The sequence below is a fragment of the Sarcophilus harrisii genome, chromosome 4 (genome assembly GCF_902635505.1).
Source record: "Sarcophilus harrisii chromosome 4, mSarHar1.11, whole genome shotgun sequence".
NCBI lineage: Eukaryota > Metazoa > Chordata > Mammalia > Dasyuromorphia > Dasyuridae > Sarcophilus > Sarcophilus harrisii.
Genome location: NC_045429.1, coordinates 336,251,936 through 336,324,024, shown reverse-complemented (window position 1 = coordinate 336,324,024; position 72,089 = coordinate 336,251,936). Strand labels below are relative to the sequence as shown.

At 35.7% G+C, this 72,089-nt stretch overlaps 6 protein-coding genes across 6 annotated transcripts; all 6 read left to right on the top strand.

Annotated features, from left to right (window-relative positions):
- The first annotated feature begins 64 nt into the window (after nt 1–64).
- LOC100920471 (keratin-associated protein 1-4-like) lies at nt 65–1,465 on the top strand. Its single transcript, XM_031966250.1, has one exon. The coding sequence runs from the start codon at nt 679–681 to the stop codon at nt 1,111–1,113; it is 435 nt and encodes a 144-aa protein (XP_031822110.1). The 5' UTR covers nt 65–678; the 3' UTR covers nt 1,114–1,465.
- A 3,011-nt stretch (nt 1,466–4,476) lies between these two features.
- Nucleotides 4,477–6,227, top strand: LOC100920733 (keratin-associated protein 1-4-like). The gene has a single exon (XM_031966248.1). It carries the CDS (start codon nt 5,653–5,655, stop codon nt 6,115–6,117), a length of 465 nt encoding a protein of 154 aa, XP_031822108.1. The 5' UTR covers nt 4,477–5,652; the 3' UTR covers nt 6,118–6,227.
- Nucleotides 6,228–20,005: 13,778 nt separating this feature from the next.
- On the top strand, nt 20,006–20,681 carry LOC100932111 (keratin-associated protein 3-1-like). The gene has a single exon (XM_003768244.2). The coding sequence runs from the start codon at nt 20,059–20,061 to the stop codon at nt 20,371–20,373; it is 315 nt and encodes a 104-aa protein (XP_003768292.1). The 5' UTR covers nt 20,006–20,058; the 3' UTR covers nt 20,374–20,681.
- A 6,068-nt stretch (nt 20,682–26,749) lies between these two features.
- Nucleotides 26,750–27,061, top strand: LOC100932368 (keratin-associated protein 3-1-like). Its single transcript, XM_003768245.1, has one exon. It carries the CDS (start codon nt 26,750–26,752, stop codon nt 27,059–27,061), a length of 312 nt encoding a protein of 103 aa, XP_003768293.1.
- A 12,032-nt stretch (nt 27,062–39,093) lies between these two features.
- Nucleotides 39,094–39,813, top strand: LOC116423307 (keratin-associated protein 3-3-like). Its single transcript, XM_031966253.1, has one exon. The coding sequence runs from the start codon at nt 39,153–39,155 to the stop codon at nt 39,456–39,458; it is 306 nt and encodes a 101-aa protein (XP_031822113.1). The 5' UTR covers nt 39,094–39,152; the 3' UTR covers nt 39,459–39,813.
- Nucleotides 39,814–47,996: 8,183 nt separating this feature from the next.
- On the top strand, nt 47,997–55,615 carry KRT40 (keratin 40). The gene is made up of 7 exons (XM_031966246.1): nt 47,997–48,476; nt 49,386–49,468; nt 50,029–50,185; nt 51,094–51,255; nt 51,595–51,720; nt 53,487–53,707; nt 54,989–55,615. Exons 1-7 carry the CDS (start codon nt 48,033–48,035, stop codon nt 55,086–55,088), a joined length of 1,293 nt encoding a protein of 430 aa, XP_031822106.1. The 5' UTR covers nt 47,997–48,032; the 3' UTR covers nt 55,089–55,615.
- The last annotated feature ends 16,474 nt before the right edge of the window (nt 55,616–72,089 follow it).

Below are 72,089 nucleotides of genomic sequence, written 5' to 3'. Positions count from 1 at the left end.
TATCTGCCTCCAAAGGAAAAAAAAAAAACTGATATTGTTTGAATACAGGCTAAAGCATGCTATTTATCACTTTCTTTTTCTTTTATTCAAGTCTTCTTGTACAAAATGACTAATATGGACATTTTTTACATAAAAAGTAAGTTATAGTAAAGTTGCTCATCTGGGTCCACAGAGGGGTTCCCAATCTTTGAGTCAATGACACCAATAAAACAACAGAGCTACCTCTGGGGAAAAAAAAGAAAAGAGGAGAAAAGGAAAGGAAAAGAAAAAAAAAAGAAATGAAATGAAATGAAAAGACAATAATATGAGCTCAAAAATTGTGATCCAGTCATTCTGTCATGAGATATCTTCATTTACACAAAGAGAGGGTTGAGATTAGCCTTTTAATGACAGGACTCAGTGGATAGAAAACCTCAAACTTATCCCACAGAACAAAGAATAGATTTAATTAGACTTAATTAAACCAAGGTGATTTTTAAAAATGCTATTTATGATTTTCATAATACCTTGGTATTAGCCAATCAGAGATTCACTATGCAGCTGGCAACAAGGAAAAAATGCCAAATATTTGGTAAATACAGCAAGTGGAGGTATATATAAAGAGCTCATGGGACAAAAGACAATCACATTTCAGGAACTTCTCTTTACTAGACAACAAGAAACTGATTTTCAGACACCATGGCCTGCTGCAACTCCTGCTCCACCAGCTTCTGTGGCTTCCCCAGCTGTTCTATGGAGGGAAACTGTGGATCTAGCTGCTGCCAAGACAGCTGTGGGTCCAGTTGCTGCCAACAGGGAGGCTGTGGGTTTGGCTCTGGGTTTAGCTCTGGGTTTGGCTCTGGGGCTGGCTGTGCACCTCCTTGTGAGACCACTTGCACAACCAGGTGTTACCAGCCCCCATGCTGCGGATGCGTGAGCTGCCGCACCAGGTGGTGCCGCCCAGACTGCAGAGTTGAGGGTACTTGCCTGCCACCTTGCTGTGTGGTCAGCTGCATCCCCCCATCTTGCTGCCAGCTGCACCATGCCCAGGCTTCTTGTTGCCGCCCATCCTACTGTGGACAGTCTTGCTGCCGTCCAGCCTGCTGCTGCTACTGCTGTGAGCCCACTTGCTGAGAACTAGGATCTATGGTTTACAAAGAAATTGATATAAGTTGAATAGAACATCTGTAGAGTCATGAAGATTATGAAGGAGGTTGAAAGACAATTGATAGCATGCCTTAATCTTTCCTGCTTTGAAGATACATTTTAAAAAAATTCAAATCCTTCCATAGATTAAGAGAATCCATAAACTGAAGATCAAATTTTCCACAGCATCTTAATCTTCAAAAACACCTTACATGGAACAAAATATTGTCCAACTGCTTTTTATTTGGACAATTTTTCTATCCCCTTAATTTTCTCCTCTTTTATTTATTCTTAAGTATTCTCTATTAATTTGAAATAAATTCTGTTAGCCTGCAAAATAAATTTGACCATGGTCTTTATTTTACTTTTTAAAAATATTTGGAGCTTATGTTGTTAGGTATAATGGTGGATAGAGAGCTAGACTTGAAGCCAGGAAGATGTGAGTTTGAATACCACCTGAGACAATTACCGGCTAGGTGCCCCAGTTTCCTCATCTGTAAAATGCAAGTGTTAGACTTGATGATCTCTAGGCAGCTAGATGGAGCAGTAGATATAGTGCCAGACTTGGAGTTGGGAAGATTTGATTCAAATCCTGCCTCAGAGTTATTAGTTGTGTGATTATGTAGCTGTCATTTAAATTCTCTCTGCCTCAGTTCTTTCAACTTTAAAATGGGGACAATAATAGTCCCTACCCTTCAGGGATGTTGTGATACTGCTATCATTCTAGTGCAAATCTTCATCATCTCAAACCTTGATTATTTCAATAGCCTGTTTGGGGGAGAGGGTATGACTTTCTTAAGTCTCTCTTTATTACTAAATAATTTCAGATGGCTTCCAGTTGCCTCCAGTATCAAATGCAAAAAGCCTCCTCCTATTTTCCCAGTCTTCTCACACCTCACCCTCTGACATATACTCTGTGATCTAGTGATATTGAGCTCCTGGCTGTTCCACAAATAAGATGCTCCATCTCTTGTCTCTGGGCATTTTTTCTGGTTGACTCTGAAGAATGGAACTTTATCCCTTCTTTGCTGCAACTATACAGATTTCCCTTGCTTCTTTTAAGATCCAACTAAAATCCCACTTTCTATAAGAAACTTTTCTAATCCCTCTTAATTCCAATTATTTCCTATTTATCATATATAAAATATGTATACATATATATACTTATACATCTATTTCATATATACATGTGTGCATATACATATACATATATGTATATTGCTTCCTTGCATATATTTGTTTGTATGCTCTTTACTCCTCATAGTGAAAGCTCCTTGGGAGTGGAGACTGTTGTGGTGTGCTTTGTAGAGCCCCCAAGTTAGGGTGCCAACATGTACTGTGTTTTCTAGAGCCCCCACACTGGGGTGCCAAAATATACCATCTAGACTAGCTCTCTGGAGGATCTTGGGACCAACCTGAGTCCTTGGTTTTAATGGAGGAGTGATGAAGCAGGGACCCACAAGGATGGTCAAAGATGGAGTCCATTTATTTCAAGTCCTCTCAGCCTTTAAATAAATACCTTAGTACAATTACATCACTATAATACACTGAGCATGTGCTAACTACAAACACCCTGCTATTAATATGTAAAAGCCTCTTATACTGCAAATATCTCCATTTCAAGTAGAATACAGGTTGTCATACCCCCCTGACTTTTCAGAAAGGCTAATAATCTTTTATTATTAAAGGTTATTAATAACCTTTGGAACTTGGAACTTAAAAATGTAAGTTATACTATGCCCAAAGGGCTATAAAACTGTGCATGCCCTCTGATCCAGTAATACTACTACTAGATCTATGTCCCAAAGACATGGAAAGAGCCTATTTGTACAAAAATATTAATAGCAGAGGCTGTTTCTGTCTTTTGTTTCTTTTCAAATTCCCAATGCTTACTACAGTTTCTTCTACATAGCAGGCACTTAATAAATATTTATTGATTGAGCACTTATTAAAGTGCCTACATACATCAAATGCTTAATAACTGTTATGATAGACTAGATAAAACATTAGGCTAAATCTAATAGAAAAGAATTAACTAGAGATCATAGAAGCATATATTTAGAGATGGATGGGACCTTATATATCATTTGATCTGATTACATCATTCTACCGATAAAGAAACTGATACCTAGAAACAGTGAGTGACAATTCACAGTCACACTGGCAGTAAGGAATAGAGCTGATATTCAAAACTAGTTCCTCTGACTTCAAATAATACATTCTTTTCAGTATACCATATCACCACCCAAGATAAATATAAAGCCATATTTGGGTTCAAAAAGTCAATTTCACAAGAATAAAATGGAAGAAATAGGGCTAGATAGTAGCTTTACTGAAAACGGCACTGATGTTGTGTCAAAATGTCAAAGATAGTGGTAGCCAAGAAAGTTAATATAGTATTAGGCAACATTAAAAGAGGTATGGTTTCCAAGAATAAGGAACCATTTGGAGGATGAATTTGGAATGGGCAATAATTGAGTCAGAGAAACCAAATATAAGGGGATTGAAAAGGTTCAGATGAGAGGTGATATACAGGTTATTTCCCCTGTTTAGTTCTGGACTCATTCAGCTCATGTTTGTCCTCAGTGCCTGCCCAAGGTAAGGTACTGATGGCTTAATGAGAATAATAGCTCCATGAGAAAGGAGAATCTGGGCAAGATGTTGTAGAGACAGAAATAATTAGGTTTGGCAATTGATTATATATATTGGATGGATGAGGATGAAAAGTCAAGTATGACAATCATGGTTGTACATCTGAATTTCTGGCAGGATGGTGGTAATGGGGAAGTTCAGAAGGCAAGAGGATTTGGGGATAAGAAAGATGATGAGTTCTGTTTTGGATATGTTGAGTTTGCGATGTGTCTGGGAGGTCCATTTTGAAATCAACTGCAAATCTTCCTTTGACTATATTTTTGATATAGCCATATTTTATATAGTTTGTCCTAAAGGTATAGATGGTCAATAAATAACATATATTATCTAACTTTTTACATATCATTCAACAAATATTATTGAATGTCTATAATGGGCTTGCCCTTATGCTGAACATCAAAAAAGGTGCTATAATAAAGTGACATTTTTTGAGTAATTTGCAAAAATCTAACACCAATAACTATTTAATTGATGGCACTCTTGATTCATATACACTGATGGATTTGGTAGATAAGTAAAGAAAATGATTGTGCACTCTAATTTAGGTGGAAAGAATGATGGCTAGAGACAGGAGAGACTTGGATTCACATAGGTATAGTACTTACATCCCAGGAAAGTTGTGAGGATCAAATGAAATAAAATATATGCAGAGCTTTGCCAGCTTTGAAACAATGTTCAAGTACCAACTAAAATTAATATCATTTATTTAGTTTTAATACAGTAGTTATTCTCCATTATCCAATATTGCTTGTAAGGGAGCACTCCAAGCTTTGGGACAGTTAGTTGTATCCCACATTGAACAAAAACAACAAAAACACACAAAAAACCACATGAATCCATGTTTCCCAACAGTGTTATTTGTATTTATGAGAGAACATACCCCAAATTTATGGGAGAAATGTGTTGTTAACTGCTTTCCTTCTAATTCCATTTCATTATATGATTTTGTTTTGTATTAGTTGAATCCTCTGACTGACTCTTCAAGATAAATGCATCAATAGGACTAATAATATATGGTTTTAGAGGAGTGATCATAAAGTAGCCATACACCGAAGGCCCTACTTTGTCAGTTGGAGACTGTTCATAGGCACCATATAAATAACAATGTTAAATACTGCAAATTAAAGTTGCATTTACTCATATATAAAATGGCAAGTATTGTGAATCATAGTTTTTACTCAGTCATCAAAGGAGAGATTCTTGTCCTTAACCAGAATACATTTTTATATATTTAGAACTAATTGATAGGATGGAAATAGTGACATTCTATTGATACTATAATTAGCACCTAGGACAGTACCTTGAACACAATAAGCTTTTAACAAATGTTTGTTGAATTTGAATGTTGTGCTAACAGTGTTAGAATAGGAAGTAGTCTACTTTAGTATAAACCAAGGAAAAAATAATTTGTGAATCCAGGTAAATTTGACTTACTCATCCAAGAAGGAAATATGGTAGTTATGAATGAGAGAAAAAACATGATTGAGCCTCAAGAGGCTCCAACAGATGATCACATGACATCCCTTCAGTTGGAAAATAAGGGTGTCGGCCTGGACTAAAATGCCAGAACTCTTTGATCTTGAAAAACCACAGAAGTGTTCTAAGGGCCAAAGAATTGATATGATGGGTTCTAATGGAACGATAAAAGCAGAGTAATTTTGGAATTACTGTTCATGTTGTTTCATGAGTGTCTCAGTGACAGGCCAATCAGAGGGTCAAAGAGAAATTGGCTTACATAAAAATAAGGAAGAGATTTCAGGTTTCATGTAAACAGTAGCTAGCCATAGAATATATAAAAGGTGTAGCAAGGAAGGTAAGAACAAAACTTCAGTAACTTCTCTTAGCAATTAAACTCAAAGTTCATATCCCAACACCATGGCCTGCTGCAACTCCTGCTCCACCAGCTTCTGTGGTTTTCCCAGTTGCTCTACTGGGGGGACCTGTGGATCTAGCTGCTGCCAAGACAGCTGTGGGATCGGCTGCTGCCAACAGGGAGGTTGTAGAACCAGCTGTGGGACCGGCTGCTGCCAACAGGGTGGCTGTGGAATCGGCTCTGGGATTGGCTCTGGGGCTGGCTGTGCACCTCCTTGTGAGACCACTTGCACAACCAGGTGTTACCAGCCCCCATGCTGTGGATGTGAGAGCTGCCGTACCAGGTGGTGCCGCCCAGACTGCAGAGTTGAGGGTACTTGCCTGCCACCTTGCTGTGTGGTCAGCTGCACTCCTCCATCTTGCTGCCAGCTGCACCATGCCCAGGCTTCTTGCTGCCGCCCATCCTACTGTGGACAGTCTTCCTGCCGTCCAGCCTGCTGCTGCTCCTGCTGTGAGCCCACCTGTTAAAGACAACAATGCTGCCTCTCAGTGTGCAGAGGACACAACATCTCAAAATGCTTCTTATGGAATTGACATTGGCTCACTAATAAATTTGTGAAATTTTTATTTTGTGACAAGCTACCATCCTTATTTCTGCCTATTTCTTGACTAACTGACTGAGTTCCCTGATTCTCAGGAATAGTCCTAAACGTCAAATGAACCATGGAAACTGAGGAACTGAGATTTGTCAAATACCATGGATGAGAATCTACTTGAACAGTTTGTTAAACTCTCAAATGACTGTTCCATCATACAGCAATGACTTGTGTTCCAAATTTCCCAACATATAATATCTTTTTCTTCTTTGTCTTATCAATGACATCTGTGATATAATATCCTTTGTTAATGGTTTAATAAATTCTATAAATTTGATAAAATATAGTTGTTGTCTCTATTCACTAAATAAATCACTACTTTTTGGCATTATGGTATTGTAGGAAAACTACTGGATTTGGGGTCCAAAGAATTTGGTTTGAATGCCTTCATAATTTGCTAGCAACATTAACTTAAACAAGTCAATTCAAGTTTCAGAATCTCAATTTCTTCATCTGTTAAATGGAAACAACCTTACTTAAACCATTTACCCAAATAAGTGACTAGCCTAGTTGCTTTGGGCCTTGCAAAAGACTAGAAATATATGGAATCAGGCACCTGATCTCTTGTCAGCACAGTGAGTCCTGAGATTCATTCACTTGGCTTATGGAAAATATCTCAGAGTTCCTCATCCAGTAAAAACTGTTTGCAAACCTATATCCCTGTGGATTTACCACCCTGTACACTGAAGGGATTTTGATGCTCTTCTTTCCAGAAAGCTGAACTGACAACTCTTTTCAAATTTAACCAGAACAAAACAGTATAGTAAATGGAGAACTAGACTTGGACTTCAAAAGTCCTTGGGTTCAAATCCTGCCTCAAACAATTATTAGTTATTTGGCACTACATAATAATGTTAATAATAAGAAGGCAGAATATACCTCTTCCTTAAGAAGATTGTTTCAGATTAAAATGTTTTGAGACAAATGGTCATTTTGTCAATGCCCAGTTTTGCTCCATGTAGACAGTTTTCACCCATCATAGTCTTTGCAGACCTTACCTCCTACCAGCTTGATAGCTTTAGATCAGAGTTATGAATGTCTGGAATTAGAAAGACCTGAGTTCAAATCCAGCCTGAGGTACATACTATCTGTGTAATACTGGGCAAGTCACTTAACCCTGTTTGCCTTAGTTTCTTCATCTATAAAATGAGCTGGAGAAGGAAACAGTGAACCATTCCAGTACCTTTGTCAAGAAAATCCCAAATGGGGTCACAAAGAGTCAGATGTGTGATTTAAAAGACTCATCATCAACAACAACAACAACATAAATGCTTTAAGAAGTCCTTCCTAACCCTTTAGATTTGTTTATCAGGTGAAATCTTGCTTGACCTGGAATGGCCTTAAAGTGCTCAAATAATAACCCAAGGACACACCCTTCTTTACCTTAAGGGTTATTTTCCCTTAGACCTTATTAATTCACTAGGTGTCATCTCTGCAGGGTACAGGCTCTGACAGAAAGATAAAGAGAGTAGAGGGGATATAAGAAGCTAAGACCAACAGAGGCCTCTTTAGAATCTTACTAGATTTAATTAAGGATGGAACGGGCTCAAAAGGTTATTGTGAGTCTTGAAGGCACAGCCAAGGTCTAAAGAATCAGGCCAAATATAAAATGTCATGCAGGTCTTTTAAAAGCTTCCTTCAATGAGCTTTTGAGGCCCTTTGGCATAATTTTTTTTGCTCTCTTTTGTCATTGTTGGACCAAAAAAAAATGAAAATGAAATAAAATACTGTAAAAACAAAATATGATTGCATTTCAAAAATTTAACAAACTAGTTTCAAGATTGTTTCTGTGTAAATGAAATAATCATGGATGAAAAAAATCTAGTATTGTGTAATTATATTTCAAACCATTTGTCTCAGTTGAATAATAACTAGCATTTATGTATGATGCTTTAAGTTTCAAAAAACACTATTTATATGAGATTTCATTTGATTCTCACAACAACCCTATGAGGGAAGCATTGTCATCAGTATCCAGTGATGGTCAAGGTTTGAGATCCAGAGTATATATAATTAAGGCAGTGGGGAATTGAATTTGTATTAGGAGACTAAGAAGAAAATTGTTAAACCAGAACAGATAGGGCTGGTCTACTTAAATGCACAACCTAGGGACCAGGAGAGAGCCCAATTCAATGGGCAGCATTCCTTCTAGCAATAAACCTTCTTCTTTGTGTGAATGAATAAAATGAATATGCATAGCTTCCAAGAGTAAGGTAGGATCTTGGATGTCATGTTTTCAAGATGGTTAAATTCTTTGGGGACCTCTCCCAGTTCTATCACAAACTGTTAAGTACATAGTAAGCCATTGGGTTTGGATATTTCCTAATTAACTGTACCAATAAATAATTTCAAATATTCTAGGGGAGCAAAATGTGAATAGATTATCTGGAAGGGGGTGACAGAGTCAGTGTTCATAGCCTAAAGTAGAGAAGATTTGGGTTTTGCGTTTTTTGTTGTTGTTGTTATTGTTGTTTTTTCTGAGTCGGTGATTCATAAAGAGAAAAATAATCAATTGAAGACCAAGAACAATAAAAAGCAATTTATTTTTTTAGTAATATAACATTTTACTTTGCTTTAAAAAATCAAATATTTTATTAGAAACATAACAATCATTGTTCAGTCACGTATGATTCTTCATAATCTCATTTGGGGTTTTCTTGGCAAAGATATTAAAGTGGTTTGCCATTTTCTCTTCTAGCTCATTTTAGAGATGTGGAAACTGAAGCAAATGGGATTAAGTGACTTGTTCAAGCCACACAGCTAGTACATGTCTGAGGTCAAATTCAAGCTCATGAAGATAATCTTCCTGATTCCAAGTCTAGTACCATCTAGCTGTCCAAACATAAAACATAAAATATGGATCAACATTAAATAAAAAAAAAACTTATTTATAACGACTATTTATATTTAACACAAAGTATCATTAACACCATTTTTTTCTTCCTGTCTCTAAATCTCCCACAGTATTCTTTGTCCATTTATTTTCATTCCCTTTTCTTCACATGATTGCTATTTGGTACATGCTCTATTCATTTGGTTCTGCTTTATTTTCTTATTCTGAATTATTAATTTCATAAATTCATTTCTTTTCAGTATGAGAATACAAAAAATCCAGAAAGATCCTCTTCTCTCATTAGCTTATAAGCAGGGAATTAGCCCAAAAGACCTGAGTTCAAGTCTAAATTCAGATATTTATTATTATATGACTGTGGACATATTTCCTCTTCTATAAAATAAGGATAGTAACACATCTGTCACACAAGAGTGTCAAGCTCAAGTGAGATTATATTTGTAAAGGGCTTTGAAAACTTTAAAAGTGACATAAATGCTAGTTTTATTAACAATAAAAATAAATACAAAAGGTACTTCACACACATACATATATTCCGTATCATGGTTGGTTAAGGGAGAAAGATGGGGAGAAGAGATGGAGGAGTTTGGTTTCAGTGGTCTCGCTGGCCCTTTCCAGTCCTAAATTTACTATCCTTTGTTTTATTATTCTGTACTACTGTGCATACTTGTACACAGCTCATGTTAGTAAAGTGATTGGCAAGAAAGACAATGCTGAGGAATGTCAATCATTGGAAGGCCAACATATGGTTCAATTGCAAATGAGTATAAAGAAAAGTACCAAAACTTCAGAGGAAGGAGAGATCTCTGCCCTCTGAGAAGGATTTGTGAAGGATAAGAGTCCTTAATTCTAAATTATGAGTCACCCAAAGGAGTAAGTAAGTAGGGCAGTGGAACAAATGATGAATGCAAACAAGATTAGATTGTTGTTCAATCATTTCAGTTAAGGCTGATTCTCCATGACCCCATTTTGGAATTTTTTTAGGAAAGATACTGGAAAGTCAAAATTAAAGAAAATGCAACACATATAGAGAAAGGAGAGCTCCACTGAAAGGAAAAGAAAAAGAAAGCAAGAAAAAACAAGAGAGGTTTGAAAAAAAAAGTTACAGGGAAAGAGAGAGGGAAAGAAGCTCAATAGTTATAATAATAATAATAAATTTATATACTACCTCATTGTATGCAAATCTTTTTTTCTCTCAATAATCCCATGTTTTAAGATTCCCTCCATTACAGAGAAAAGGAAAATGTGAGGTAAAATTTGTTTATTATCACAAAGAACCCAGGTCTCCTGGCCCCAGTTTTAAACACCCCATCCAGTTATTTGCCATCTTACAATGTTGTTTACCCAAGTGGTGCTAACAGAGCCAATTATAAATGAAAGCTTCCATTTAGACTGGCATTATGACTTTCCACATGACTAGTTATTTTGAAATCCAAATTATCTTATTTGTCTTTACTCCTTTTCTTCATTACTCTCATCAATTTACAAATAAGTCTAGAATAGAAAGACCCCTGGGTTCCATTCTTGCCTTTGACATTCTCTAAGTGACCTTGAGGAAACAACTTAATACCCATTAGTCTTAATTTATTTTTTTGTAAGAATTGAACTAGAGTGTCTGGGGTCCTGTCTAAGAATACTCTTAATAGTATAGTCATAAGAAGCAACTCAGAGGAGAACTAGGATAACACTGTATACAGTAATAACAAGATTATGTGATGATCAACTGAGATGGATTTGGCTCTTTTCAACAATGAGGTGATTAAAGGCAATTCCAATGGACTTGTGATGGAAAGTGCCAATTGCATCGAGAGAGAGAACTATGGAGACCAAATATGGATTGAAGAATAGTAGTTTTGCCTTTTGGTTTGTTTTCTTTCTCATGGATTTTTCCTTTTTAATCTGATTTTTCTTGCACAACATGATAAATGTTGAAATATGTTTAAAAGGATTGCACATATGTAGCCTATATCAGATTGCTTGCTGTCTTGGGGAGAAGAAAGGGAAAGGAAGGAAATTTGGAAGAAAAAGTTTTACAAAAATGAATGCTGAAAAATATTTTTACATGTATTTGGAAGAAAATAAAATATTTTTGGAAAATAAATAAATACTAAAAAAAATTAGCCCACTCAGAGGAAAATTACTCCCCAGATTGCAGAACTGATAGATACAGAAATGTTATCCTCCAGCCCTAACAATAATTAGAACAGTGTCAGATAACAAAAATCCCCATATCTTGTTCTTCATCTTTAGTTCTTGTACAAATCATTTTTTTTCATTTATGTCCATCTAGTTCCATGGTGCTCTTTTAGAATCAATGATAATGGAGAAGCATTCAATCAATAAGCAGTTATTAAGCACCCACTATGTACAAGGCACTGTACAAAACACAGGGGATACAGAGATTTTAAAAAATGGTCCTTATCTTCAAGAGATTTACATTTTAGTTTTCTAGAGGAAAATACTTTTGCTAATTACTAGCTAACTCCTCAAATTCATATCCAGCTTAGGAAATATGGTCTTGATTCCATTTAATCTTTCAAATGACACTTTGAAATGTTAAGAAACATTTTGAAACTTGGAAGAGACAAATATCTTCACCCATCTAAAAATTCTGAGGTTATGAAATGAACTTTCACATGAGAGTTTCTTGTAGAGAGTCAGTATTGAAAGAAGTCCATGTATAGAAAAAGCAGATCTTAAGTAATACCTCGACCAGGCTCTTCCTGTACAAGAACTTATTCACTACTGGCCCTCTACAGTTTCTGGTAAGAAAAACTGAGAAAAACCAAGAACCTAATAATCTTTGTGGGTCTGGGAAACCCTGATCGCAAATGATGCTTTGTGTTACCCAGTGCTGATTCACTTTTTTCTTTAAAACAAATACCATGTTCAGGATTCTACTCTAATGATTCACCCTGGTTTGGGGGCAGTCCTGTGTCATCAGAATACAAGACAAGGGTACAAAAAGGACCATAAAATTGTAGTTTTAGAGCTCAAAGGAATTTCAAAGGCCCTCTATTGTAGTATAATTCTCTAGCTTTTTTTTTTCTTATGAGGGAAAGATCTATGAAGTGGTCCTCAAAGTGTAGTCCAAAGAATTGTTGGGGTCTCTGAAACCCTTTCAGAGGGTCTACAAATTCAAAATTAATTTTTTTTTATTTCTAATATAATAAATAGCTATAAATATAACTCATGTGAACAAAAACTATTTGAACAGATCCTCGATAGTTTTTTTTTTTTTTAACAACTTGAAGATACTGAGAACAAAGGTTTGAGAACCACTGATCTATGATTTCATTGAAATAGGAACTTGCCAGTAAGAAAATTCCCTCTTTCAATACTGATCAGTATCTGCTCTCTAACTTGTAATCTTAGAAAATTTACTTGGGGACATTGAGAGGTATTTATGACTTTTCTGGGGTTATTGAGGCACAAAAATGTCAGAGGAGGGATTTGAATCTGAGTCCTTCTGATTCCAAATCTAGGTCTCTAGACATTGTACCATGTTGAAACCCAGAGAATTTAAGTGAATTGTTTAAGATTTCAACAGAAATTGGATTTGAACCCAGAAATACTAACACCTAATTAAGGATAGAGTTGTTATTGTAGTTCAGTTATTTTAGCTATGTCTGACTCTGTGACTCATAGTTTTCTTGGCAAAGATACAGGAGTAGTTTGTCATTCCCTTCTCCAGTTCATTTTACAGATGAGGAAACCGAGAGTAACAGGGTTAAGTGATTTGCCCAGGTTCACAAAGTTAGTAAGTGTCTGAAGTCAGATTTGAACTCAAGGAAGGTGTCTTGCAAGTTGGGGTTTAGGTAGAAAGAAAGAAAGAAAAGAAAAGAAAAGAAAAGAAAAGAAAAGAAAAGAAAAGAAAAGAAAAGAAAAGAAAAGAAAAGAAAAGAAAAGAAAAGAAAAGAAAAGAAAGAAAAAGAAAAAGATAAAAAAGTCAGTTTTGATCTTGAATCAAGGGCCAGACTCAGAGGTCAGACAAAAAGGATCTTACTTCCTTTTTCTTACCAGAAGAAGCTCTTCAGAAGAGCTAGTGAAAAAAGCCTATCATCAAACCTAGAAGAAGACTAAGTTAGAAAGTATAATTGGAGACACTGAATCTCTGATTTGACTGAACTACCTTAAGATGAGTTCACCCACTGAAGCCCATAAAGTTTGTATACATTATAAAGAAGGTTTTGCATTTGTAGCAGCTGACTATGCATATATTACACTACAACAGTTACTACAGGGAAGGAAGATGCCAACAACAGGAGGGGAGAAAGTCCATGATTCCTGCGAATTCCTCCTGGAGGAAAACCGTTGGATTTCCTGGGGTCGTAGAGACCAATTATTCTTAATTCCTCCACCTTCCCTTCCCCCAATCCCCAGAAATATTTATTTATGCCTTGCCCTAGGCTTCAGTTTTCTAACTTCTCTTTATAGATCTCAAGTTATCTTTTCTTAACTCATCAGAGCCATAACTAGGGTAAGGCAACTGGAACTTTGCCCCAGAGCACCAAATTTATCAATTGAAATCCCTCTGCAGAATGGAAACACTACAGTTTATCATTCTATTAATAAAAATAGGAAGCCACCCTTAGCTGTACCAGATCTAAAATTATATTATAGAGCAGCAGTTACCAAAACCATTTGGTATTGGCTAAGGAATAGATTAGTTGATCAGTGAAATAGGTTAGGTTCAAGGGATAAAACAATCAACAAATATAGCAACCTAGTCTTTGACAAACTCAAAGACCCCAGCTTTTGGGATAAGAACTTACTGTATGATAAAAATTGCTGGGAAAATTGGAAACTAATATGGCAGAAACTAGGCATTGATCCACACTTAACACTGTACACCAAGATAAGGTCAAAATGGGTTTATGACCTAGGCATAAAGAATGAAATTATTAATAAATTAGAGGAACACAGGATAGTTTACCTCTCAGACCTGTGGAAGAGGAAGGACTTTATGACCAAAGCAGAACTAGAGATCATTACTGATCACAAAATAGAAAATTTCGATTATACCAAACTGAAAAGTTTTGTACAAACAAAACTAATGCAGACAAGATTAGAAGGGAAGCAATAAACTGGGAAAATATTTTAGTCAAAGGTTCTGATAAAGGCCTCATTTCCAAAATATATAGAGAATTAACTCTAATTTATAAAAAATCAAGCCATTCTCCAATTGAAAAATGGTCAAAGGATATGAACAGACAATTCTCAGATGAAGAAATTGAAACTATTTCTAGTCATATGAAAAGATGCTCCAAGTCATTATTAATCAGAGAAATGCAAATTAAGACAACTCTAAGATACCATTACACACCTGTCAGATTGGCTAAGATGACAGGAAAAAATAATGATGATTGTTGGAGGGGATGTGGGAAAACTGGGACATTGATACATTGTTGGTGGAGTTGTGAACGAATCCAACCATTTTGGAGAGTAGTTTGGAACTATGCTCAAAAAGTTATCAAACTGTGCATAGCCTTTGATCCAGCAGTGTTACTACTGGGCTTATATCCCAAAGAGATTATAAAGAAGGGAAAGGGACCTGTATGTGCACAATGTTTGTGGCAGCCCTTTTTGTAGTGGCTAGAAACTGGAAACTGAATGGATGTCCATCAGTTGGAGAATGGCTGAATAAATTGTGGTATATGAATATTATGGAATATTACTGTTCTGTAAGAAATGACCAACAGGATGATTTCAGAAAGGCCTGGAGAGACTTACACGAACTGATGCTGAGTGAAATGAGCAGGACCAGGAGATCATTATATACTTCAACAACAATACTATATGATGACCAGTTCTGATGGACCAGGCCATCCTCAGCAACGAGATCAACCAAATCATTTCCAATGGAGCAGTAATGAACTGAACCAGCTACGCCCAGAGAAAGAACTCTGGGAGATGACTAAAAACCATTACATTGAATTCCCAATCCCTATATTTATGCCCACCTGCATTTTTGATTTCCTTCACAAGCTAATTGTACAATATTTCAAAGTCTGATTCTTTTTGTACAGCAAAATAACGTTTTGGTCATGTATACTTATTGTGTATCTAATTTATAATTTAATGTATTTAACATCTACTGGTCATCCTGCCATCTAGGGGAGGGAGTGGGGGGGTGGGGGGTAAGAGGTGAAAAATTGGAACAAGAGGTTTGGCAATTGTTAATGCTGTAAAGTTACCCATGCATATAACCTGTAAATAAAAGGCTATTAAATAAAAAAATAAATAAATAAATAAATAAAAAAGTAGGAAGCCACCAAATGGAAGATTGTGGTAATTTTACCCCACCCTATCAGACTCTCTACTCCTGTCCCGCCTTTATCACATATTGTTTGTACAACACTGGACAAGTCATTAAATCTCATTGAGTTTCATTTTCTTTAAGTGAAAAATAAAGTAATAGGTGATTTTCAAAGTCCTCCAGAAATTTGAATCTATGATGCCCATACACTATAAGCCTTTATTGCCTCCAAAGGGGACACTCCAGTTACAATTTAATACTATATTTCCAGGGTCTCTTTCTCCTGCTATTTCCTTTTCATCTTTGTGGTCTTGCCCCTTGTATGGTTAGTGGTAATTGCCCCAAACACAATAATTCTTAGCTCTAAAAACTATCCAATTTCTAGCATTTCCTGTGATCTTTTCTCTTTGTTATCTGTAGCCTCTCCCCGCTTTCCCTTTTTTTTTTCCCTATGATTCTTTCTTTACAAAGGAAAACCACATCCATTGAAGTTTATTTGTCAATTGCCACTTAATGCATGGCCTCTAAGTGATACAGTGAATACAACATGCCTGGAGTAGGGAATCATAAGTTCAGATAGGGAATCACTTACTTTAAAAATATTATGATAAGAAGGGATCTAACCACAAATTTCCCCACTACCAATGAGGATATAGGCCTGAATCAGTAAATGTTTAACAACAGAGCTTATAGAAATTCAGGATCCATTCAGCATTTAAAATTTAGGACTTAAGGATTTAAAATTTAAAATTCAGCATTTAATTTTAATCTACATTTCTACATATAGAGAAATCTACACAGAAGAAATGTATACTTCCTCCATCTTTCTCAAGTTCAGACAATCAACAAAACACTAAATCAAATCCCAATTCGTAACATTTGATAATTTCCAAGGAGCATACAACTATATTGAAAATTTAATAATGGATTTTCCTGTAGGAGTTGACTTCAGAACACCTACTTTATAGAGTAGAGTGTATAACACTCTACTCTCTAGTATCTTTCTTATATTTGAGATAAGGAAGCAAAACCAAAGTGATTGGACAGAAGAGAGAGGAATGAGATTGTTGTCCTTCTGATGTGTGATTCGGTTATATTTGACAAATATTTTCTCACTATAATTACATTTGATGAAAGAAAGCATTGAACTGTTTAAAACTCAGAAAATAAGCCAATAAATTTTCATGATTTTTAAAATTAAAATCATTTTTCCAGTCTCAGCTTTATCTTCTCTTTCTTGTTTCCAATTGTAGTGTTTGTTTAGACAAGAAACTAGGTTATGGGATGGAATTAAATGAATGAAAAAGTATTTGTTAAGCTCCTAATAAATTGACACATATGTTAAGCACCATGTCAATTGAATCATTTATTTCCTTAAGTAACTTTATTTCACAGTCCTTGGGAAGACTAAAAGTTAAATATTCTCAAGTGTAAATATTATCTTTCAAGTAACAATTTTAAATGTTTTAGATAGATATACTTATTAATTTAGTGTTTTGATGGACATTGACCCTTAAATAGATACAATATTTTTCTTCTTAGATGGACATTGTAAGTACATCCTGAGTTAAATGAGATATGTTTTTCAGGATTAGCATGGCAGAGCCATATTTGTTAAAAAAAAAAAAAAAAAAAAGCTTATTGGGGAATACAAAAGATTAAGAAACAGGTGAGGAGATCACAGCCAAAATGCAACACAACTAGAAGGAAGAGATATTTTGAGTTGTTTGTTTGTAGGTGCTTTAATTGAATCTTAAAAGAAGCAATGCTATTATCTTTACAAGAATCATCTATGAGGAGAGCCATTAATTTCTTTTCTTATTTATGGGCCATATATGAGCACTTGGCCATCCATCAGTTAGTCATGAAACTGAACATCATGCAGACGTCTGAAATATTCTTGCATCAAGACTCTACATTCCACATATCACATAAAAAACATATTTGAATAAAATTTCTCCATCCACTCAAAAACATCTCTCTATCTTTTGTCCTACACCAATTATCCTTACCTGCCTACACAACCCAAATTGAGCCAGAAAGACTCCTAGTTTTAGAATAACTTTCAGAGTTAATTTCCAAATCGATTAGGGTTATTCCAGTTTATCTCTTATGCTACTAGTATTTCTAGTGAAGGAGGAGAGGGGAAGAAGGGGAGAAAGAAGATGAAGAAAAAGAAGGAGAAGGAGGAGAAGAAAAAGGATGAGGAGAAGGATGGAAGAGAGGGAGGGAGGGAGGGAAGAAGAGAAGGAGAAAGGGAAGAAGAAAAGAAAGAAGGAAGGAAGGAAAGAAGGAAAGAAGGTAGGAAAGAAGGAAGGAAGAAATAAATGAAAGAATGAAGGAAAAAATAAAGGAAGGAAAGGATATTTCATTGGGGATTTTATTGATTCAAGTAAGGAGGGAAGAAGGAAGAAAGAAACAAAAGGAAAAAGAGGAGTTCATAGTTTAAAATGGAACCAACAAAGAATTTTTTAACAAATTAATATTAATTGATAACAAGATCATAGAAATATGTTCTATCTAGTTCTACATCCTCTTTTTACAGAGGAGATCCTAGTACCAAAGAGGTTAACCCATTTGACCCAGATCATACAGTCACAACACTGGCATCACAAAATTTCCCCCCAGCCTGCTATGTTAAGAACTTAACTGAAAATTTAAAACAATACAAAACACAAACCCCTCAACTCAAGAAATAAACCCAATGGTTTCTACTTACTGAAATTTTTATTAGAGTGACAAACAGGAAGGTATCCTACATCCTGCTTCTGGGGAGAGATGGAATGATGTCTCAAACTTAAGAACAAGGAATGACACTGAAGGGAAGATGGTTTCAATATTGTCTCTACCACTGACTCACAGGATAAACTTATGAGCCTTTGCGTGACAGTCCTCCCCAGTTTTGATGTGGGAGGAAGATTAGTAAAGCCTTAAAGGGCTCTTTTTAAAAAGTGACTAATAATTCCTTAATAGTTTTTGCTCTCACTGTACATAACTTCATAGTACCCATAAAATAAGAGCTTCACCTAGAAGAGCATCATTTTTTTTTATTTTATGAAATACACCATGTAATACTTGTACAATTAAAATTTTGATTGTTTGGTAGGATAGGAAATTTTATTGAAAGAAAAGTTAATATTATCAGATGTTCAGTATAGAAGTGACATTTCATAGGGAACCATTGCAACCAATCCGGAAAATGGAAAAAAAAATGCTAATGGTAATGATGATAAGAAACAATGTTTGTATAGTTTTTCAAAATTTATAAAGCACTTTGCACATTCTACATAACCTCATGTAAGACTGTCTGAAGAGGGAAGGTCTTTCCCTATCTTTCCAATTGTATTCTCTCCCCATACAAATTAACCTATATTTTGCATATGTTTGATATATTTATTTTTTGTTATATGTATACATGTGACGATAGATAAATGAATGTGAGTGTGTGTGTGTGTGTGTGTGTGTGTGGATTCATATCTATGTGCCTGTGTTATATTTCAATTACAAAGAGGAAATAGCATACATGCTTTTTAAAAATCTCTCTAAAGAAGAGATTCCTCATATAAAAAAGATGTGATATTTTGCAATGATTTCTCAGGCAATTTCCCTCTTTTTAAAAAATATTCAGGAAACATCACACTTATCAAACTCCTGTCTTTTATACTTTCACTCACGTAAATGATCTGCTAATTAACTCTTTAAGGGAGGTGGGGAAGATCCAGAAAACCAGCTTTCCCCTATGAGCCAAAGTTATATTTCCTAAATGCGGATCCCTAATGTGAGATCCTGAAAAATGCCACCCAGTTTGCAACTTGCTTGTTTCTTATTATTAATCACAGATATAGATTACTGCAACTTGCTTATAGTCACCAATATAGATTACTTATAGTTACTAGTATCGATTTTTCTCCTACTACTATTTCCTGAAAATTTAGTGGGTTTGGGATTTTTTTTTGTTTATTTTTAATTATTTGATTTTTCACTATTTTAAAAACTTATTTTTATTCTGAACGTCACAAAGATTAAATAAAATTAGCATTTCCATATACTAGAAACAAAGTTTTCAAAGCTGTTTTGATTGTCTTTACTTCTTTCTAAGTTTCTGTTCTCTGTAATTTTTTTTACAAAGGTTTCAGTAATGCCTTTTTATGGTTTAGATTGTTTAGCCCTTTCCTTAAGAGCCTATTCCCATAATTCTACAAATCAAATTATTCATTTCTCCAAAGACCATATAACTTTTCCCTCCTCACAAATAACTTAATCTAAAATTCTGCCATTTATTTAACAAAAAAGGAGAAAAAACACACCACAGGATATGTTCGCTGCTAATGGAACAATAAGTCAGAACATATGATGAAGGCTGCATACCAAGTCATCTTTAATGATGGATGATGATTAGAAGATAATGACTTTTGCCTTTGAACATGAAAATGAGTTCTTCTTTGTACTGACAAAGAGCTTTTGGAAAGAATCTTAATCTGGCAACCAAACAAGCCAATCACCTTTTTTATGAGATGAGGAATACTTCCTATGAAATAATCATCTAAATAATGAGGTGTTTTTTTAATGGAAATTGACAAATTATCATGGGCCAACACCCACTAGGTTGAGTATATATAAGGGTGGCTGAGAAATGGTAAACCATCAGATTTGAAAAATCCTCCTTTCTGCATTTACTTAAACAAGCTAAAGCAACTCACATCATGTCTTGCTGTGGAACTTGCCTACATGACTGCTGCTGCAGTGTCCCCACTGGTCCAGCCACAACCATTTGCTCTTCAGACAAATGCTGCCGATGTGGAGTCTGTCTGCCCAGCACCTGCCCCCATGAGATCAGCCTTCTCCAGCCCATCTGCTGTGACTGCTGCCCTCCTCCTTGCTGCATGCCTGATCCCTACGTGGCATCTTGCTGGCTGCTGAACTCCGGCCATCCCAGACCTGGACTGTATGGAATCAACCTGACCACCTACACTCAGCCTGGCTGTGAGCAGGAGCGAGTGTGCGAACCATGCTGCTAATCTAAAACTCCTCTCTCCAGTGACAAGGATGTCTGGACCCCAAAATATTTCCCACCTTCTGACATTACCCTCTGCCTGCTTCCTGTGAAAGGATTTGTGAAGAATCAGCTTCCAAATCCTTGGACAATATTTCTGTGAAACTGTCCAATTTCTTCACTCCACAGAGTATCTATCTATCCATCCTTCCATATTCAAGGGAGGTTGGGAGATCTGTCTCTCTCTAATGCTATCTTACTGCTTTGGGGTGCTATATGAAAAAAATTCTTCTGTTCATGGGCTAATAAACTTCAACTTCCTGACTTAGCAAATATAACTGTTGTGACTTTTCATTTAGTTTAATGTTTCTCCTTTTTTAAAAAAAAGTGGAATATATAACTCAGATGCTGGACAACTCTTTGCATGTCCTCCACAGGTGTTAACACATTATTATGTAGTTTAGCCCCTGAATTTCACATATTTAAATGTTCCAGGTATATATTAAAAGATTATTCAGTTAAATTTACTTGAATTAAATTGAATTTCACCAAGCAAACTGATGGAGTGAGCTAATGGAATCCTATGTGTCCAGTTGAGTCAAAAAGCATTTATTAAATGCCTACTATTTACCAGATACTAGGAGGGTAAAAGACAGCTCCCATACTCAAGGAACTCATAGTATACTGAGGGAGAAAAGATGTAAACCACCATATATAAGTAAGATATAAACAGAGTAAGTTGGAGACAACTTAGAGGAAAGGCACTAAGATTAAGGAGGACTGAAAAAGAATTATTTTAAAAGATAAGACATTAGTTGAAACCTGAGGATGCTAGGGAAACCAGGAGGAGGGAGAGCCAAGGTTCAGGAGAACCAGTGAAAACATCCAGAGTCTAAATATGAATTGTCACCTGTGAGAAATAGCAGGAAGGCCAGTGTCTCTGAATCTCAGAATAATGGTGGTATTAAGGAAGGGGACATATATAATTTGCAAAATGACTGGGAATGTAGGAAGGGAGCAGGTTATGAAGGCTGTTAAAAGCCAATCAAGGATTATATATTTGATCCTGTAAGAAATGAAAGCCATTAGAGTTTACTAAATAGGAGGGTGACATGGTCAGACTTGTGCTTTAGAAAGATCAATTTGTCAAGTGAGTTTAGTGTTGTCTGGAGTGGAAAGAGACTTAAGACAAGGAGATCAACCAGTGAGCTATTGCAATAGTCCAGGAATGAGATGATGACATCTCCACCAAGGTTGTGGTAGGCAAATATGGCAGGCATATTTGTTTGTTTGTTTGGTTGGTTGTTGTCTTTCTATCTTGAAGAAGACTAAAATGAATTCACCATGTTGGAGTCAAGGTACAATATGTCTGATTATAACTGATCAAACTATTTATGAGCTCAAGAGTCTCTACAACAGATCAGGCACAAATAGTCTACATGAACATTTGGAGGTGAGATGTCTCTAACTTTGTGCATTTCAGGATTGTTTTTTAGCTACTAGAATTCTGCTTTTCTCATAGAGCACAGCATTTTCTTTGATAAGAGCATGTGATACTGGGCAGTCCTGTGCTGATGTCTCCCATGTCTCATAATCAATTACAAAGTTTTTCAGAGAGGCTTTGAAAATGTCTTTGTATCACTTCTTTTGACCTTCACATGAGCACTTGCCTTGTATGAGTTCTCCATAACATAATATTTTGAGGCAAATACATTTTTGGCATTTAAATAATGTGGCCATCCTATCAGAGTTGTACTTTCTGCAGTCAAGTTTTAATGTTTGGCAGTTCAAAAGACATACTCTAAAGAAAGGGAAGGAAATAAGAAATGGGTGAAGTGTGTTATTTCATCCAGCTGAATCATAAGTGAATAAAAGAGAAGTAGCATGGGATAAAAAATAGAAAAGCAGAAGAGGGACAGACAATAAGATTCTTGAATGTCAAATTGAAGAGTTTAGATTTTAATCTGCAGGACATTGAAGGCCCATGATAACAGATCAGGAATCTTAAAAGTTATCTAGTCCAGCGTTTTCATTTTATTAATAAGGAAATTGAAGCCCAGATATGTGAGTAAATAGCATACAGGGAGTAAATAGCAAAGCCAGAATTTGAGTTCTAGAAAAGCAAGTAACTTAACCTCTCTGATACTTTTTTTTTGTAAAACGAAAAAGCTTGATGGAATGATCCATACAATCTTTATGTTCCATGATTAGAGAGGCATCATGGTATGGTAGGTAGGCACAATAAACTTAAAAAAAATAAACAAAAAAAAACCATTTGTTCAAAGCCCACTCTTAGAATTTATTAACTGTATTGTTGGCATTGTTGAGTTGTATCCAACTCTTTTTTTAAAAGCCTTTTATTTTCAAAACATATGCATGGATAATTTTTCAACATTGCCCCCTTTCATAGCCTTGTGTTCCAAATTTTCCCCTCCTTCTCCCCATCCCCTCCCCTAGATGGCAAACAACCCAATGTATGTTATACATGTTAAAATATATGCAAAATGCAATATTTATAAACATATTTACACAATTATCTTGCTGTATAAGAAAAATCAGATCAAAAAGGAAAGAAATTGAGAAAGCAAAATGCAAGTGAACAGCAACAAAAAGTTGTTGTAATCCACACTCAGTCCCCACAGTCCTCTCTCTGGGTGTAAATGGCTCTCTTAATCACAAGATCATTGGAACTGTCCTCAATCATCTCATTTATGGAAAGAGTCATGTTCATCAGAATTAATCATTGTATAATATTGTTGTTGCTGTGTACAATGATCTCCTGGTTCTATTCATTTCACTCAGCATCAGTTCATATAAGTCTCTCCAGGCTTCTTTAAAATCATCCTGCTGGTAATTTCTTATAGAACAATAACATTCCATAACATTCATATACCACAATTTATTCAGCCATTCTCCAATTGATGGGCATCCACTCAGTTTGCAGTTTCTTGCCACTACAAAGAGGCGGCCACAAACAGTTTGACACATACAGGTCCCTCTCCCTCCTTTAAAATCTCTTTGGGATATAAGCCCAGTAGAAACACTGCTGGATGCACAGTTTGATAGCTTTTTGAGCATAGTTCCAAATTGCTCTCCAGAATGGTTGGATCCATTCATAATTCCAACAATGTATCAGTGTCCTTGTTTTCCCACATCCCCTCCAACATTCATCATTATCTTTCCCTGTCATTCTAGCCAATCTGAAGGTATATAGTGGCATCTCAGAGTTGTCTTAATTTGTATTTCTCTAATCAATAGTGTTTAGAGCATTTTTTCATATAACTCTAGTAGAAATGGTTTCAATTTCTTCATCTGAAAATTGTCTGTTCATATCCTTTGTTGTGCCCAACTCTTAATGACACAATGGACCAATACTGTCCATAGGGTTTTCTTGGCAAAAATGTTGGAGAGGTTTGCCATCTCCTTCTCCAGTGAACTAAAGTAAATGGAAGTTAAATGGCTTGTCCAGGGTCACATAGCTAGCAAGTATCTAAAGCTGGATTAGAACTCAGGTCTACTTGACTCTAGACCCACACAATCATCTCCCTGCCTCCATTAGCTGTGTAATTGTAAGCAAATCACAATCTCTTTGGTTTCCTCTTCTGAAAAGAGGGAATAATAATTCCCAAAGTATCTCCTTCAAAGAGGCTCACATGGAATGTATATTAAGTGAGAAAGTCAGTTACTGTTACCAGACTCATGCTTTGGGAAAATAAATTTGTCAAAACTATGTGTAGAAAAGGTAGTGATTAGAAACAATATGACCAGTTAAGAATGTATCACCATTATTTATTGTGATAATAATAATGGCTAATATTTATTTAAGACTTTAAAATTTGAAAGATGCTTTGCAAATCATATTTCCCTTGATCCTACAACAACCCTGGAAGAGAGGTGCCATTATTGTACCCCTTTCATAGGTGAGGAAACTGAGGGTTAGAGAAGTAAAGGAATTCCCCAAGGCCCTATAAGTGGGATATGAGCCAAGTCAGTTTTTCCTGATTTCTAATCTGGCACTCTTCTATGCTTCCTAGTTGCCTCATGGATACCAGAACTAGGGTAATATAATATTAACTATCAAAGCAAAGAAGGCACAGATAAAGAGAAATGTCATCAATATATTTTCCTTTCTTATTCAAGGAAAAATGTACACTATTTAATACCATTCCTTAATATCCTTCTACATTGTATCCTTGGTATTTACCTAGAAGTCCTGATCCTAATCTTGACAAATTCATTCTCAGTCATTCAGTCTAAGTGCTCTAGCTAAAGACCAAACAAATTTTGAGAGGAGGAAAGGGAAATCTATAAATTCATGAAACAGGGTTCTGTTTTATCTTCAAGTTTTATTTTTTTAAATTTTAAATTGTATTAATAATTTTGGTTCTCATATCATCTTTTATCTTCACTTTTCTACCTAAAGATCCATCCCCTATAAACAAATAATCTTTTTTTTTAAATTATTTTAAAGAATTTGGTTTTAAAAAAAAAAAACTAACACATTCATCATCAGTATATGCAATGAGCAAAAAAAAATTTTCAAAGGAAAAAAAAAGCCAGAAGTTTCTGAAACACCGAGATTCATTTTCTTTATAAAAAAAAAGATTTTAAATATTTCATATTTAAGAAAGCTATAGAGATAACATCAACATGTTTCTTTTTATGCCAAAGTAACTTGCATAATGATTGAACTATGAGGACTTAAGAAGTCTAAAGTTCTTTCCCAACTTCCATTTTATCAAGATGAACTAGAATATTTGTTATTCTCCAACCTCTTCATTTTATGTAGTTTTATGAATGTGAATTATAAAAACAATTTTTGTTTTTGTCTGGGTCAATGATTTCATCAGCGTGGGGGATCTCCCTATTGTACACACATTCCTCCACCGAAGCATATCAACAACTCCTCTGTAACTTAAGGTGTTAGAGAATGGCCTAGGGCCTTGCCTGTTCTGTCTATGAAAAACTATCAGTGATCAGATGATATCATTTCCCAATCCTCTCATTCTCCAGAGAAGAAGACTAAGGACCAGAGAGATAAAGAGGCATTTCCAAAATCACAGAACAAATGAGTGGCAGGGCCCAGACAAAAAGTGAGGAATTCTGTACCATGTTCTCTCTAGAATTCAGTTTGTGAAAGCGAACTACTGCTATTGTTGTGGTTGTTGAGTTATTTCAATCATGTTTAACTCTTAATGACCCCATTTCCACTTTCTTGGCAAAGATAATAATTTGATTTTTTCTTCTCTAGGTCATTTTACAGATGAAGAAATTGAGGAAAACAGGTGAAATGATTTGCCTGGGTCACATAGCTAATAAGTGTCTGAGGTCAAATTTGAACTCAGATCTCCCTAAATAAAACTAAAACTAAAGCTAAAATTCATCTGTAACTTAATTGTTAGAATGTGAATTCTTAGAAAGAAGAGATTTCCCACTTTTCACATTGTTTTCCAAGGGTTTATTCCAGTGTTTAGCCTATAGGTATCACCTATTCAATGCTTTTTTCAATAATTCATTAGGCTAATAGTCTAGATATCTACATTCTAGATACCAATAAAATTATAGGCTTGCTCATCTGAGCCATCTTTTTTTTTTCAGATTAGATATTATAATTATAGGATTTTAAAGTTCTAAGAGTCTTTGTGGACTATTTTGTCCAATTCTATTTCTAGATGAGGAAACTGACATTAAAGCTCACCATCCCTCCTGATGTGACCTTGGAGCTAAAAGGGATCTTAGAGATCATCTAGTTTCAAGGTTTCTAATCTTTTTGGTGTTATGGACCCCTCTGGAAGTAAAACCTCAAAAAACCTTTTTAAGAATAATGTCTAAAAGTATAAAATACATAAGATTGCAAAGAAAAGCAATTATAACAAAAAGATGTATTTTTTTTTTCCTTATCCAAGTTCATGGACACCTTGAAATCTATCCATAGACACCAAGGGGTTTCATGTACCTCAGCTTAAATATCTCTATGACCCAAAGCAAGTCATTTAACCTCTCAAGGTCTGTTTCCCCTTCTATAAAATGGGTTTACATTCTACATGTTACAGATGACAGAAAATTAAAATAAAAAATTCAAATTCACTTAGCTAGTTCCCATCAGGTAAAGTAATTGCAGTTTTTAAACCTCATACCCCATCTACTGTGTTGTACGAAGTCCTATTTGTAGCAACATGCTTTAAAGCCTCCTAGAAAAAAAAACAAACTAACAAGCCATGCACGTGGAAAAAGAAACAAACAACAACAGGGAAGAATCCTTAAGTTTTGAGGAAAAGTTCAGAGGGGAAGGAAGGTATATAAAAGAATCAGAGGCCACTTCAACATAGGAGCACCTGTCCAAGTTTGCTGACTTTACTTCCTAACCATAGTTTTCCTTTGCTGCTTAAGAAGAAGACACTATGTCTTGTAATGGAAATTGTCTCCAGGGCTGCTGCTCCAGTGTCCCCACAGGTCCAGCCACCACCATCTGCTCTTCAGACAAATGCTGCCAGTGTGGAGTCTGCCTGCCCAGCACCTGCCCCCATGAGATCAGCCTTCTCCAGCCTGTCTGCTGTGATTGCTGCCCTTCCTCCTGTGTGCCCCCCTGTGTGCCTGATTCTTATGTGCCAACATGCTGGTTGTTGAACTCCTGCCATCCGACCCCCAACCTCTGTGGCATCTCAGTGACCACATGCATTCAACCCTGTGAGTGTGAACCATCTTGCTGCTAGATAGCCATTTTTTAAGGAATACTATGGCATTTGTCAGCCTGCCAACAGGACTCTGTGATCCCTTGACTTATGCTGAGGGCAGTTTAGCAAATAATTGAATCCTCTCAAACAAACTGCTCAGTACCTGGGCATTAAAGTTTATGAAAAATTTTCTGAACATTCTTTAAAATATCTGAAAAGAGAAATGGAAAGTATCTCTAAGAATATGACTACTAATGGTTGTTACAAGGATTTTTTTTTGGGGGGGGGGATATCTGGGAGAGGTTCAAAGGAGAAAAAATAAATGCTTTCTCGAAAAAAAATTTTAAAATTAAAAATGTCTCCCATATTTAAAAAGGAAATAAACACCCATGTCTTCCAAACTATGTGTTGCCTCATCATTCTAAGCCATAATTATCCAAAGCCTATTAACCTGAGCATCATACTTCCATAAACATGCTCAGCAGAAACTACATTCTGACGACATCAGTAAAAATCTTGCACCTTAATCCAATACCTTGACACCTTCAGATTTGGAAATGTGAAAAAAAACCCTTAAAATGCTTATTTCAAAATTAAGAATTATTTAAAATTGTAAGTTCAACATCATTATGCATTTAATGTTCACTTTTTCTACCAGCTCCAACAACCAAGTTACTTATATCATTTAAAATCTGAAGAACATTCTGTCACTCAGAGGAAGGGCTATTTTGTTCTTATCAATCAAACTTTTCAAAAGAAGAAACAAAAGGAGGATGCTCCCTGTGAACTAAATTATTTTTAGAAGAAATCATTGTCTCATGTACTACAGAACACAAAAGTGAAACATGCTTTCTTCTCCTCGGCAAAGAAGTGATGGACTACAGGTGCAGAATGTGCCATACATTGTCAATTTTTGGCTTGTTTTGCTTAACATACTTTGTTGAAAGTATGGTAGTTTTATTAGGAATGAAAGTAGAAGAAAAGAATTATCTGTAAATTAATCTAAAATTCCATTGAATACATAATCTCATTAATGTGGGTGCTCCCTCCAATGTTGAATCTCGTGCATCTCTTTTCTGCATTTTCCCATAAGTTCACCACTATTAGGAGCATTTTTTTTTAGTTCTTTCATTATCATGGGAATCCCAAAGTAGTAAGTTTATTTATTGGTTGTCCCTAACTTGCTATGCAAGAAAGGAGGGGAGAAAGAGAGAAAGGAAAGGAGAAGGGAGGGAAGAATAAAGAGGAGAAAAAAGTTAAGGAATCTTTTGAGAATCACACATTTTTCATTTTCATTTCTAATTTTCAATTTTGATTTCAAATCAAATAATATTTAAGTTTCAAGAAATGATAAATGGGAATATTTAAATCTTAACAACCAAACTATGCACATTATGTTTAAATAAAAATTACTCGTCTTTCAGTAATATTTTTAAAGTTAAGAACATTAAATCTCTTCAAAATTGATTTAGTCACTCTTTTTATCTACAAATGATCAAGTTAGATTATTTTATTTCCCCTGGGTTCTCATAGAACTACTACCAAGCAGTCAGTATCCTTGGAATATATAGGAGGCAGCTATGTGTAATAGTAAATGAAGTGCTACCCTGGAATACAGAAAACTTCAGTTCAAATCTGACCTCGGATAGAGGGTATCTGAATGATCCTGGGCAAGTCACTTAACTTCTGCCTGTTTCAGATTCCTCATCTATAAAATGGGGATAATTATAGCATCTCCTGCATAGTGTTGTGAGGATCAAATAAGGCAAAAATATTTGTAAATCTTAAAAAACAACATAAAAATGGTAGATTTTAAACCAAAAAATTCATTCAATTAATATTTATTCAAGTATTCCCATGTGCACAGTAATGCTGTAGGGCATTTGGAAATGAATTTATCCTCCAGGGATTTATAATCTATAGTTACAGGGAAGATGCATATCTGAAACTATCAAATGACACTGGACAGTAGAGGCACAAAGAGGAATGTGCCCTAGTTTACACTTCTCACTGTCTCACATCTTTTTCATATTCCAACTGGAATCCATAATTTTAAGTCATAGTAAACACGATTATTATTTATACCTTGATTCAGTGTTTTTAGATTCTTTCTTAAAAATGAGTTGTTATCTTAATATTCATAAAATTACAAAATATCAGATCTAGAAAGAATTTCAGAAATCATCAAGTTCAATTCTCTCATTTTACAGATGAAGAAACTGAAGTACAAAGAGTAAAAACAATTTTACCAAGGTAACATATCTGATAAATGCCTGAGTAAAACTCAGCTCAAAGAAGCAACAGTTACCATAGGAAAGAGTAATATTGAAAAAAACACTATGCAGTCATTCAGTAAAATCCAGTAACACTCTCCCTCCAATAAAACACAGTAAACAAAGGTCTTTCTCCTTTTATGTAAACTGTATTTTTTTTTAAGCATCACCACTCTCAAAAGGTTGAAAAGTGTTGTCAAAAGTGTATTGTATCGGACAGAAGTTACTTACACACAGGGTAAAGTTAAGAGGATAGAGCAGAATACCGTATGCTTCAGGAGAAGCAAAGAAAGCAGGAATAGTAATACTGATCTCAGAAAAAGCATAAGCAAAAAATGATCTAATTAAAAGCTAAAGAAGGAAACTACATCTTCCTGAAAGATACTTTAAAATGAAGTCATATCAATACTAAACATATATGTACCTCAAAATCACTATTGATCAGAGAAATACAAATTAGGACAACTCTGAGATACCTCTATACACTTCTCAGATTGGTTAAAATGACAGGAGAAAAGAATGATAAATGTTGGAGAGGATGTGGCAAAACTGGAACACCAATACATTGCTGGTGGAATTGTGAATAGATACACCCATTCTGGAGAGCAATTTGGAACTATGATCAAAAAGTTATCAAACCGTGCATCCCTTTGATACAGCAGTGTTCCTACTGGGCTTATATCCCAAAGAGATCTTTTTTTTTTTTTTTTAATTTAATAGCCTTTTATTTACAGGTTATATGTATGGGTAACTTTACAGCATTGACAATTGCCAAACCTCTTGTTCCAATATTTCACCTCTTACCCCCCCACCCCCTCCCCCAGATGGCAGGATGACCAGTAGATGTTAAATATATTAAAATATAAATTAGATAACACAATAAGTATACATGACCAAACCGTTATTTTGCTGTACAAAAAGAATCAGACTCTGAAATATTGTACAATTAGCCTGTGAAGAAAATCAAAAATGCAGGTGGGCGAAAATATAGGGATTGGGAATTCAATGTAATGGTTTTTAGTCATCTCCCAGAGTTCTTTCGCTGGGCGTAGCTGGTTCAGTTCATCAGTTCATTGGAAATGATTTGGTTGATCTCATTGCTGTGGATGGCCAGGTCCATCAGAACTGGTCATCATCTAGTATTGTTGTTGAAGTATATAATGATCTCTTGGCCCTGCTCATTTCACTCAGCATCAGTTCGTGTAAGTCTCTCCAGGCCTTTCTGAAATCATCCTGTTGGTCATTTCTTACAGAACAATAATATTCCATAATATTCATATACCACAATTTATTCAGCCATTCTCCAACTGATGGGCATCCACTCAGTTTCCAGTTTCTAGCCACTAAAAAGAGGGCTGCCACAAACATTCGTGCACATACAGGTCCCTTTCCCTTCTTTATGATCTCTTTGGGATATAAGCCCAGTAGTAATACTGCTGGATCAAAGGGTATGCACACTTTGATAACTTTTTGAGCATAGTTCCAAATTGCTCTCCAGAATGGTTGGATGTGTTCACAATTCCACCAACAATGTATTAGTGTCCCTGTTTTCCCACATCCCCTCTAACATTCTGCATTATCTTTCCTGTCATTCTAGCCAATCTGACAGGTGTGTAGTGGTATCTCAGAGTTGTCTTCATTTGCATTTCTCTAATTAATAATGACTTGGAGTATCTTTTCATATGGTTAGAAATAGTTTCAATCCAAAGAGATCTTAAAGGAGGAAAAGAGACTCATATGTGCAAAAATGTTTGTGGCAGCCCTTTTTGTAGTAGCAAGGAACTAGAAAATGAGTGGATGCCCATCAATTGGAGAGTGACTGAATAAGTTTTGGTATATGAATGTTATGGAACATTATTGTTCTATAATCAGCAGGATGATTTTAGAAAGGCCTGGGGAGACTTACATGAATTGATGCTAAGTGAAATCAGCAGAACTAGGAGATCATTGTACACAGCAACAACAAGATTATACAATGATAAATTCTGATGGACATGGCTCTTTCCAACAATGACATGATTCAAATAATTTTCAAAGATCTTGTGATGAAGAGAGCCATCTATATCCAGAGACAGGACTGAGGGAACTGATTGTGGACCACAACATAGCATTTTCACTCATTCTGTTGTTGTTTGCTTGCATTTTGTTTTCTTTCTCAGTTTTTTTTCCCTCCTTGATCCAATTTTTCTTGTGCAGAAACATAACTGCATAAATATGTATATGTATATTGGATTTAACACATATTTTTAACATATTTAACATGTATTGGATTACTTGCCATCTAGGGAAAGTAGTAAGGGGAAGGAGGGGAAAATCTGAAAGACAAGGTTTTGCCAGAGTTAGTGTTGAAAAATTACCCATGCATATGTTTTGTAAATAAAAAGTTTTAACAAAATAATAAATTTTAAAAATAAATGCATATGTACCAAATGAAATCTGAAATAACTCTAAAGGATTAATGATGAAGCTTACCATTTACCTCCAGAGAAAGAACTAATATTGATTGACTACAGACTGAAGCATGATATTTTTCACGTTGTTTCTTTCTTTTTTGCTTTTATTATAAAATGACCGATTCAGAAATTTTTTACATAATTGCACATGTATAACCTATATCTGATCGCTTATTGAGGAGAGAGGGGAGAGATGGAGGGATGGCTAGAATTTGGAACTCAAGACTTTAAATAAAACAGTTTTTTTTTAAAAAAAATAAGGGCATTGTATTTAGAGTTAGGGACTTGGCTTCAAACTTTAACTTTATAATTTACTCTTTGTGTGACCTTAGGCAAGTCACTTCATTTCTATATCTGTGAAATAAAAGGTTTGATTAGATGACTTCTCAAACTTCTTCTATCTCTAAATCTAAACTATTCTCTTCACTGTGTTTATATCTAGAGAAAATTAAAAAGCAGAGAACCTATCAGTCCCCATAAGACTTTTTTGGGACATTTTCTTAAATTTTATCAGCCCATGTCAGTAGGGAACAAACACCTCATTTGGCAATATACTCAACAAGTAATCATTCAATAAAGGAGAAAGAAATGGAAAAAGATACAAAGTGACAGAGAGGGACAGAGACAGAGCAACATAGTAAATGATAGTAAACCATTTATTTTATGTCCAATACTGTGATTCAAGTAAAAGAAGCAAAACTGTCTCTGCCCTCAAAAACTTACATTCCAGGGTTTTTTGTTGTTCTTCTTGTTCAGCCATTTTTCAGTCATGTCCACGTCTTTATAAGCTTTTTAGAAGTTATGTCAATGCCATTTCCTTCTCCAGCCTATTTTACAGATGAGGAAACTGAGGTAAACAGGGTTAAGTGACTTGCTCAGAGTCACATAACTAATAAGTGTCAGAGGGCAGATTTAAACAAAGTAAAATGAGTCTTTCTGATTCCAGACCCAATATGCTATCCACTGCAACATTTCCCTTCCCAGTACATTTTAGTAGGAGAAAGAAAATACATAAAGGTGGAGCTGGAAAGGATGCTTGGAAATGGTGATCAGAATATGAGAAGAATTCTAATTCCAGATAAAATTAGGTGAAAGCTCATCTACCGAAGCCCAGAGTAGTTTCAGGGTGAGTGTCTAATGGTGGTAGTCTGAAGGGGAAAATTGAGGGAGTACAATGGGACAGTTTGGTAGTTGTGGATGGGAAATGACGTGGGAAATTGGTTTCAAACAAAATCATTTAAAAATTCAACTAACAGAAATGAGGGTGGTTACAGAGTTAGACTAAGACTCAGTATCTCATTTCCTTTTGAAGAGCTCAAATGGTGAGATTCCCAAAGCAATCAACTTTAACCTAATCTACAGGAAATTTATGCTGTTGCCAGATATGTCTACTAGAATAGGGAAGAATATATATTTTAAGAGGCAAGGTTCTAGAAACTTCTTCCCATCCTTGATACATTGAGATGAATAATATAACTCACTTTGCAAATTTTAAAGTGCTACATAAGTACTAGCTATTATTGTTGCTGATGTTGTTACATCCCTCAACAAGGAAAAGTAACACATGAGAATGATTCATCTTGGATCTTTATTTTATTGAAGATTGTGGTCTCATCAGACACAGATCATATTTAGAACCAAGAGGAAAAGACAAAAAGAAATTATTTGATGTCATAGATTTTGCTGATTTGTAACCTTAACCAATGACCAATCATTGGTGATGAGGGCTATGATGATAAGTCACTTTGAAGATGAACTCTATAGGAAAATTTTCTGGACAATGAATTTGACTATTGCAAAGTAAATATGATTAACTTAATTGGACTCAGAAATCTTCAGGGACAACTAAATACCAAACTAAATACTAAACACTCATGGAAAAGAGGTGACATAGACAGAAAATTGGACAGGAAGTCTTTGTCCTGGGCCAACACCCACTGGGGGAAGAGTATATAAGAGAGAAGACATTCAAACCATCAAAATACCCATTTCTCTTTCCTACTAAGGCAGGAAAGCAAACTCTCAACATCATGTCTTGCTACCACGACTGCTGCTGCAGTGTCCCCACTGGACCCGCCACCACCATCTGCTCTTCCGACAAGTGCTGCCGATGTGGAGTCTGCCTCCCTAGCACCTGCCCACATACCACTTGGCTGCTGGAGCCCACCTGCTGCGACTGCTGCCCACCTCCTTGCCACATCCCTCAGCCCTGTGTGCCCTCATGTTTCCTGCTCAATTGTAACCAGCCCAGACCAGGCCTGGAGAACCTAGACCTGACTACACACACCCAGCCTTGCCCTTGCCCCTGTGAGCCTTGTGCCCCCCCATGCTGCTGAGTGGTGGCTGCCTCTGCCCAGAACCTGGCATGACCTACAAGATGCCTATCCTAGTTTGATCTGCTTCAGTAGCCGCAACAAATTTCACCAGATATTAGGATGGGGGGCAGATGTGGCAAAAGAACACTTTTATCATTGATAGAAAGGAAAACAAATTGTTTCTTTTGGAAATTTAGAGGAATGTGAATGATAAGCTATTTCACTGGTTGGTTGTATCCAAATATTGTAACTCTTGAGACTTCAGACTATGTTTTCTTTGTTAATTTGTTCCTTTGGTTGCCTTTCCTGTCCTGAATACTTTTGTCAAAGCTAGGGTTTCCTTATGAATTTCCCTTGCAATAAACTTACATTTATTTCAGAATTTTCTGTGTTTTTTATGAAGAAGAATTGGAAACAAGATAGGTTCCCATTACCAGAGTGGCATAGGTTAAAATAATTAATCAAATCCATCTAATATTCATTAAGCATCTACTAAGTGCAAGATTCTATACTAGACTCTGGGACTACTAAAACAAGCCAAAAAATCAGGTCCTGCCCTTGAAGGTCTTACATTCTATTTGGAGAAGACAGGAACTCAGATGAGCCTATATGCAATAATTTGAAAGAAAGAAGAACAATAACAAGCCATCAGAGTCAGGAAACCCTTCCTAAAGGAAGTGGTACAAGAGCACACCGAATGAAGTTAGGGATTCTAACAAGGTAGGGCAGAATGCATGTTATGCATGGAAGACGGGCTGTGAAAAGGTATGGAGGAGGCACAGTGGACAGAGGGCCAAATTTAGAGTCAGGAAGACCTGAGTTCAAATATGGCTTTGAGACTCACTAGCTATGTGACTTTGGACACTTAAGCCTATTTGACTCATCTGTAAGATGAGCTGGAGAAGGAAATGGCAAACCATTCTAGCATCTTTGCCAAAAACATTTCAAATGGAGGTACAAAGAGTCAGATATTACTAAAAACTACTGAACAAATCTTAATTAAACCACAGGAAATCCAAAAAAAAAAAAAAAAGGGTCTGTCTTTGGGGATATCATATGATCCAACAAAATTGTGATGACACAATTCTCCTTGAAGCCCAGCTCAGGAGAGAGCACTTCACTCTACAAATAGAGAACTCCATTGGCTCCCAAGGGGCAGGCTAGATGGAAGATGAAACTCTGACTGCTAGAATAGTGTCAATTCATCATAAAAAAAAATTTTCTCCATCTCTCATACTATCTCTTATACACATGCTTCAGCTACCAAGTGGGTAACATGCCCTCTCCTGACAGTGTTACATGTACATTCACTCAACTAAGCCTTAGGCCATGGACAAAGTCATAACCAAGAAGACACTAGAACTAAATTTATAATGAATCAACATAAAAGCAGAAAAGAACAGATATGGAGATGCTGTGAAAGCATGCCTTGGACTGATCACAGATAATTATGTTCTATGTCATCCTCAAGTTGGATTGTTCTTATTGTTGAGCTATTTCAGTCATATCTGATTCTTTGTGATCCCATTTGAGGTTTTCTTGGAAAAGATAATGGAGTAGTTTGCCATTTTCTTCTCCAGATCACTTTAAAGATGAGGAAACAGAGGCAAACAGGATTAAGTTATTTGGCCTGGCTTACCCAGCTAGTAAATGTCTGAGGCATGATTGGAACTCATGAAAATGAATCTTCCTTTTTCCAACTCCAGTGTTCAATCCACTGTGCCACCTAATTTTCTTCAAGTCAAGTGCCATCTATCAAAAGCCAACCAATGATAGCAGGGTACTATAGCAAAGACAATGAGTTTGAATTTGATAGATCTGAGTTCAAATACTGGCTCTGCTTTCTGGGTGATCTTGGGCAAACCATCACACTTCAGTTTTTTTCATGAAAAATAGGAGTTTTGGACTAGATGTCATTGGTGCTATGGAAAAAATGATGAATCTGGAGCCAGAGACCCTTAGTTCAAATTTTGTCTTTGCCACTTCTTATCTATGTTTTGGGCAAAGAACTTTAGTTCCATGGGCCTCAGTTTCCTCATCTATAATAAGAGAAAGTTGAACTAGATGTGAATCTAAGATCCTATGGCCTTATGACTATCAAACTTCCTTCTGGCACTATGATGCAAGAAGCATAAAAATAGTTTCTCTTGGAAAAGAAAGGAAATAAGAATTTACTAAATACCCACTATGTATCACCTGATGGGATATAATTTAAATCAATCAATAGCATTTTATTTTTCCAAATACATGTAAAATAGTTTTCAAAATTCATTTCTGTAAAACTTTTTGTTTAAAACTTTTCTCCCTTTCTCCCTTCTCTCGTCTCCTCATGACAGAATCAATCTGATATAGGTTAAATATGTGTGATGATTAAAAACATATTTCTATATTCGTCATGTTGTGCAAGAAAAATCAGATCAAAAGGGAAAAAGCCATGAGATAAAAAAAACAAGGAAGAAAATTATACTTCAATCCACATTCAGTCTTCATAGTTCTCTCTCTGAATGCGGATGGCATTTTCCATCCCCAATCTATTGGAATTTCCTCCAACTGTATTGTAATTGCCTTGAATCATGATATTGTTGAAAAAAGCCAAGTCTGTGTGATATATTCTTTGCTTTGCTATGCTTATTTTATCAACCTTAATGGTATATCTACTTGGGAGCCAGCATAGTGTTTGTGCATAAATTAGGATATACCCCACTGTTAGCAATGGTGTCAGCTTCTCATTTTTGTTTCCTATACCTGGAAATTTGTCCATGTTTTTCCAAGCCTCCATTATCTCTGTAACTCAATCTTCAAGGGCCATAGAATGAGAGAATTAATGATCACTGTACAAGGCTAAAATGATGGTTAGAATTCACAGAAATGTCACCTCCAGGGCCCAAAATTTACCCCTTTGTCCAAAATTGATCTGTCATACAAATAAACATGGGCTTGAAGGAGAAAGCAGAAAGTGTGGAAGGATTTTTGTTTGTTTGTTTATGAGAATATATAAATCATGCTTCCCATCAGTGATGCAGACTTTTTGCTTGCCTTTCAGACCACAACTGAGGGGAGTATGGTATTGTGAATCCTATTCTTAGCTTTTAACCTGTGAGTCACTAGGTCTCCTGAGGCAAGGTATTTTACCTTGAGGTTCCAGTCTTATGAAATAAGGAGAGTTATACTCAACTCCATGAAAGAGCACAATCATGGTGGGAATTAATTATTATTTATAAAACATTCCCAGGGAATTCAATGAAAACTGATAGGGATATATAAAGCCATGATTATACATTTGCCTTTTTATTTTTGTGCCTTAAAGCCTACATTATGTGATAATAAGCATAATTCCTCTACATTTTAAATGTGGACAGTTGCATTATCATGACATAGCTGTCTTGAAGATAATGTGCCATTCTAGAAAGAAAAAATAATGTTATTTCTGCCATGACATTATGGTGTCAGCATATCTACTTGCTAAAGCTTTCCTTCAAAACAGCATGGGGAAACAGTTGAACTTAAACTGATTTGACCACCTAATACATTGCCTGACACACACAGTAGGTGCTGATAAATAAATTTGTTGCATTGCAGAGAAACTTAGACATGTGAAAGAGGGCAATTATGCCAAATACAATGCAATGAGGAATTCCAGATCTTTGTATATATCATGAAATCTAGTTATGAATTCCTAATTAGCTGTTCACAAATCAGTGTAAAAGCCACATCTTTCACATGATTCCCACTCATCCCAAAGCTGTTCATGTTTTCTCCACTAGTGAAATTATTTCGTATATTTACTATGAATTTATATTATATTTACTTATCTGTGTCCATGCTATCCCCTACTGTTATCATAGGTCAAAACCAAAGCTCCTTGAGGATAGGGACAGTTTCATTTTTTTTTTTTTTTTGCCTTTGCATCTCCAACAATAAGCAGAGTGCCTAACATACAGTAGGTATTTTATAGATTAACAAATTGTTCAAAAAACTGTTCAAAACGAGGCACACATCTGACTTCTTTCTGAACTTGACTTATTTATTTAGGCATTATCTATTCATCTTCATTAAATCTAATTCACCAAACATTTATTCAATCCTTCCTATGTGTAAGGTTCTTTGGTGAGTACTTCCTAAATACAGATGGGGTCTTTGGGGAGAAGGTGAGTTGCTTCATAGATTTTCATTCATTTAATTTTTTTCTTTATTTGTGCTATTATCTGCATGCATTGACATTTCCTCTTTGTCAGGAAGCTGCAGGGGCACAGCTCTAAGGTCTCACAGATTCTGTGAATCGATTTGAAGGCCCGGTTGACCTAAGATTCTTATTTTGCCCTAATTTTCTCAACTCCCACCCCAAGATACACACTTAATAAAAAAAAAATGCTCTTATTTCCATCATCTTCTTCGACATGGTCCAATTTTCCTTTTAATACTCTTCATTAGTGTATACATTGGAGGACAGCAATTGGACAGATTCAATCTAGATAGAAGAGATTTCCATAATCAAGCTTTTTTCCATAGGTAAAAGAAAGTCACCAAGAATCAACCGTCTTTGTTCTTAAGAAAACAGGAAAAGTTTGTTGAGGTTTGTCAATTTCAGAGTGATAATTTTTAAAAGAAAATTCTATGAAAACAGGACAAATTCATTCCCCCATCACTCAATAGCCAGTGTTAAGGGAAAGAAGATACAAATAGCATTTTAGGGAAGGTTTGAGATGCTCTATGCATGTGTCATTTGCAATGTTTCTCATGAGGACTGTTGTGTAAATTGCTGTAATGACAAACTCTTTGATGTATCTAGTAAAGCTTGATTCCCAGTGACAAATGCCAAGAGGAATCAGTTAAGACTTAGTAATGAACTCAAATAAAATGTAATTATCAAGAATAAAGACTCTTTGTTGGCATGTAAATGTCAAATCAATCAAGAGATAATAGATCCAGGAAAAAAAAAAAAAACAAAAATAAGGAAAGAAGCCTTGGGATTGGTCCAACCCCTGCTGGGGAGGGTATATAAGAGCCCCACAAAGAGAGCAGGCATTCAAATCATCAAAAAATACTCATCTTCCTTTCTTACTAAGCAGGAAAGCAAACTCCCAACATCATGTCTTGCTACCACGACTGCTGCTGCAGTGTCCCCACTGGACCCGCCACCACCATCTGCTCTTCCGACAAGTGCTGCCGATGTGGAGTCTGCCTCCCTAGCACCTGCCCACATACCACTTGGCTGCTGGAGCCCACCTGCTGCGACTGCTGCCCACCTCCCTGCCACATCCCTCAGCCCTGTGTGCCCTCATGTTTCCTGCTCAATTGTAACCAGCCCAGACCAGGCCTGGAGAACCTAGACCTGACCACACACACCCAGCCTTGCCCTTGCCCCTGTGAGCCTTGTGCCCCCCCATGCTGCTGAGTGGTGGCTGCCTCTGCCCAGAACCTGGCATGACCTACAAGATGCCTATCCTAGTTTGACCTGCTTCAGTAGCCACCAATTACACCAGATGTTGGGATGGAGGCCAACTGTGGCAGAACCATTTTCAGCATCAATGTAAAGGGAATTGTGAAGCCCCCATTGGTAGTCTGGAAAATGGAGAGGTGAATATCACTTTGTCCTTCTAAGGATATTCAGCTCTATTAGAATGATATATATGATTCTTTATTTGGGACGTTTTGGGGGTTCTATTTACAGTCTTTTGTGTCTTCCTAGAGACTAATAATAAACTTTTTTTCCCTTCTGGCAAAGCATAAATGTCTATGATTTTTTTTAAAAATTATTTATGTACTCTTACTATACATGTTTATTTCCTACCTTCCAAATAATAGCATTTTAAAATATAAAGTGATTCTAAATTTTAGGAGTAGAAACCAATAAATAAACATTTATTATGCTCCTACATGCCAATAGCTGTTATTGGGGAAATAAAAAAGTAGCCCTGTTCTCAGAAAGTTAGATAGAAAATCAAGATAGAAAATATGCAAATATCTAAATATATTAAAATATAGGAATATGACTATGTCTGTGATTTCATTGATGTAGAAAACTACCAAGTTTACTACTGCATCTTTTCTTCAACTTATATAGCCTTAAAACGTTGCCAAGACTACTGAGAAAATAAGTGACTTGTCCAAGATCACAAAGCCCATGTGTATCAAAGGCAAGACTTGAACCTTGGCCTTTATGGCTTAACACTGATTGTCTATCAATTATGCCAAATATATACAATATAAATGCAACATAGCTGGGGTCACTAACAGCTGAGAAATTAAAAAAGGTCTCATATAAGACCTTTGGAAATTGAGCTTTAAAGAAAAGAAAAGAAAAGATTTCAAAGAGGAAGAAATGAAGGAAGTATTTTCTGGGAGCTGCAAAGGAAAAGATAGGAGATGCATCAAAGTGAGCAAAGAAGACATCCAGCTAGCTATCCAGACCAGAAAATGTATAGAAGAATAATATAGAATAAGCCTGAAAGAGTAGGTTGGAGCCAAATTGTAAAAGGCTTTAAGCATCTAAGATTGTTATGTAAAGGGAAATGGCAAACTGCTCCAGTATCTTTGCCAAGAAAATTCCAAATAGGGTCACATAGTCAGACAAATTTGAAATGACTGAAGAGCAACAGTATATCAAATAGTGGAAGGTTTTTTTGACTAGACAAAAGAAGCTATTTTTTGCTTCATTTTTACCTTAATCACTAAATGTGTTACCTCAGACAAACTGAGACCTGTAAAAAGCTCAAAAAGGTCACCATCAGAGTCATCTCCAGTCATCCTGATCTATATCTGGCCACTGGACCCAAATGGTTCCGGAGGAGAGAGTGAGACTAGTGACTTTGAATAGTCCTCCCTCACTTAAATTCACTTCATTTGCATAAAATCATGGTTCCTTTAAGAACAAAAGACAAACAACAATCCTCTCTTTAATCACTGGCACCCATCCACCCAACCCCAGCAACAAACTATTCTTCCAAAAGTAAAAAATCTGACTTTGTCATGCTCTCAGGCAAAAAGATTCAAGAGCTCTCTATAACTTCAAGGATTAAGATATAAAGATAAAATATTTAACTCTTTTTATATTTAAAATTGTTCATCATTTGGTTCTTTCTTGTTTCTTTCTTGACTGATTTAATTTTGACCTGAATCTGGGCTGTGAGATGTACTTGCTATGCTTTGGACATAACATTCCAATCCTTACTCAATGTTTTTGTATACAGACTATCCCCATGCTTGAAATGTTCTCCTTCCTCATCACCACCTGTTGGAATTCATAGTCCAACACAAGGGCCACTTCCTACACAAAGCCCGAATAGGTACCCTCTCTTATTGCTATTTCTCAGCCTTTCTTAAACAACATCGTACTTCATTTTTATATATTTTGCAATTTTCTCACCCTTGTACCTATTGTCACCTACCATCCCTGGGTGCAACGTAAAGTCCTTCAAGAAGTTTGATGTATTTCTGTCTTGGTACCACAGGACCTAGGTCAGTGTTCATCATATAAGGAGAGGAGATAAGAACTGGACTTGTGAGTTCATTGATAAAAGGAATTCCTAGGTAAGAAAATTCCCTCTAACAATACAGGTTGACACCTTCTCTGAAATGTAAATATTTTTGAGAATTGGTATCAAATTGAAGTTATACATATTCTGTATGTTTCAATCAAATGCTTTTTTCAATCTGTAAAGCATTATATTAAAGATAGACATGATTATTATCTCATTTACTTGGCTGTGTGATCCTGAGGAGATACCTTAGAGTTTTGTTAAATGTTTCTTAATTAATTTTAAGCTGATCAAGGCTATACTTGGGAGTTTGGGAGTTTGATACTTTTATGAGAGTGCTAATAATTTAAGGAGCCTCCCCAGGATCACACAGCCAATGTACATGAAGAGAATCATCATGTCTATCATTAATGTAGTACTTTACAGCTTGCAAAACATTTGTGTTTTTTTCCCTAATTTTAACAAACATTGTCTTATTTTATCCTCAGAGGAACTCAGGGAGGTAGGCAAGCAGGCAACAATAATCAATTATTAAGTACTTACTACATGCTAGTCCCTCTGCTAAGCACTAGTGATACATATACAAGGAACAAGGAACACTGTGCCTGCCCTCAAGGACCTCAAATTCTAATAAGGAAAGAGAACATATAAATAGAAGCTAAAGGAGGTGGAGGTAGAAAGGTGTCAGAAATTAGATTATTATTCTTATTTTACAAATCAGGAAACTGGGGTAAATATAGATTAAGAGACATTGCCAAGAGTCACACAGCTAGTGAATTTCTGAAGCTGGATTTAAATGCAGTTCTTCTTGACTCTGAGGCAAGCTCTGTATCCATTATATGAATATATCTGTCTGTCATATAAAAGGTGCTTAATCATCTCATGTTATTTTGAATTAAATTCAACTCATGAAACATAAGAATTAAAAAATGCTCTTCAATTCCTTGCAATCCCCTTTTGACATCACTAATGATGGTGGCAGAATGATGGACAGGGAAGTTTAGGGTGCTGAAGATCACATGAGTTTTGGACCATGTATTAATGATAATTTAACTGATGGTATGCTAAGTGGGAGATGGTTGTCCAATTGCCAAGGCGTTGAGACCTTGCTAGAGAAACTAAGCTCTATGACCCCATGATGCATGTCAGTATTGACATTCTCACTATAAACTATATGGATATAAACATTGTGCTGAACATATAATAATTACTACCTTACAAATAGAAATTAGCTCAAGGGAAAGACATATTTATTGTTAATAATTATTATTCTTAATGATAATGATATATTTTTTGTATTCCTTCTAGGGAAAACATTTGTTTCCTTTATTAGACCACATACCAAATAGTCCAGGTATGCATTTGCTTCAAAATCATTGTCTATTGACTAATTGATCATTGTGGGTGGTCTTCTAGATTTGCAGTCCTAATACAAGCAGGTCTTAGTGGAAACAAGATCATTGTACAAGATCATTGCATCAGTGCAAATAAATCATAATTACATTAAGATGTTATACATGTATATGTTTCAATAAAAGCATTTGGAAAGGAATAAGCATTTATATAATGCTTACTATGTGTAAGGCATTATGCTGAGTGCTGCTATTCTTACAAACATTATTTCATTTGATCCTCACAACAACTCTGGGAGCAATGGATGGGGCAGTGGATAGAGCACGATGCCTAGATTCAGAAAGATCTGAATTCAAATCCAACCTCAGACACTTCCTAGCTATGTGACCCTGGATAAGTCACTTATCCTGTTTGCCTCAGTTTCCTCATCTGTCAAATGAGTGGAGAAATACTCCAATATTTTTGCCAAGAAATTCCCATATGGAGTCATGAAGAGTCAGACACAACTGAACATAATAACAAACAACTTTCGAGATAATGACTTTTGCTGTCATTATCCCCATTTTATCATTAAAGAAACTGATGTGGACTTAAATTAAATTATTTTCTCAGGGTCTCACAACTAGTAAGTGTCTGAGGCTGGATTTGAATTCAGGTACTTCTTACACCTGGTGCAGTCCTCTATCTACTTAGTCACCTGGGTGCCTCTAAGTAACACTAATTTTTAAAGTGGAAGAGAACAAAGAGGTATGAAATACAAATGAGGCTGCTTGCTGGAATGGATAAATTATAGTGCATAGAGTCAAGTGCATAGAGTTTGAATCTTGCCTCAAACACTTATTAATTTTATTGCCCTAGGCTAGCCACTTTTTGTAACTAAGTTTGGTTGCCTGTAAAATGGGATGATCCCTTCAATCTCTAAATCAATAATCCTATGAATCCCTCATTTTACAGGTAAGAAAAATGAAACCAAAAAGAACTAGAAGCTGAATAGATGCCCATCAGTTGGGGAATAGTTGAATAAATTAAGGTACATAAATGTTAGGAAATATCCTTCTGTAAGAAACGATCAGCAGGATGATTTCAGAGAGGTCTGGAGAGACTTACATGAACTGATGCTAAGCAAAGTAAGTAGAACCTAGAGAATACTGTACACAACAAGAAGATTATGTGATGATTAACTGTGATGGATTTGGCTTTTTAATAATGAGATAATTCAGGCCTATTCTAATAGATTGTGATGGGGAGAGCCATCTGCATCCAGAAAGAGAACTATGGGGACTGAATGTGGATAGCAATATAATATTTTCACCTTTTGTTGTTGTTTGCTTACTTTTTCTTTCTCATTTTTTTCCTTTTTGATATTATTTTTCTTGTGCAGCAAAATAAATCTGGAAATATGTTTAGAAGAAATGCACATGTTTAACATATATTAGATTACTTATTGCCAAGGAGAGGGGTTGGGGGAAAAGAAAGTGAAAATTTTGGAGTACTAGGTTTTGCAAGGATAAATATTGAAAACTATCTTTGCATATATTTTGAAAATAAAAGGCTATTAATTTTTTTTTACAAATGAAGCTTAGAGAAATTAAAGATCATATAGAAAACAAGAAGCAAAAAGTAGTATTTTAACCTATTTCTTCTGACTCTAGAATAATTTTTCTTTAAAAATATTGTCAGTATGAATGAAGATTTTTTTTTATAAAAACAAGGTCCTATTCACAACTTATAGCCAAGACATAATTTTAAGTATGAACATTTATCAATTTGATAAGCATTTATTAAGTGCTTACTGTATTCCAGGCATTGTGAAAATTCTGCAAATACAAATATAAACAGAAAGACAATTTCTGCCCTCAAGAAGTTTTGCTTTTGTGATTTTGGAATTAAATTAAATTTTGTGATTTCAAAATAATGCACCTGGGTTTTAATCATCTGATTTTTAAAAGTTATACCTTGGCATTGTTCATTGAATTATTTCTTTACTTGGTTTTATTCAGAACCGTAAGTAGGAATTCTTGAACCCAGGCCTGTTCATTTGAGATGATGCAAGAAGACAGTTAACTTGGTTCAGATGTAAATGTACTGAAAGAGATGATGGCTCGTCTCTTCACAAATGAAATCATAATGATGAAGTCAGGGTAGCAATTCCTAGTTCGAAATAAACATGTGATAAATCCACAATGGCTGTTCTCTTTGTCTAAAAAATAGGTCTGTTTAGTGGAAGAGATTACAGACACAATGAAGAGGTAAAATAGGGACCAGGAGTGGCAAATATGAAATAGAATTGGGAGAGCAATAGGGTTACCAAGAAAAGGAATATGTCATAAGGTGGGGCTATGCCATTGACTAATGGAGGAGTTTAGCAGACCAACCAGAGTTAGCTAGAATAAGGAGAAAGATGCTATTAGAGGGAAGATATTATGAGGGAAGGAGATTACCTCATTGAAGACTTAGTCCTGAAAAGGACTTAGCAGAGATCTTCAACATGAGCAGATCTTTTATAGGGGAAAGATAACCTTGGGGGTTTCTCAGTCCCAGAAAAGAATTTGGTACTCAAAGAGGAGCTATATGAAATACCTGGCAGACCAGGTCCCAGACCTGTCTAAAGATATGCTAATCAATAACTCAAATGTTATTTAATGATATCCAGAGGTTGGGGAGATATAAGAGAGGTTGATAAAGAGTTCCATCCTCACAGTCACTCTATACAAATAGTACAGTCTAGGAACTGGCTTCTCCTGATAATAGCCAGATGGGTTTCTTCCTGAAAAGGGAAGAGAGCATGTCCACATCAATATCCCCCACCTCCTTAAAACTCCAGCAGAAGGTGGCAAGGGGCAGGTAGCAGGTAAAGTGTGATTATGGTGGAAAGCAAGCCTTGAAAAAGAGTGACAAGATAACAGGATCCTGGGAGGGAGTGTTGTTCATGAGGAAACAAGTCAGTCTTCATGGTGTGGGATGGTAAAGGACCACTAGTTACAGAGATAATAGACCACAAGAAGAGCTTCTTTAAAAGTTGGTTACCTGAGACAAAGCTCAAGTTGTCTTGCCCTAGGTACAACTTTGTTTTTACACAAAAGGTAATGACAGAGATTGTGTGTGTGTGTGTATGTGTGTGTGTGTGTGTGTGTGTACTGTACAGTAAAGAGACTGTAAGCAGTCAGAGAATGCCTAAGCACATTCTAGAGTGGCATACTGGGTCTCTCCATTCCATTTCATCACAGACCTCTGGACAAGGGATCCCCAAGCATCTAGGTGAGTATGCAGCAGGCAGAATGATGTACAGGCTTAAAAGAAAAAACTTCCATAGCCATTTCTGTCCCCTTTATACACACTGCATTGCCCAATGTTTATTACCACTCTGTCTGTATCCATTGGGGCTCCCAATTAATGGTGTTTTGGCAATACCAAAAAACTAATTCAGTTATAATGACCATTATGGCATCACAGAGTGGCTCCAACATACAAAAGCCTACATCCTACAGAGTTCAGAAGTAGGCTCTCAAAAAAGAATTCATTTTCTGAACTGATTCAGAATCAACTCAACAAACAATTAATGTCTATTGTGTTCAAAGATCTAGGAAAACAAAGGAAAGAGTTTATGACCCCTCTCTTAGTCCTTAATAAAAAACATTAGAATGAAACCACAGTGTGCTATATAAAAGTAATTCTAAATCAGATGCAGATTAAACCAAATGATCTTTGAAGTGCCTCCCAACTCAGACATCTTTTGATTCTGTGAGACGATGGAAACGTGGAGAATTAAAGCAAATTATTCAGTTTGGGCAAATCAGCAGACTAAAGCAAAATGCCTGATCATTTGTTCCATGACCTCTATGGAAAGTTACCTGTCAGTAGCCTAGGAGAATTACATCAATGATGGAATTTGATCTTCTGGATCAGGCACAGAATATGATAGATACAAAAAGATGCCTCCTAAGCCAAACACATGTCAACACACCTCATTCTTTTAATATGTCTTCTCTTAAATATGGAAGGCTGAAAAAAGGATTTCTAATTACATCAAAAATTCATTTTCATCCTTGATGAGATGGGCCACTCAGGAAATATTGAGGTGCAAAGCTTCAACATGTGTGTTTGACCTTACATTGTCTTTTAAGACAGACATAGATTATAAAGTACACAAATATATCCTCCATCTCCTATTTGTGAAAAAAAAAAATTAGAATACTTGCTTGTTTATTGATCAAGATGTTTCTCTTCCTTTCCCCTATCTTTGAAGTGGTGCTCTCTGAGGTTGATTATCTAAAACAGGTATATCATTCATTAGGTCATTCATTAATGAATCAACAAGTATTTATTAAGTGACTATTATGTGTCAGACATGATCTAGCAATAGTAAGATAAAAATAAAAATAATCCTTCCCTTCAAAGAGATTATATTGAAGGGGGAAAGGGAGTGGAGAGGGACATATATACACAGAAAAATAAATAAAAATTAATATAGAGAAGAGGATACTGACAACTGAGGGTGGGGAGAATTAGAAAAGGTCTCATGGAGATGGCACACTAGGCATGAGGGACACTATGCATAAAAATATGATGATTTGAGATGGGCAAAGACATGGTGATGGGAGATGGAGGGACACATTTGGAAAACATCAAATTGGTCAAATTTATCTGGAATATAGAATACATGAAAGGGAAAAATATGCAAATAAGTCTGAAAAAGTAGACTAGAGCAAGATTGTGAAGAGCCTTAAATATCAAGGTAAATATTTTGTATTTTATACTAAAGAAAATAATGAACTTTTGCGGCTTTGCTTCCAAAATCTTCTAGTTCAAATCTAAACGTCAATGACAAACACTTTCCCCCCACATACCCCGGAGCTCATTTTTATTGTCCTGCTGGCACATGGGCACTCTGATAGGTCCTAATTCAGCAACATGAAATTGACCTTTTTAATGGGGCAAGCAACTCTTCCACTGTAAACAGACAACAGATTAATGAAATGTTCTTTTGAAAACTAGTATAAACAGGACTTAAGCAAACATCCTGAGCATTCTGTCAACAACACTAGAGAGGCTATATAAAAATCTCATTGAGGAAGCAAAGGACCAAGTCTGTCTACCTGGAGTCTAGCAGCCAGTCTTTGCCCTTCCCTTTGGATACTATGACTTCTGAATGTGCCCCCAAAAGTGATACTCCTGATTCTTGTTCTGGGGCATCAGACTGTCCCTCTATTTCAACTTGTTCTACTGAGATTCCCTGTCCCCCAAGTACTGGGGTAGCATCCAGATGCCAAACTCCAACCTTCTCCAGGTCCTGCCGACCTACAAGTCGCCTAACAACTTCCTACATACCTGGGAGCTGTAACATCCCTTACTTTGTGGGCAGCTGTGGTTGGGGTGAGGAAGGAGCCTTCAACAGCAATGAGAAAGAGACCATGCAATTCTTGAATGACCGCCTGGCCTGTTACTTGGAGAGAGTTCGAGGTCTGGAACAAGAGAATGCAGCACTGGAGTGCAAAATTCGAGAGCAGTGTGAGCTAGAAATCCCGCTTGTGTGTCCAGACTACCAGTGTTACTTCAACACGATTGAAAACCTCCAACAAAAGGTCTGTTAGCCAGTCTTCTTCCTCTCTGCCCCCCTCCCTGCCCCTGCCCCTAATTGTGTGGATATGTTGACCACAAGAGAATGGGATTACTTTATTAATAGAGCAAGATGAGGATGTGGGGGAGAATGAGTTCTAAAGTATTTTCTAAAAGTGAAATCTGGAATATTCTCAGCATATTGTATGGAATATAAAATGAAATTACAAGGTAATTTTTTTTTCAAATCTTAAAGCATTTCATAAGTTATACTACTATTATTGTTGCCATTGCTACTGCTACTTAGAATCTTAGAGTCAGGAAAACCTGAGTTAATTTCCCACATAAGACACTTAGCTAGCTATGTCATCCCTAGTAAATCAATTAACCCCTCTGTGCCTCAGTTTCCTCATCTGTAAAATGAAAAGGTTGAATTTAATAGCCTCTAAAGATTCATTCCTGTTTTAAATGTAGGATTCTATGAACAGAATTTCTTTTTCTCTGAAGTATGAAATTTACAGTCATGAAAATTATAGATTGGCATTCCTGAAAGATTTAGATGGTAGAGATATTAATTTTAAAAATCCTTTCTAGAAAGAAAATGCCAATGTTTTATTTCTGTCAGGTTATCAGGCCATGGGTTTGATAGTACAAATACAGTTAATGAAGTAGTTAAATGAATTGAAATGTTTTTCACTTCCTTAGTTGGTCTCTAAATTCTTGGTTCTTTGTTTTTGGAGAGAGATAAAAGTGAAGGTTTTTTTTTATTTTTATAATTTAAGTGATTATTTTTAGCACTTGCTAGAAAGTACTCAGAGACACTACCTCTCCCCTACTTTCCCACCCCATCCACACTAAATAGATTCAGTTTTTAAATTAATGGATTTTTGAATTCTTTTCAAATTCTTAATACTGTTTAATTTCCTGTTTTTCAGATTTTGTGTACCAAGGCAGAGAATTCTAGAATAGCTGTTCAGATTGATAACTTCAAATTGGCAGCGGATGACTTTAGATCAAAGTAAGTCTGGTGATATGGGATAGGGAAAGGATGGAAGGAGAATAAGCATGTATATAGCACTACTATGTACTTGGCACTGTGCCAAGTACTTTATAAATATGATTTCATTTGATCCTCAAACCAATCCTCGCAGGTAGGGTTGTTTTTCTCATTTTACAGTTAAGGAAGCTGAGGCAAACAGAGGTTGTTTGTTTATATGTCATTGTTAAATGACTTACCCAGGGTCTAGAAGGTAAGAAGTGTCTGAGACTGTCTAGTCCCAGAGCTTTACCCATTGTACCACCAGCATGGATGTAAAATCAGCCTTGGATTCAGGAGAACTTATCCTGTCTCTAACATATATTAGTTGTGTATCTATGTACTAAATTACACATTCCCTGATTCTACATTTGGAGTTTTTTAGTCCTATCTCTCCCCCTTTACCTGTATGTTTTGAGTAGGTCTCATTATGAAGAATAAGAACAGACATGTAACTGGGGAGTGGGATGGGAGTGGGGAATACTATTGAATAAAAATAAATAAGAACAGAATGAAATTAAGATTCCTTCTTCTAATTAAAGGTATGAGACCGAATTGTCTCTTCGCCAGATCATAGAGGTTGACATCAATGGTCTTCGAAAAATCTTAGATGACTTGACCTTATGCAAATGTGACCTAGAATCACAAGTGGAGTCTTTGAAGGAGGATCTGCTCTGTCTCAGGAAAAATCATGATGAAGTAAGAGGGGTATGGGGGAAGGGGCATGAAGAGGAGGGCAGTCCAAGTGGAGTAAGTGGCTAAATAAAAGTGATGGATTTAATGTCACAAATTGTATGATGAGCATATGCAGAAAAATCTGATCAAGAATAAAATGGGGGAAGCACTTTCAATGTCCAGTTGAATTCTGCCATCTCAGTTCTGTAGTGATAGTGACATAACACAGAACCAGCTAAAGCTACTTTTTTCTGCTGGCATTTACATAGTATTCTCATATTTGCCCTGGTTTACATACATTAGCTCAGTTGATTCTCACAACAATCCTGAGAAACAGATACTATTATTCCTATTTTGTAGATGAGGAAACTGAGACTCAGAGAGATTTCATGGCTTGTCTGTGAAAGTATTAGAGTATTCAAGTATTAGAAGCAAGATTTGAACTCCTTCAAGGCAAATCTTTACCATCTTCTCAGGACTTAAAATAAAATAAACCTAGATTCTAATCCCATTTCAGATAAATTATAGCCCTGGGTAAGCCACTTAACAACTCTAAGCCTCAGTTTCTTTATCTATAAAATGGGGATAATAACAGGATCTACCTTTCAGAGTTGTCATACAGATTAACTGAGATGATGTTTAAGGAGTGCTTTAAAAAATTCAAAGTGCTTTCTAAATTTGAGTTATTATCATTATAAAACAATGATTTTTCTCAATCTACTTGATAAAATTAAGGTAGTGAAATCTGCAGTTATTACTATTATACATTGTGAGAGAAAATCACGTATTTCTGAACCCATGTAAGGGGAAAATGAATGTTGTGAGCATAATACCAGCAACTATTTTAATTACAAGTCCTGGTGTGATGGGGTGGCTATTGAACCAATGATCTGTTGTCTACACCATCACCTTTCTTATTTCCTTTTCTTCAGGAAGTTAACTTATTGAGGGAACAACTTGGGGACCGACTCAGTATACAGCTGGACACTAGCCCGCCTGTTGATCTGAACAAGGTCCTGGATGACATGAGGTGCCAGTATGAAGCAGTGGTGGCTGATAACCGCAGAGATGTAGAGCAATGGTTCACCCTTCAGGTTAGAACATGATGCCAGATTCTTCTTGTGCAGCAAAATAACTGTATGGACATGTATACATATATTGTATTTAACATATTCTTTAACATATTTAACATGTATTGGTCTACCTGCCATCTGGGGGAGGAAAAGGGGGAAAGGTGGGGAAAATTTGGAGCAAAAGATTTTGCAATTGTCAATGCTGAAAAATTACCCATGCATATGTTTTGTAAATAAAAAGCTATAATAATAATAAAAAAAGAGTTTAAAAAAAAAAAACTTGAGGCTATAAACTAACCAGTGATTTCAGATCATGCTTTAATCTTCATCTCTTTCTTTTAAATAATTCCTATATTTCAGACAGAGGAACTGAATCAGCAGCAGCTATCCAGCTCTGAGGAGCTCCAATGCTGCCAATCAGAGATTCTTGAACTGAAGAGGACAGCAAATGCTCTGGACATTGAACTCCAGGCACAGCTTGGTTTGGTAAGGCACATGCAGAAATGGATACCCTGTTGGAGGGATGTATGAGGCCAATTGAATTGCTTGGATTGATAAAGGACCTAAATCAGCATAGGTTCTGGCAACCATATTCCACATCTGTGGATATCCAGAATGGATATCCAAGCCTGAAATTAAATAGTCATTAAAGAAGATGGGGAACCCAGTGGAGTTAATTCCCAAACCTATAGCTTCATTATTATGTCAAAGACTGACTTATGGCAGATTAGAGATATTTTATTCATATTCCTAATATAACAGTGTATACTATGTACCAGATATTGTGCTATAAACACTGGGATGCAAAAGAAAAAGATAAAAGATGTCCCTACTTTCAAGTAGCTTACAGTCTAATGAGAAAGATAACATATAAATTACATACAAATATACAGGTTAAATTGGATTTAACCAAGGGGTGGGGGGGAGTTGTTCAGTCATGTCTGATGTTTCATGACCCCATTTGGGGTTTTCTTGACAACATACTAGAGCAGTTTGCCATTTCCTTCTCCAGCTTATTTTACAGATGAGGAAACTGAGGCAAATAGAATTGACTTGGCGAGGGTCACACAGTATCTGAAACAGTATTTGATTTCAGGAAAATAAATCTTTCTTACTCCAGACCCACTGTACCATCTAGCTGCCCCAACTAATATTAAAAGGAATCTACAAAGACTTCTTGAAGAACATAGAACTTAAACAGAGACTGAAAAAAGCCAAAAAAGCTCAAGTGGAAATGAAGAAAAGAAGCATTCCAGGGATAGGATACCATCAGTGAATTTCTAAAACTTTTTTTTTTCATTTTACTAGATTTTAAATTCCATTAGAATAGAGAACATGTATTTCCTAAATTTTATATCTTTCTTAGCATCTAGTTCAGAGTTCAGCATCAAGTAAGTGATTTGTTTATTCATTCATCTATTCATTCAAGAAACATTAATCAAGGACCTACAAATGTTCTAGATGCTAGGTAAGGGCTTTATCCTTGCAGAGTTTATAAATATTTGTCCAATTGTTAGACTGAATTTGAATCTTTAAATTCTCTAAGTTTTCCAAGAAACTTTATGAACCACATTACCACTTAAATTTGGTCTCTCCCATAAACAAAGAAGAAAAAAAAAGAATTCTCCAGGAATGTCATGTAATTTAAAGAAAAAAAAGATAGCACTACTATGCCTTCCTCCCAAAGTACTGATAAAATACTAAATCAGTACTAAACATGGAATCAGGAAGACTTCAGTTTGAATACTGTCTCTGACACTTATAGGTATCATGGGGGGAATGTGCCATCTCTCTAAAGCTCAGTTTCTTCCTTTGTAAAAATGTGCTACCCCACAGGATTTTTGAGACTTAAATGAGATGAGGCATGTGAACTGCTTTGCAAACTTCAAAATGTAGTATAATTATCAGTTATTATTAAACAGCAAACCTTCTTAGGCTTCAAAAATATAGAATATAAAGATTCTTGAATCAATGAATAGATGAATGAATGAATAAATGAAAAGAGCTTTTATTAAGCAACTGCTTTATGCACAACACTATACTAAGTTTTGGATATATGAAGACAGTCCCTGATTTCAAAGATTTCATTTTTTTAAAGGAGAGGACAATAGGAAAAGTTCCCATAGAATTCATCCAGTATAATCACATTTTATAGAAAAGGAAACTGAAGTCCAAAGAGGTGGAGTGATCCCAGGACATAAGGCCTTTCAGGTAACTAACCCACTTTTCCTGTTCCTCTTTTCACCATTCAGATAGAATCTTTGGAATGCACCAAGGCAGAAACAGAGGAACAATATACTACACAGCTGGCCCAGATGCAGTGCCTGATTGATAATGTGGAGTCCCAACTGGCTGACATACGCTGTGATCTGGAGCGGCAAAACCAAGAATATCAGGTCCTCTTGGACATGAAGGCGCTACTTGAGTGTGAGATCACCACCTACCAAAGTCTGCTAGAGAGTGAAGACAGCAAGTAAGTATAATAGAGCAGCAGGATGCCAGTCTTTGAATAATTACAATGGAATTGAAAAGGCATGAATTTTGCCAAAATAAATTGTCTGCCTCACACATCTAAGGAAGAAAGAATGAGAGAGAGACAGAGAGAGAGAAAGAGAGAGAGAGAGAGAGAGAGAGAGGAGAATGAAATGAGTGGAGATATATAAAGTGTCTGTCACTTTCTGTCTCTGCATCTCTGTCTGAAAGGAGGGAGAGAGACAAGACAGAGAAAGAAGGAGAATGAAGAGTGGAGATATATTAAGCCTTTGCTAGGCACTCATTATATGTCAAGTACTATTCTAAGAACTAGGGGTACAAATATAAGCCAAAAAATTTTAAATAAATCCCCAATGCTGTGATTGTAATTGATTTTATAATGTCACATCCCACTTTTGTAATTAATTAACAGATAGGAAGAATGTGTGCTTTAACTTTGATAGTATCCACTGCATTTAATTTGAGGTTTTTGCCTCTTTGTGTAGTTTTCATTTACAATGCTGTATGTTGTTCTCCCTTTGATTTTCATTACTTCATTCAGGTCTTCCCATATACTGAATTTTTCCTGAATTCTCCATATACATTCTATTTTTATCAAACAATAATATTATATTACATTCTCATGTCACAAGTTTTTTCACTTTTCTCCAGTTGCTGAGCATATGTTTGGCCTCACATTTCTATTATCACAAATAATGCTACTGTGAATATGCTTCTATATGTAGATGTTTTGTGGCTATCACTGAGTTTTGTTGTTGCTGTTGAATCATTTGTCATGATGCTTCATGACCCTATTTGGGGTTTTCTTAGCAAAGATATTGGAGTGCCTGGACATTTCCTTCTAAAGATCATTTTACAGATGAGGAAACTAAGGCAAGATGTGACTTTCTTGGGCAAGTCTGCCCAGATTTCAAAGAAAATATGATTTCTAAATGACTGAGAATATTCTTTCTAAAAGAAAGCAAATAAGAGAGAAAAATTCAATAATAACACATAATTAGTAAATGTCTAAGGCTGGATTTGAATTCAGCTCCCTCTGATTCTAGGGCCTAGCACTATCTCCGGTGTAAATTTAGTAGTGACACCGCCAAGTCAAAGGATATTTTTCAAACCAACTCTTTTTCTAAATGTATTTTTTAATATCTAAAATTTCTAACGTAAAATTCAATACTATCTTTTTTATTTATGTTTTTCCTCCATTCATGTTAATTTCCACTAACTTCCTTCCCTTTAAGTATAATTTAAAATCATTTGTCTACAGACTTCCCTGCAATCCATGTTCTTCATTGTCTATTTCTGACAATACCTGTGAACCCTGCACAGCCTGCTTGATCTGTACAGTTGAAGGATGCCAAGTCTGAGTATCCAGTACCAACATGTCTCATCAAGGAAGCAAAAATTCAACCCAGAGACAAGAAACTGGATTTGATCCATGGACTTCAAAGCACTAAGGCCTTCTCATAAGGGCTACAAACCTCACCCTCACCTGTTGCCCTCCAAGTATACTCTTCATGTTTCTGGGTTTTTTTATGTATTTTCTCCTTAATGACTTTCACATGTTCTTTGACTATCTTGTTAATTTTCAAAGAAAACTCATTTCATTTCTTTGACATGGCTAATACAGTCTTTAGTGTTGCTCCTTCATGTAAGTATTCTCATGGTGATTTTTTTATAATGTGCCATTGGGTCTCAGGTGAATTTTCCAAATGTCTGCCCAGATTTCAAAAAAAAATATGATTTCTAAATGACTGAGAATATTCTTTCTAAAAGAGAGCAAATAAGAGAGAAAAATTCAATAATGTAAATACAAAGACAAAAATAAATGAGGCTTGTCCTCAAAGAGTTCACATTAGTACATTTTCTGCTGGAGAGATAACTCTCTCTCCTGCCTTTCCTCTCTATATTCCTCTCTCTCTCTCTCTCTCTCTCTCTCTCTCTCTCTCTTTCTCTGTCTCTCTCTCTCTGTCTCTCTCTGTCTCTCTCTCTCTCTCTGTCTTTCTGTCTCTCTCTCTCTCCCTACCTCCTTCTTTCTCTGCCTCTGTCGTTATCTCTTTCTTTGTCTCTATCTCTCTGGGTCTCTCTGTCTCTCCTTTTCTCTCTCTCTTTCTCTGATTCTTTATATCTGTCCTCTGTCTCTCTCCCTCTCTGTATCTCTTTCCTTCCCTCTCTCTTTATTACCTTTTCTTTCTCTGTCTCTATCTTTTCTTCTCTCTGTCTCTGTGTCTGTCTCAGGGTTTTTCTTTCCCCCTTTTCTGTATGTCTCTCTCTATGTGTCTCTGTCTCTTTCCATTGCTATCTATGTGTCTCTGTGTCTTTCTCTGTATCTTTGCCTTGCTCTCTCTCACTCTTTATCTCTCAGATTGATGAAGAGGAGCAAACATCAGATTTCAGAATAGGAGCTAAAAGTCCAGATTTGTGTTTTAATCAATATCAAAAACTCTTGGTGTAGAAAATACTTCTATTGGTATAGATTGGTAACATGCCTAGAATCTCCTGGAACACAGATAAGACAAGTGATTTGCCCAAAGAGACAAAATTTCAATGCATATATTCTTGACTTCAAGATTAGAACTCTCTTGTAATAGTCAGCAGGTTAATATCTTTCTGAACTCTAATATTTGAAAGTAACCTGTTCCCTTTGATCTTCTGAACAAGTTTCAGTCATGGACAGCAACTTGTTGCTGCTGATATTGACCATATTGGAAATGACCATTGGTACAGTGAAAAATATGATTCTTCCCCTCTTAGAAGCCATCCCAGATTGCAGGGGAAGGGTTTGGTGTTACATTGTCAGTAATTTGTGCTCTGTCTGAACATCTCATTCCCTGACTGCCAGAAGTAAATTTTCTATTAGCAAAATACTACTAAACGTTGAATTTGGGATTCTTTTTTTACAGCTAGAGAGCTAAGTAATAAAATAAAGTTTTTTTAAAAAGAAAAAAGTGCTCTATCAATGATTCTAGTACTTAAAGCTAATGAATTGGGGGTGAGGGGCAATTACCATTATCAATCATACTGATTTTATAATTTGAAATAATACTATGTTATTTGAAAGACTTAAAATAATATCACAATGTAGAATGAATGAATTGATGGATGTTTGCATGCATGAATAAAAAATAATTACTAAACATTTGTTAAGTACCAGGCACCATGCTAAGCACTGTGTTTACAAATATAAAAAGCAAAAAAAAAAAAAAAAAAAAAAAAAAAAAGCCTCTAATCCTTTAAAAATTTGTATTTTATTAGGGGAAGACAAAACATTTGAGGGAATGGTGATGTCTTGTCTTTGATGAGTTCACATTAGCTCACATTCTACTGCTGGTTTTGACTATGATGTCACAGGAATAGTGAGTGAAGTTACAGCAATGATTGATAGGTTCTCTAAAGGAATGGTAGCGTTGAATTGATTTCTGTTCCAAGAGATTAGAGAGGGGTAGAGGAAGGCTTCATGGAATAAAGATGGCTAGAGAGCAGGAGATGGGTCTGGGCCAGGCTAATTATGAAGAACTACTAATCAGAAGCAAAAGGTCCCACGGCAGGAGCTAATAATGCTTGATCAAAGGCAAGGAGGCAAGGTATAAAGATGACCAGCAACTTTAAAATTATTTCATAAAAATGTATTAAATTTTTGAAATTTGAAAATTTGAAAGAAAGACTCCAAAGCTACTGCTTGTAAATGCCTTATTCAAACACAGTTCTTGCTAATTCAAAGTCCACTAAACCACTTTGCCTTCTATCTTTATTGTAAAAGGCAAAATAGCATAACATTAGATTAGAATGATTAGTTCATTTAAGCCCTTCAGTTTTAGGAAGTTTATTTTAACTTCAAGGTTATGGGTTCAGCCACAATCATATCATGTCATTAGTTAGAAAAATTCATAATTTTTAGATAGAAGTTGAATTTTCTGCTTAACTTTATATTTATATATAACTCTAATTAAACTCTGTACTCTTTATGATTGAGACAAAATTAAATTTACAGGAAATATTTGGATAATGAAACAACACATTATACTATGTGAATAGATAAAACACTGAGAAGAGAGGTTAAACTTGGTACTTTTTTCTTGGATCCTCTTCTCTTTGATTTCTTTTGGATACAGACCTCTTAGTGATATTGTTGGGTGCAAAGGTACACACAGTTTTATTGACCTTTGGGTATTTCCTGTAATAGTTGGACCAGTTCACAACTCTACCAATAGTGCATTAGTGGCCCTATTTTACCATATTCCTTACTCCATGATTTTCCTTTTCTGTCATGTTAGCCAATCTTGTAGGTGTGTTTTAATTTGTTGTTTCAAATTTTCATTTCTTTAATTAATAGTGATTTAGACCACTTTTACATATGACTATTGATAGCTTTATTTATTTTATTCTTTTATTTATTCTTCTAGAAACTGTAGATTAATATCATTTGATCAATTTTTAATTGGGGAATAATTCTTATTTTATAGATAGATAGACATATAGATAGATAATAGATAGATAGATAGATAGATAGATAGATAGATAGATAGATAGATTTGGCTCAGGTTTCTATGTATTCAAGAAAAAAGGACTTTTTGAGTCATTTCTCAATTGATAAATGATCAAAATATATGAACTATACCCAAAGGGCTATAAAATCATTCATATCCTTTGACTTAGCAATACCATTACTGAATCCCTGAAGAGATTTTTAAAAAAGAAAAGGATCTATATGAAGAAAAATATTTATAACAGCTGTCTTATCAGGACAAAAAATTAGAAATCCAAGGGATGCCATCAGTTGGAAAATGACTGAAAAAACTGTGGTATGTAATTACGATAGAATATTATTGTTTCATAGAAAATGATGAGCAGGATGCTCTTAGAAAAATCTAAAAAGTCTTCCATAAACTCAACCAAAGTGAAATGTACTGTGTAAAAAGTAATAGCAATGTTCTAGAATGATCAGCTACGAATTACTTTGTCAGTTCCTTTGTGTCTTCATTATACCTATGGGATCTGTCCCAATATACACCAGCATATAGTATTTTGAAAAGCAACAGATTGTGAAGCTATGACTTTGGGTCCATTCTAGTACTGCCTGATTAAGTTGAACTGCAGGGTTTGTTCCAATTCTTGTCCCTAGAAGGTGTTACACTAGACACTGGTCATTCATAACTGGGGCAATGAAATACTGATAAGCCCCAGATGAGGGAGCTCCAAGAACAAGGGTCAGGAAAGGAAAGGGAACCAGCAGATGCACTAGGAAACAGCCTATTTATGAGAAAGAAGCTGGTACAGAGCTCGGACATGGAGCAACTAGGGTTAGAACCTAACTAGTGGACCATTGTCAGGAGCCAAGGAGATGTCAGGCAACCAAAGGTTAGGGAATTGATACAACAGATACAACAGAAAGGTAAGGAATCAAGAATTAAACGGCTATGGTTAGAGGACACACACATGCTCTCGATGGTTCTCAATCAACAAGCATTTATCAATCAATTACTAACTAGAATACTGAACTATGAGCTGAGGATTAAAAGAAAAGCAAAAAGGTTCTGGCCTTGAAAGATTTCAAATTCTAGTGTGTTTCTCTGGAACATGAAGCTTCTTGCAGTCAGACCGGAGAAACAAAGAGGACCCACAAGCTCACCTTGGATTCTTAGAAAAATATTCCATATGCTTGACATTTCCAATAAAAACACAGCAATGGGTATTATTAGATCAGTCTCTAAGACTGGTAATTTTAGTAAATTGGGGTCAGTTTTTGAACCATTTAAACCATTCAGAATACCTCATGTGAAAATACAGTTGTCATGACTATTGAAATGCAGTCAATGTTAAAAAAAAAAAAAAAAAAAAAAAGCAAGTGAAACCACTGGAAAGCTTATTCTTTCAGTCTTATCATTCTTGTGGAAAGGAGTTGTATTTGTTATTGTGTGTGTGTTTTGGGGAGGGAGATTTTATATTTTTTTTAAAAAATAGGATTTGCAGCTAGAAATTTGAATGCCAAAGTTTTATTTATTAAATAATGTTTTCAATGTTAATGACTAGTATTTTTCCACTGGAATATTGTTTGGAGTGATGTCAGAATATTGATGTTTGGATTTGTATTTACAGAGAAATAATTTTTTTACAACAACACTAACAACAAGAAAAAAAACAGATGCTCTATAGAAGCTGCACAGGCCCTCTCCTCTCCCAAGTGATGGGGGGGTGAGGGGAGTAAAAAATAGAGCTCTGCAAGAAAGGCAAAGAAAATCTGAACAACTCAGCTCCAGATATACTTTTAGTTCTATTCTAATGTTAATTCTTTCATTTAGGTTCTCAATGCATATTTATTTAATTGATATTCATTTATTAAGTATTTATATGCTAAGTGAAAAGAAGCTTTAGAGATACAACACTAAACAATGGGAGAGACAAAGATAAATAAAACATTCAAAATTAATTTTCAAAAAGACAAATAAGATTAATACTGCCCTCCAGGATATTACAGTCTAGTAAGGAAAATTAGATGTGTACATTAATAATTATATGTTATGGCAATAAATGACAAAAATATGAATGTGTGGCACAATGGATAAAGAGCCATCCTCAAATCCAGGAAGACTTGGGGTAAAATACTGCCTGTGACCCATCCTGGCTGTGTGACTCTGGGTGGGTCACTCAGTCTCTCAATGCTAGAAGCAGCTGTCTAAGACTATATACCCTGCTAAAATGTATGACTGACCCGCATTGATAAAGAGAGTTTCCTCACCTGGAAATGCCCTGTATCAATGAAATCTTTGATATAGTCCCTGTCTCTATGTGATAAAAGTGATATAGAAGTTCAGAAAATGACAAAGTTACTTGGAGATATTTCTGAAGGAATGTAGGAAGCCTTCATGGAGGATGCAAGCTCAAGGTTATGGACAACATCCCCACAAAGACAGACTGAAGAGTAATGAATGACATGAGCAAAGGACCCAGAAATAGAAAAAGTAAAGATACATTCATTGAATCACCATCAAACCACTTTTCTTTTCTAAGCTGCAATTTACTCACCTTTACTCCCTGATCACTCTCTGGCAAATTCAAACTCCCCTTCATCATTGGCATCTTTGCTTCCTCCCTTCTCCCAACCCAGAATGACTTCATCATAAACACTACTCATTGACTGATGAGTCCTTACCCAGAATTGCCATGTCATCAGAAGTCCCTACCGTGTGACCCCCTTACTTCCTTATCCTACATATTCCTCTTTCTGCCTCCCCTTTATGCATCTTCCTCCAGTAGAATGTCAGCTCCTTGAGAACAGGGACCATCTAGTTTTTTTTGTTTGTTTGTTTTAGCACAGTGCCTGAAACATAGTAAGTGCCTAATTCTCCCTCTCTTCCTCCCTCCCTTCCTCCCTACTTCTCTCTCTCTCTGTCTCTGTCTGTCTCTGTCTCTGTCTCTCTCTGTCTCTCTCTCTCCCCCCAAATAAAATAAAAGAGTTAGAATGGATTATATCGAAGGTCCTTTCCAACTCGGCAAAAAAAAGATAAAAAATACCCAAATTTACATATACAAAGGACCTATAAAGAAAGATGCTATCTGCATCCAGAGAAAGAACTAATGAATACAAGTACATATAGAATGATTTTACATACACATATACACATGGTAGCTATCTTGGGGGGAATAAAAAGGGCAAAAAAGAAAATTACATGATAACTTTATTATATACTTTTTAAAAGAATAGCAAATTGTATATATTAAATTTGCATTGATGTGTAATCTTTTTTTTTCTATTCTACTCTATGGAAATTCTTGCTTTATTTCTTAAATACAGAATAAAATAAATTTTAATAATAAAAATACATATTCTTTTTAAAAATTTATTTTTATTTATTTTAAACATTCTTTTCTTGTTAAATATTTCAAATTCTGTTATGCAATATTATTATTCTGTAAGAAATGACGAACAGGATGATTTCAGAAAGACCTGGAGAGACTTACACGAACTGATGCTAAGTGAAAAGAGCATAGGAGATCATTATATACTTCAACAACAATACTATATGATGGTCAATTCTGATAAACATTCAGTTCCGTCAGTTCCATTTGTTCAATAATGAATAGAACCCAGCTACACCCAATGAAAGAACTCTGGGAAATGAGTGTGAACTGCTACATAGCATTTCCAATCCCTCTGTTTTTGTCTGCTTGCATTTTTGATTTTCTTCACAGGTTAATTGTACATTATTTCAAAGTCCGATTCTTCTTGTGCAGCGAAATGACTGTATGGATATGGATATATATTTATATATATATATATATATATATATATATACACACACTTTAACATACTTAATATGTATTGGTCTACCTGCCATCTAGGAGAGGGGATGGAGAGAAGGAGGAGAAAAATTGGAACAGAAGATTTTGCAATTGTCAATGCTGGAAAATTATCCATGTATGTATCTTGTAAATAAAAAGCTATAATAAATAAATAAATATATATATATATATATATATATATATTTCAAATTCTTTTCCTCTTTCCTAGCTCTTCCCTACTCACTGAGAAGACAAGCAATGTTGTATCAATTATATATGTACCATCATACAAAATATATTTCTACATATACACCATGTTTCAAAAAATAAGAAAGAAAAATAAAGTGAGAAAATTATCCTTCAATTTGCACTCAGAGTTCATCAGGGCTCTCTCTGGAGGTGGATAGCATTTTTATTAAGAGTTTTTTGGAATTGTCTTAGACTGTTTGTATTGATCAGAGTAGCCAAGTCCTTCATAGCTGATCATCATTACAACATTGTTGTTATTGTGAATAATGATTTACTTCTCTTTGTAGCAGTTTATATAGGTCTTGCCATGTTTTTCTGAAACCACTCTCATCATTTTTTATAGCACAATATTGCTTCATTACAATCATGTGCAACAACTTGTTTAATCATTCAAATGAAAAACTCCCAATTTCAGATTCTTTGCCATTCCATAAAGAGTTTCTATTAAAAAATAATTGTGTACATATATATCTTTTATATATTTGGCAAGTGGACCTAATAATGGTATTTCTGGATCAAGGTTATGCAGCATGTTATTACCTTAGGGACATGGTTCCAAATTGTTTTGAAGAATGTTGGATCAAGTCACAACTCCATCAATTGAGTCGTTATTCCCTCCAGCATTTGGTTTTTTCTGATAGGTATGAAGAGGTATCTCAAAGTTATTTTGATTTGCATTTCATCAGTAGTGATTTAGAACTTTTTTTTCATATAACTACAGATAGCTTTGTTTTCCTCTTCTGAAAACTGCCTATTTATATTCTTTGACCATTTATTAATTAGGAAATGCTTTTTACTTTTATGTTTTACTCAGCTCTGTATTCATTATATATTTGAAAAATGAAACCTTTCTCAGAGAAACTTGCTATAAAAATTTTTGATACTACTTTATTGTCTATGGTACCTTTCCTTGATTATCCCTTTTAATTAGATCTGTTTTTGCTTTTATTTCATCTGGCTTTATGATTGTATCTCTTTACTTCAGTTCAAACACATTAGATTCTATTCTAACTCTTTATTTAATTGTGTGTGTCGCCTATAAACAGCACATTGTTGAACTGTAGTTTCTAATTCATTTTGCTATCTGTGAACAAACTCAAGTTTCTATCAGTAGCCTGTCAATATAAAGATAGAAGCCTTATGCCCATATTAATTAGGCACTATTCTACTAACTATGTAAATATAGTTCCTTCTTGTTTCTTTTTTGCCTTAAAATCAACCAAAAAAGTCTTCATTCTGTCAAAGTATAATTTCTTAAATTCATGTATCCAGCTGGGTCCCAGTTGCACTATTATACCTTCTTAGGATCATAGATAAGACCCTCCATATCCCCTTTGTTGTATAACTTTGAGCAAATTGGGAACCATTTTAAGCCCATTTCCTCATTGCCTTCAACCAAATATTGGACTGAAGATTCCAAAGCATAGAGCTAGAAGAAAAGTTTAATATATAAGACATTTCCCCACTAATCACTGACCTAAATATCTGAGAAGTAAAAATATCTTTAAAAATGTTAGAGATAATCTATCCAGAAATAAAGCTTTTCCTTTAAAAAGGGAAGCTGGCTAAGAAACTACCTTTGTAGCTGTCACAACTCTAATTTAAAATTTGGGACAAAAAAAACAAAAACAAAAACAAAAACAAAAAAAATAAAATAAAATAAAATAAAAAAAAAATAAAAAAAATAAAAAAAATAAATTTGGGACATCTCCAATATCATATCCAAACTTTCTGAAGCTGATGAAGAATAGTTTTCCTTTAGACTCATGTTGTTAGGATATCCAAAAATATTGATGAGGTATCCAAATGGAATTTTCCAGTAAGCAGATAGTATACAAATTCAAGGCTGAAGCTTAGGAAAGAGATTATGGCTGAATACAGAGATAGGGTATCCAAATGGAATTTTCCAGTAATCAGATAGTATACAAATTCAAGACTAAAGCTCAGGAAAGAGATTATAGCTGAATGCAGAGATTGCTACTTGTATAGAGATGTTACTTAATCTTTCTGAGCACATAAAATGAGGAAATTGGATCAAGTAACTTCTAAAGTCTCTTCTAGCTTCAAATCTATGATTCTATAGGCTTTAAATCTGTGATAATGAAAAACGTGTAGAAAAAAGAAAAAAATACAGCCAAAGACAAAATTTTTGGAAACTCATAGATGGGGATGAAGGGTAGTGTTGTTTGTTGAGACAAATGAAAGAAGAGAACCTATAGAGACTAAAAGGAGAAAAAAAAGATAATTACCAGGTGAAAATTTATAAAGGACAACAAGAAATAAGTTTTTAAAAGAAAGACTTGGCCAAATGTCTAATTCATAGAAAGTATAAAGGAAAATATTGATTGAAAGATCTTTGGTTACTCTCCAGAGAACAGTTTCAGTAGAGTGGAATGGAGCAGAGGAGAAACCCAAATCCAAGGGCTGAGTTGTAGTGATGAGGTCTAGACAGAAAGAATAAACTTTTAAAACATTTGACAGTGAAAGATGGAAGCTAGAAGGGATATTGAGTTTGAGAAAATATTTTTGTTTTCTTTTAGAATGAAGACTTTTGGGTGTTATTGTTGGCACAGAAAAAGGAGATGAGGGAGAGAAAGATTAAAGATACAAGAAGGGAATGAGATAACTGATTTGAGCGAACTGTCTTCTTTCCTTGATACCACTCATTAATTCTGCTGTTGTTTCTCTTCCTTTATTTTTGGAGAGAACTAATGATTTTGATGTATAGGGGTGCAGAAGCACTGAACCTCCCCAAAATGTTTGGATTCCAGAACTCTCCCCATCGGGGCCCACCAAATGGTGGGGTACATTGTTAAATTCTAAAAATATATTGGGGTTTCAAGCCATTGTCACAAGGTATCTCAAAAGAATTTGTAAGCTTAGACCATCTCTAATTCAAGAGGCAAAGATTTTATTATACCGTTGCCTGGAGGGCTAAATTCCAAAAGGGAGTTTAACAATTAACAAGGGGAAAGACTTGAGCTGAATTTTTAGAACTCAACATTAACAAAATAGAAACATCATTAAGACAGACTAAATTCCTAATGAACTAGTGATTGTAACTGCTTAATAAACTGGCTAATTACTGAAAGGAGTTAGTGGGGGATTACAGCATTGACTGGTGATCTAAGTTCCCAAAAAGGAGTTAACAATCATGATGATTAGTAATTCTAAAAGAAGTTAGTGAAGAAATGAGGTATCAGAATTTGACATCTATAACTTGACCTTCTGATTGGATATAGTAACTGTGGGTTGATAATTTTGTCAAAGCAAGGAATTCTACAAGGAATTCAACACTGGTCCATTGCAACAAAGGCCCAGTTCAAAACAACAAAGGGGCCCACTTAAGGACAAGATAATTCTTTCAGTCACCATAGAATCTGAAACCCCTTGATTGCCCTCATTTACTCATCTGGGTCAGAATACTTACAAACATTAAGACGGGTTTGATGAAAATGATAGGAAAATTCAGAAGCTGCCAAATGAAAAATGAGATCTCCAGGGTGTACCAACAAGATAGTTCATCCATCTCTAAGAAAGTAGCATTCAATTCCATCAAAAATAATCAAAACTTAGATAGATGCAGGTTTCTTGGCTCAGTAAAAAGGTAGATGAAATTTAATTTTATGCTGATAATAACAATCCAAAGCACTTTTATGATGCACTGAAAGCTATTTATGGGCCAAAGACCTATGATACACCTCAACTACTTAGTACTGATGGAGCTACTTTGACTAGTGATAAGGAAATGATCCTAGATAGATGGCCTGAACACTTCCATAGTATTCTCCACAGACCACTATCAATCAAAGCTTTAGCCACTAACCATTTACTTCAGGTTGAAATCAATCACTCCTTAGCTGAAGTTGCAAATGAAAAAGAGGTTTTGAATGCCATTAGACTACTTTCATGTGGCAAAGCACCTGGTGCTGATTCTATTTCAGCTAAGATTTACAAGGTAAGGGGTCTATTACTCAAACAAAAGCTGACTAAAATATACAGCAAGAGGAAGTAATGCCCCAGGAGTTCAAGGATGCCTCCATTGTCCATCTCTATAAAGGTAAAGAGAATATATTGTCCTATGACAATCACAAGAAGATCCCTCTCTTAGTCACTCCTGGCAAAGTCCTCCTTATAGGATGATCCTATACCTGGAAGATGGTCATCTACCTAAGAGCCATTATGGCTTAGAAGGGACCAAGAAAGATTTGCTATGGTATTTGATTCCCAACAACTCTAGGGAAAATGCCAGGAGCAGAATAGAGGTCTGTATACACCATCTATAGATCTGACGAAGACTTTTGATACTGTCACTTGCAAGAGCTTATGGAAAATTATGTCAAAATTTGGTTCCTCAGAGAAGTTCATCAGTATATCACATTAATTTCATGATGGCAAGCTTACCCAGTTTCTGGACAATGAACAAAGCTCGTAGGCTAATCCAGTCACGAATGGAGTGAAACAAGGTTGTGTACTTGCTCTCATGCTTTTTAGCATGATTTTTTTTCAGTCAATTTGTCAAATGCTTTCAATGAGAACAAACATGGCATCAAAGTTAGCTGCCACATCAATGATAAATTGAGCCTTAAAAGGCTACAAGCCAAGACTAAAGTGGAGGGAGTATTGGTACATGAATTTTTCTTTGCAGATGACTGTGCACTCAGTTCAGCCTCTGATGCTGAGATGAACAAAATATGGAACAATTCTCTGCAACTTGTGCTAATTTTGGCTTAACAATTAACACCAAGAAAACACAGATAATTCATTAGCCAGCATCACACCAACCACTGATTACAGCAAATGGAGAGGTTTTAAATGTCATGAATAAGATCACTTACCTTGGCAATATACTCTCCAGGGATGTCCACACTGATAATGAAAGTGACATACACATTGCCAGAGGTAGCTCAGAGTTTGGGAAGCTTAGAAAGTATAGGAAAAGAAATGTATTAGAATGATTACCAACTGAAGGTCTACAGAGCCATTGTGCTGATCTCCTTATGTATGTCTGTGAAACCTGATGAGTATACCAGTACTATGCCAGGAAATGGAGTCACTTCCATTTGAATTGTCTTTGGAAGATCCCGAAGATCACTTGGTAGGGTAAGAGACCAGACACTGTGATCCTTTCTTGAACTAAACTATTAAGCATTCAAACTCTATTGCAGAGATCCTAACTCCATTGGGCTGGCCACATTGTTTGAAAGCCAAATGTACACTTGCCAAAAGGACTATTTTATGGAGAACTCACAAAGGCAAGCACCCACAAGGTGGTCAGAAAAAGCATCCTCCCAAGTTTGCTCTTAATAACTTTAAAATTGATTATGTGATATGGGAGACACTGGCACAGGACCACGCAACATGGCATGTTCTCATCAGATAAGGTGCTGTCCTCTATGAGCAAACAGAATTGAAATTAGTTCAGAAGAAATGCCAAATGTGCAAAGTTAGAGAATCCACCACAAATGTTCATAGGGACTATTTGTGTCCAACCTGTGGCAGAGTACTCCAAGATCATATTCCAAGATCAGTCAGATATACTAACTTATCTCTAACAAAATGATGTCACTTTGATCTCTTCAAAAAAGGACAACTAATTCTGTCAAGGCTCCTCGTTGTTTCAGGAAATAGTTTTGGGAATTCAACCATGTTCTGATGCAACAAAGATTCACTTAAGCTCTGCTTAAATTCAGCAAAAGCCTTCTCCTATTAATGGCCTTTCTATGGCCCATTTACTTATCAAGAAATAGATTTTTATTGGGGTCTTATTCATCCCTTCAATATTATGGGGTGATGTTTGATTTGTACATGAACTGAATTTAAGTGAGACAGATCTTCCCAAAGTCAGACATCTTATTCTCTCCTCCAGAATCATTGAAGGCCAGTGGTAAAATAAAAGTAAAGAAGACTATCCATGGCCAGGAATGCAGTGAATGATCTCAACCTTCCTAAATTAAGGTCTTTCCTGGGAATCAGTTAGTCTGAGGCAATGAGCATTCAATGACTAAACTAGGTAAGAATTAAGACAAAAAATGGCCTAATTTGCCATCACAAAAATGTCAATATGGGAGAGGGAGACCCTCAAAGTTCCTGAACAGAACAGAAAACATTTACTACTTAAAATCATACTAAGCCATCAAAATCTAAACAATGAGCCAGAGAGGCTTTGGCTGGGGCAATTAATAGTCATTCAATGAAAGCCAGAATAATTTGAGTTAAAAGGCTTAATTTCAATTAGCTCCATGTGAAACACAATGGACTGGTACATAGAGTCACTGGAATCCTTTAAAACCATTATTTTTTAAAACTCTTTTTTCAGAGCTATACTTTAAGAAATCATAAATGAAAACTGCATGGAAGAAAAGGCAAATCCTCCCAACTTTTAGAAACAAATCTATCCCTCCAAACACAAAATATCTTACAAAATATAAGCAACTAAAAATTATATCCTACAGACAAAGAAACCACCTCAAGAAATGATACCTCAAATGGAGAGAGGGACCACATGTAGCAAGATGCTGTAGTTGAATGTGGCTGCAATGGAGGCAGAACAGACATCTCCAGTCTTATCTTTCCTCACCCCAGGAGAGACTTTCATTCTTTACAGGGTTTTTTTTTTCTTTTTGGTTTGTTCGTTTGTTTGTTGCTTTTTACATTTTCTAGAGCTAGTTTTAGGGATCTGCAAGCCCTCAGTTCTTCCATGATGGCATGATCTAAGGTATGATCACATCTCTTATGACATGTGATCTGGTCTGTAAGTGATCACAAGCACTCTTCTCTTCCTTGACACTGTGATCAAGGCTCCTATACCCACCCATAAAATGTCACTAATAATAGCACCTACCTCCCAGGAACAACTGAATTGGCAAGGGCAACTGAATCGGCTGAAGCACACACACTGAAAGGAAGATCTCTGACTGAAGATTTTCAAACTGAAAGGAAGGTCTCTGACTGAAGACTCTCAAACTGAAAGGAAGATCTCTGACTGAAGACTCTCAAGTGCTCTGACTACAAATGCAAATCTCCTTTCCATGTAACCATGTAGAATTTTTAATTTGAGGTAAAAGGTACTTTGCAGGTCTTCTAATCCAACCCCTTCTTTTTACAGATGAAATAAAACTGAGGTTCAGAAAGATAAAGTGACTTCCCTCTGTTCATACAGGTAGTTCTTAATCTGTGAGTCAAGCTTCCAGAGAGTGAGCTCCCACTCTTTAATTATGAATGAAGGAATGCTAACATGCACTTTTTCACTAGCACTGAGAGTCAGATATCATGAAAGGTGGATCCTGTTTTGACCTGCTCAAACCAGATCACGTCTCTAGTTTGCTTCTGTTACAGACAAGGGAACAGACTTTTCCTGGAGATCACCATTCTCCCAGAAACAGAAAGACCAAGCTCTCTGAGCTCGGTGCCCTCAAGAGAAAACTTTAAAGAAAGCAGAGTGAAGATGGTGAAGAAAAGACAGCAATTCACCTGAACTCTCCCCCAAACCCTTCTGGACACTATCAAATAAAGTTATAAAACAACTTTTGGAGCAACAGAACCCACAAAAGCATGGGGTGGAATAATTTTCCACCCAAAGACAAATTAGAAGGTCAGCAGGAAGGGTCTGTCACACTTGATGAGAGGGGAACATAATCTAACCCAGCAAACCAAGAGCACATCTTAAGAGTCACTGAATTAGCAGCAGTAACAGCTGCTTCCAGAGCGTTCAACCCTCAGACAGGAAGGGGGTCGAACAATTGATCAGGAGATTACAGGGGTTTTGCTGGAGGAGGGGGGGAGGGAGGAGGACTCTGTTGCTTTGCCCACTCTCAGATCTGGATCACAGTCCTACGGGGCAGTTTAAAGACAAGGAAAAGAACGAGCACACCAGAACTTGTAGCCACCATGAATTCAGGGACTCCTGCCATAGTTGTTGCAAGATAGAAAAAAGTGCTTGTAGTTACTTAAGGACCAGAGCACAGGCTCTTAATTAAAGAGTAATAAATACACCTCTCCTTAAATTAAATGAACTGAAAATTTACAAGTTCCTAGAAGTTTCTCTGAAAACAGCTGCACAAAATCCTTGAAGCTTGGTACAATGTACCCTCCATCCTGGAAGAAGAGCCTCACTTTAAAAATGAATTAAAAGTCTAGAAACAGATTGGGAAAAAATGAGCAAAAACATCAGGAAAAAAATCTGACTAGGAAATCATAGAAAAAGAGTCAACAGATTTGTGAAGGAAACACACACAAAATGCTGAAGAAAATATCTTAAAAAACAGACTAGACTCAATGGTAAAATAGGTACAAAAAGTGAAAAGAATGCACTGAAAAGCAGAATTGGTCAAAAGGAAAATTGAACACAAAAATGTATTAAGGAAAAACTAAAAAAAGCAAAATTTACCTAATTGAAAAGGGGTACAAAAGCTCATTGAAGAAAATAATTCCTTAAAAGTAAGAATTGAGCAAGTGAAAGCTAATGACTCTATGAAAAATTAAGAAACAATAAAACTAAATCAAAAGAATTGGGGGAGGGGGGAGAAATTAATGTGAAATATCTCATTGGGAAAAAAAATATTAACTTGGAAAATAGATCCAGGAAAGAGAATTTAAATGTTATTGGACTGCCTGAAAAGTATCAGTGAGACATGTTTTTAAGTAGAAAACAAAGAAATTGAGTACAATCATTCTGGATGGCTTTTATCTTCTTGGTAAATAAAGCCATTTCCTGAGAGGGAGTAGGTTTGAGAAATAAGTAGGGAGAATAATATGATATATTATGAAAATTGCAATCACAAGATGTTGAGTAGCATAGCAGCTATTTAAATTTCACATTTATCTTTCTAAGAGTTGACTTACATTTTCTAAAAGCTGGACTTTCAATTACATTATGATGACCTTAGGTAGCAGTGGGATCTTAGTCATAGACACATGATCTGAAAAGTAAGGTTAGTGACACAAATTATCTCATAGGGTTGTGTAAGAAACAAAAATTTCTTACCAAGAATTCGACTGACTCACTTTTGAATGCAGGAAAGTTTTATTTTACATTCTTTCAAGAATGGCTGCCAAGGTCAGTAGACACACTTTTGGAACTGCAAAGGCAGTATTTTATTTCCTATCCTGAAGAGCAAGTCCCTCCCCTAATTTTCCATTAATTGGTTATTACAAAAATTACAAGAATGTGAATCTTCACCTTTTATTACATAGCCAGAGTCTATTTTCCCAAGGAACTTACATTCTTTTAAGAGTAGCTTTGTATTTTCAAAATACATGCAAAGATAGTTTTCAACATTCATCCTTGCAAAATCTTGTGTTCCTAATTTTTTCTCCCACCACCTCCCCTAAACAGCAAGTAATTCAATATAGATTAAACATGTGCAATTCTTCTAAACATATCTCCACACTTATTATGCTGCACAAGAAAAATCAGATCAAAAAGAAATGAGAAATTTTTAAAAAGGCAAGCAAACTATAACAACAACAAAAGGTGAAAACACTATATTTTGATCCACATTCAATGACCACAATCCTCTCTGGATACAGATGGTTCTCTCCATCACAAATCTATTGAACCTGCCCTGAACCATCTCATGGATGAAAAGAGCTACATCCATCAGAATTGATCATCATATAATCTTTTTGTTGCTGTATACAATGTTCTCTTGATTCTGTTCACTTCACTTAGCATCACTTCATGTAAGTCTCTCCAAGCCTTTCTGAAATCATCCTGCTGATTGTTTCTTACAGAACAATAATATTCTATTACATTCATATACCACAATTTATTCAGCCATTCCCCAACTGATGGGCATCCACTCAATTTCCAGTTTCTTGCCACTACAAAAAAGCGC

Bases quoted from the DNA above. Each gene is read 5' to 3' on its own strand.
- LOC100920471 (XM_031966250.1), top strand. From the start codon at position 679: ATGGCCTGCTGCAACTCCTGCTCCACCAGCTTCTGTGGCTTCCCCAGC.
- LOC100932368 (XM_003768245.1), top strand. From the start codon at position 26,750: ATGTCTTGTAATGGAAATTGTCTCCAGGGCTGCTGCTCCAGTGTCCCC.
- LOC116423307 (XM_031966253.1), top strand. From the start codon at position 39,153: ATGTCTTGCTACCACGACTGCTGCTGCAGTGTCCCCACTGGACCCGCC.
- LOC100920733 (XM_031966248.1), top strand. From the start codon at position 5,653: ATGGCCTGCTGCAACTCCTGCTCCACCAGCTTCTGTGGTTTTCCCAGT.
- KRT40 (XM_031966246.1), top strand. From the start codon at position 48,033: ATGACTTCTGAATGTGCCCCCAAAAGTGATACTCCTGATTCTTGTTCT. The intron at 50,186-51,093 runs GTAAGAGGGGTA...CCTTTTCTTCAG, and splicing joins TCAGGAAAAATCATGATGAA to GAAGTTAACTTATTGAGGGA. The intron at 53,708-54,988 runs GTAAGTATAATA...ATTTGTCTACAG, and splicing joins CTAGAGAGTGAAGACAGCAA to ACTTCCCTGCAATCCATGTT.
- LOC100932111 (XM_003768244.2), top strand. From the start codon at position 20,059: ATGTCTTGCTGTGGAACTTGCCTACATGACTGCTGCTGCAGTGTCCCC.